The sequence below is a fragment of the Myodes glareolus genome, chromosome X, assembly GCF_982192425.1.
Source record: "Myodes glareolus chromosome X, mMyoGla1.1, whole genome shotgun sequence".
NCBI classification, from domain to species: Eukaryota; Metazoa; Chordata; class Mammalia; order Rodentia; family Cricetidae; genus Myodes; species Myodes glareolus.
The window spans coordinates 7,879,872-7,951,960 of record NC_142053.1 but is presented as its reverse complement, the minus strand read 5'-3'; the positions used below and the strand labels follow the sequence as shown (position 1 = coordinate 7,951,960).

At 36.8% G+C, this 72,089-nt stretch overlaps 1 protein-coding gene across 8 annotated transcripts; it reads left to right on the top strand.

Annotated features, from left to right (window-relative positions):
- The first annotated feature begins 29,186 nt into the window (after positions 1–29,186).
- Fmr1 (fragile X messenger ribonucleoprotein 1) lies at positions 29,187–69,229 on the top strand. 8 transcript variants are annotated; one of them, XM_048457485.3, is made up of 17 exons: positions 29,195–29,378; positions 39,245–39,297; positions 42,739–42,832; positions 45,331–45,402; positions 45,822–45,970; positions 48,010–48,103; positions 48,187–48,303; positions 50,420–50,590; positions 50,703–50,781; positions 54,791–54,900; positions 56,675–56,809; positions 57,305–57,367; positions 59,586–59,672; positions 62,213–62,408; positions 63,952–64,059; positions 64,707–64,789; positions 66,939–69,229. In XM_048457485.3, the coding sequence occupies exons 1-17, from the start codon at positions 29,328–29,330 to the stop codon at positions 67,047–67,049; spliced, it is 1,773 nt and encodes a 590-aa protein (XP_048313442.1). In that variant the 5' UTR covers positions 29,195–29,327; the 3' UTR covers positions 67,050–69,229. The 8 variants fall into 8 exon arrangements, with proteins under 8 accessions (XP_085540888.1, XP_048313442.1, XP_048313440.1 ...); XM_048457483.3 differs by having other exon boundaries at positions 63,913–64,059; XM_048457482.3 differs by having other exon boundaries at positions 29,197–29,378; positions 63,877–64,059.
- Positions 69,230–72,089: the final 2,860 nt, after the last annotated feature.

Genomic DNA, 72,089 nt, shown 5'->3' with positions numbered 1-72,089 from the left:
TGTTCTTCTGCCTGCCAGATGAATTGTTTTACTCCTTAGATTTTGTTCCCAAAGAACTATACCACAACCACCTTACTCACTGACCATTCACGTCAGTGAGTGAGTATTCATTGTCACGTCCCTGCCCACAACTCCTGCTGACTTCCACTGCTTGGGTACAGGATACAGCAACCAAAAGAATAGATGAGTTACCTTCCTGCCTGCTGAACTGCTCCAGTCCCTAAATTCAGTTCCCAAAGAGTCATCCCACTCACCCCAACCCCACCTCACTGCCTACCCCACTGCTGGGACCCTGTCCCTAGCTTCTACTGACTTCTACTGCCCAGGTGCAGGCCATACCAATCAGAAGAACAGGTAAGTGACCCGCCTGCCTGTTGAACTATCCCGCTCCCTAGATTCACCCAAAGACCCATCCCACTGCTCCCCATTCCACCCCACCACTGTCTCCTCCTAATGCTATCTATGCCTTCAACCCCAGCTCTGCTGACCAAGAGAAGGCTGTGCCAGTTAGAAGAACTGGTGTAGACTGTAACAATTTTGAAGAACAGATACAGGCCAAGAAAGCCAGAAAAACAGATAGGCAAGCTCAGGCAGAGACTCCCTGCTGGACCTAACACCACACCAGTCACGAGAACCACAGATAGGCAGCTCACCAGTGGACCTTCTCCATTCACTCAGTGTCCCCAACCCCCACTCATTTTCTTATCACCATATCCCACCTCTCAACTCAAGCAAAAACCCCTGCTGCACCAATGGTCAAGCTAGCAAGCAGAAGTCCAGGCCTCCAACTTGAACAGAGACTTTCTAATGTATCAGAGGTCACACTGGCCTCTATAAATTTAGGTCACAAAGACCAGAAGACCAAAGAGGAAACAGTAATCAAGTGAAAAAAAACACCCATTAAAACAAAGACAAACTAAGAAATCAACACCTAGACCTATAATCATCTCAAACCCAGATGCCAAAATGCTGGTGTAAGAACATAATGAAAGTCAGGGCAATATGGCACCACCAGGGTCCAGCTTCCTATGATATCAAGACCTGAATATTCCAACGCAGCTGAAGTACAATAAAACAGCCTTAAAATCAACTTTATGAATATGATAAACATCCTTAAAATGGAAAAAAACTTAAAGAAATTGAGGGAAAGATAAAAAATGACTGGGGAAAATCAATAAATCCCTTAAATAATGCTAATAAAGGCAAGAAAAAAAATTCATTTAAGACTTGAAAATGGAAATAGAAGAAATAAAGAAAACACAAACTGAGGAAATTCTGAAAATGGAAAATCTAGGTAAGCAAAGATGAAATACAGATACAAGCATCACTAACAGAATACAAGAGATGGAAGGGAAAATCTCAGGTATTTAAAATAAGATTGAAGAAATAGATTCATTGGTCAAAGAAAATGTTAAATCCAATAAATTCCTAGCACAAAATATTCAGAAAATCTGAGGCACTCTGAAAATAACAAAACTAAAAATAGTAGGAACAGAAGAAGAAGAAGAATCCCAGCTCAAAAACCCAGAAAATATATTGAACAAAATCATAGAAAAAGATTCCTAATCTAAATAAGAACATGACTATAAAGGTACAACAAGTTTACAGAACAGCAAGAAGAATGGATCAAAAAAGAAAGTCCCTTCACCACATAGTAATCAAAACTCTGAACATACAGAACAAAGAAAGAATTTTGAGAGCTGCAAAAGAAAAAGGCCAAGAAACATATAAAGGCAGACCTATTATAACTATACCTGACTCCTCAATGAAAACTCTGAAAGTCAGAAGGGCCTGGACAAATGTCTTGCAGACCCTAAGAGACCATGGATGCCAGCCCAGATCACAATACCCAGCAAAACCTTCGATAACTACAGATGGATAAAACAAGATAGTCCATGACAAAGTCAATTTTAAATAAAATTTTTCCATAAATCCAGGCCTACAAAAGGTATTAGAAGAAAAATCTCAAACCCAAGGAGGTTAAGTACATGCATGAAAATACAGGTAATATAAATAATCTCACACCAGCAAAACCCAAAGAAGGGAAACACACACACACACACACACACACACACACACACAAAGTGTGTCTTAGGTTAATGATTAAGAAAAGCAATTGAGTCCAAGTAGCCCAGCTAGCTTAAAATTCTTTTAACCTTAATGTTGTAAGATGTGTTCACACGTTTCAGAGTGCATCGTAGCTGAAACAAAGCTTTGAAAATAACTTAAATTTAGACTAAGATATTTTTGTCAAATATCTTTAAGGTGAAAAATCCAAGAGGACAATCTAAAGTTTAGAAAGGCACATAGTTGCAATAGGAACTCTTCAAGGTCAGGAAACAAGAACAAAGCAGCCCAATTATCATTAGCTGATGTGCCTTTCTTGCAAGAATTGGTTGATGATCAAAGGTGATGATTAGGTCCTTATACCCATTTCTGGCCTCAATCTCCTGATATAAGAAACTGTTGATTTAAAGTAGAGTTGGTCAATTCTTTTTTGTGTATAAAAGTTCAGATTTGTGATTTCTTATAAAATTATCTTTCAAGATAATTAATAACATGATTGGTTCTTTCTTTGTAACTGCACAATGAAGCCTGCCAGTAGAATATCTTGCCTGCTTACACACTGTGAATCTATAACAAGTTGCTTGGTAATGAATGTATGTTAATTCTTGGGATAATTTGTTTTACACCTGTAATATGTAAAATGTAAAATCATGTAAGGGATATTGAATATATGCTCTATTTTACTTGTATTCTTTGTAATCATTCACTTGAAAAACAGAATGTGACCACATTATAATTTTTATATTGCCTTAAAGATTTTGCTGGGGTATATAAGCTATAAGGGAAAGAATGAAGATAGAGTTAAAATTAGTTAGAAAGAAGACATCAAAAGTGAGAGAGTTAGAAGGAAATAATCAAGAATAAGAGAGTTAGGAGGAAAGCATCAAGAAAGTTAGAAGGAAAACATCAAGAGTGAGAGAAGAAAATCACCAGGATAATAAATAGAGAATGAAAAAGAAGAATGAAAAAAGTCTGAAGGAAACCAATAAGAGAGAGTGTGGGTGTCTTTTTCCTTAACCTCCTCAGATAAAAAAGTCTTGGTACACGCCAACTCCATGTATTCCCTTTGAACCCTGTGCTGCTGGAGGCTTCTCCCTGAGGCAGCATACGGAAGGAACATTATCAAATTCATTTTATAAGGCCACAGTCACTCTGATACTCAAATCACACAAAGATTCAACAAAGAGAGTATTACAAAACAATTTTGCTCTCATGAATATTGATGCAACAATATCAAATAAAATACTTGCAAACTGAATCCAAGAGCACATCAAAAAGATCACTGACCATGATTAAATATTCTTCATCCCAGAGATGATGCAGGGATAATGAAAATCTGTCAGTGTAATCTACCATATAAACAAACTGAAATAAAAAAACACACATGATCATCTCATTAGATGCTGAAAAAGACTTTGACAAAGTCTAACATCTCTTCACACTAAAAGTCTTAGAGAGATTAGGGTTAAAAGGGACATACCTAGATATAATAAAGGCAACTTACAGAAAGCCTATAGCCAACATCAAATTAAACTGAGAGAAATTAAAGCAATTTCACCAAAATCAGGGACAAGAAAAGGCTGTCTACTCTCTCCATATTTATTCAGCATAGTACTTAAGGTTCTAGTTATAGCAATATGGCAACAAAAGGAGATCAAGGGAATACAAATTGGAAAGGAAGAAATCAAAGTATCATTATTCACTGATGATATAATAGTATACATAAGCAAAAAAATCTATCAGGCAATGCCTACAGCTTATAAATACCTTCAGTAATGAGGCAGGATACAAGATTAACTCAAAAACATCAGGATTACTCCTATATACATAGGACAAATAGATGAAGAAAGAAATCAGTGAAACAACACCCTTCACAATAGCCACAAATAATATATGTTGGGGTAACTCCAAGCAAGTGAAAGACCTAGATGATGAAAGTGTCAAAGTTTTTTATCTATGTATTTGTTTGTTTGGTTGGTTGATTGGTTTTTACATCCCAACCACAGCTTCTCCATCTCTTCTACTCCCAGTCCGGCCTCACACCCCATATCCAATCCTCCTGTTCCATTTCTCTTCGGAAAAGGGCAGGGTTCCCATGGATATCAATCAAACATGGTATATCAAGTTGCAGTAAGACTAGGCACCTCATCTTCTGTTAAGATTGGCTAGGCAACTCTGTAAGAAGAAAAGGGTCTCCAAAACAAGCAATAGAGTCAGAGACAGTCCCTACTCCTCTGTTAGGAGTTACACAAGAAAACCAAGCTACACAACTGTAACATATATACAGAGGGCCTGTGTCAGTCTCATGCAGGCTCTCTGGTTGTCCATGCAGTCTCTGAGAGTCCCTATGAGCCCAGGTTAGTTGATTCTGTGGGTTTTCTTGTGGTGTCCTTGACCCCTCTGGCTCCTATAATCCTTGTCCCCCACTCCAGCTCTCTCACAGGATTTCCTGAGCTCTAGCTAATGTTTTGCTATGGGTCTCTGCTTCTATTTCCATCAGTTATTACATGAAGCCTCTCTGATGGAAATAGGCCTAGGCACCAAATTATGTGTGCAGCAGAACATCATTAGGAATCATTTCATTAATTTTTCGCAAGTTCTGTTTGACTCTATCCTAGGTCCCTGAGTTATCCTGCCTCTGATACAGGCAATGTCAGGGGTGAACTCCCTCTCATGGTAAGGGTACCAAGTTGGACCAATTATTATTGGATGACCACTCCAACAATTACTGTGTCACCTTTACCCCAACACATCTTGGAGGTTAAGACAAATGGTAAGTCAAATATTATGTGACTGGTTTGGTGTCCGAGTCCCTCCACTGGATGTCTTGCTTGGTTACAGAAGATGGCCAGTTCAATCTCTGCATCCCCCATTACTGCGGATCTTAGCTAGGGTCACCCTCATAGATTCCTGGGAGTTTCCATTGCTCTGAGTTTCCAGTTCTTCTCAGAGATGCCCCACAATTCTAATCGTCTTTCTTAGTACTCTCTCCCAGCATCTTCCCCGACATGATCTCTCCTGTTCCCATCTCCACTCGCCATCCAGACCCATCCCCCAATCCACTGTCTATTCTGTTTGCCCTTCATAGTGAGACTCATGCATTTCCTCCCACCCACCACCACCTTGAACCCTCTATGCCACTTAACTTCTCTGGGTCTGTGAATGGAACATGGTTATCCATTATTTTATGGCTAATATTCACTTAGAAGTGAACATATACCACCGTTTTCTTTCTAGGTCTGGGTTATCTCATTGAGGATGATATTTTTATAGTTCCTTCTATTTGTCAGTAAATTTCATGATGTCTTTTTTAACAACTGAGTAATACTCTGTTATGTTAATGTACCACATTTTCTTTATCCATTCTTTGGTTGATGAACATTGAGATTGTTTCCAATTTTTTATAAATAAATAAAGCTGTTATAAACATAAATGAGTAAGTGTCCTTGTGATAGGATAGAGAGTACTTTGGTATATGCCCAGGAGTGGTATAGCTGAGTCTTGAGGTAGATTGATTCCCAATTTTCTTAGAAAACATCAGACTGATTTCCACAGTTTGGTGTGGGAAGGTAGTCTAGAGGCTATCAAAAGAGAAATGTAAACACTAACCCATCCACAAAAATCTTGACCCTACAATCTGTCCTGTCTGAATAATATGCTAGAGTAATCAGTGGTGACATAGACCTGTCAGAGTAGCCAACCAATTTCTGATTTGACCTAAGGCCTACTTCTTGAGAAGAACCCTACACTTGACATTGCTTTGGTAACCAAGAACCAGAGATTGGCTAACCCAGAGACCCAGGGTATAAGCAAACATTACTGGTCTAAAAGAAAAAAATCAATAAAATGATTCCTAATGATATTCTGCTGTACTCGTAGATCAGTGCCTTATCAATGAGATATTTTAAAGGATTGGAGATCCTATTGATCCACCAAATATGTGTAAATACACAAATCACCATTATGGATAAGAGTATAAAAGTTTATTTTTTTAAAGTCAGAGTTAATTCCAGGACAGCATGTATACTAAGATACATAGTACCGTGCATACAGATGATGAATTTGCATCCTGAAGGCATTATAAAGAATTTACATATGTTTTCATTGCTACCATTTGGTATTGGATAACCAATTAGTGTCCCTTTTCCTAGGAAGATGCTTTCTCCCACTCTCAGCATTCCTTAGTTACCTGTAGTTCTTTGTGTAGGTTGAGGTCTCTTGGACTTTCCCCTGTCATGTTGTATTAAGGAGGGGAATATGCGAGGTTTTGGAGGGAAGGCATGGAAGGAAGAAATGATGTGATTTTATTATAATCTCAAAATATAAATATCTAAAAAATAAAGAAACTTATAATTCCAATTGGCTAAGACTTACAAATTATTTAGAATCTGTTAAAACTTCTAAACTTGAGCAGGTGAGATAGTTCGGTAGGTATAGATACTTGCCAAACAAGCCTGGTAATCTTAATTTTATCCCCCAAACCCACAGAAAGATGGAAGGGGAGAACTGCTTCCACAAAATTGTTCTTTGGCCTCCCCACATGTAACACCTATGCATTTGCCCCCATGCAACATGTGCACATGTGTTCCTCACAATAATGAGTAAAAGTTGTGTTTGTAAAATGTCTTCCAAACCACAGTTGATAATTACTAATATTTACCATGCATAGTGTTGAAGCATACATTCTCATCAAGGCATATTTTCAGAATTAACAGAAAATTTTCAAAATATTGCTGTTAAAACCAATTTTATGTAGGGTTAATACTGTAGGTTTTATTTTTTAAGCATGTGTATTTACTTTTCTCTGCATGTATATCTTTCCATCATGTGTATGCCAGAAGAGCATTTCAGATCACCTGGAAGTGGAGTAACAGACAGTTGTGAACTACCATATAGTCTTAATGTATTTTTGCTGGAGCATTTTCTTTTAGAAACTGAATGCATGTACCCATTTCTCTTTATGGCAGGAAGAGAGGCAAATGGAAGAGGAGAAGAAGTGAGAGAGAAAAAAAGGAAAGAGGGGGAGGAGGGTACTGGAAGGGGGAATAGAAAGGGAAGAAGGGAGGAAAGAAAACTGGAGAGGAAAGGAAAGAAATAATAAGGAAAAAAGAATATCTAGCACTTGATTTATATATATGGTAACTATAATTTCTATTTTCAGGGTGAACATAGTATAATAGTGAACTGCCAATCCAGGCTTCCAGATGGATATATTTGGATATATTTAAAACAAGGTTGAAAAATCACTAGCTAGGTTTTACATATGTACACATTAGTGATGGGAAATCCCAATGAGTTATCAACCTTACATAAAAAATTACAGGCAACTGAGGAAAGCTGGGAGCAGGAGAGGTGACCCTCTACAGGGGAAAGTACACAAATTGGTTGTCTAGCATCAAGTTGCCAGCCCTGAGAGCATACATACAAGTTGCATTATATGGACTTGTCAGGTTATATTTGGGAATATGTATGTATATACAAATGCATATATGTATGCAATAACATTGAGGAAAAGCAAGTAAAAGTGGAGAGGGATATATGGGAAACTATGGAAGGAGGATAGAAAAAGAAGAAACGTTGCAATCAAAACACAACTCCAAAGTTAAATAACAAAATAAGCAGTATTTAGAAAGAAAGAAAGCATAGGACATGACAGTAGGAAGAGATGCCCTAAAGCAGTGGTTCTCAACCTTCCTAATGCTGTGACCCTTGAATACAGTTCTTCATGTTGTGGTGACCCCCAACCATAAAATGAGTTTCATTGCTACTTCATAACTGTAATTTTCCTACTGTTATATATTTTAATGTAAATATCTGATATGCAGGATATCTGATATGTGACAAATATGAAAAGGCCATTTGTCCCACCAAAGAGGTTACCATCCGCAAGTTGAGAACCCGTGCTCTAGAACAATTTCTAGTACCAAAATCTGTATTTGTCACGGTTTTATAGAGAAACGGAACTTATATAACTCATATACGTAATATACATATACATATATATAGAGAGAGTGGGGGGGGAAGAAAGATAATTTATTAGAATGGCTTACAGGCTGTGGTACAGCTAGTTCAACAACAGCTGTCTACCAACAAAAATGCGTAATTGTTCAGTCTAAGATGCTGAATGTCTCAGTTGGTCTTCAGTATACACCATAATCCTGAAGCAGTAGGCTCTAATGCCAGTGAAGGAACAAACTAGCCAGAGATCACAAGCAGACTCCCATGTCCTTTATATAGCCTGCCAACAGAAAGTGTAATCCAGACTAAAGGTGTATCGTCCCACCTCAAGAAAAAAAAAATCCAGATTAAAAGTGGATCTTCCCACTTCAAATGATTTAATTAAGTAAAAAAATTCTTCACAGACACTTGGGTTTTAATTAATTCCAGATGTAGTCAAGCTGGCAACCAAGAAGAGCCATCACAAAGGGTTTACATACTTTACCACACTCAGTTATCACAAATTCCTCTGTGATAAACATGACTAATGTCTGTCTAGTAGAATGAAAGAAATGGAGCTGCAGAGTGATGAAACTTGTAAAAGTGGAAGAAGACCCCAAAAGTGAACTATTAGTGGTATCATCCAACAATATGAAATACATCTTTCTTATGCCTGGAGCTCAGAAAAGTGGTTAGAAATTGTTTTCTGAAAATAGTTTATCCTTCAAAAATAAAATATGACTTCATCCTAAGTACTACTTGATTTAAAAGTTGGTAATACTAGGCACCCAATAAACTAAAATTTCTTCTAGTTATCGAACATCTATTCAGGTCAAACCATTTTATATTTTTTAATATAAATATAAAGAAATTATATTGACAAAAATCCCTCATTTATTATAATTAAAATAAAACAAACAAAAAAAGCAAAAACAAAAACGTGTCTCATAACTCTCAACAAGGAATCTAAAATGGCTGAAAGACACTTAAGTAAATGCTCAACATTCTTAGCCATCAGAGAAATGCAAATCAAAACAACTCTAAGATTTCATCTTACACCTGTAGGAATGGCCAAGACCAAAAACACTGATGACAGCTTATGCTGCAAATGTTGTGGGATAAAGGTAACACTCCCTCATTGCTGGTGGGGGTGCAAAATGATACAGCCCCTTTGGATATCTGTATGGCAATTTCTCAGAAAATTAGGAAAGAACCTTCCTCAAGACCCAGCAATACCACTTTTGGGTATATAACCAAAGGATGCTTAATCATACCACAAGAACATGTGCTCAATTATGTTCATGGCAGCATTGTTTGTCATATCCATAACTTGGAAACAACCTAAATGCCCCTTGACTGAAGAATGGATAAGGAAAATGTGGTACATTTACACCAAGGAGTACCATACAGCAGAGAAAAATATTGACATCTGGATCTAGTGATCCATCTGGATCTAGTGATCCAGATGATCCAGATGAGTGAGGTAACCCAGACCCAGAAAGACAAATATCATATGTACTCACTCATGAGTGGTTTTTAGACATAAAACAAAGAAAACCAACCTACAATTCACAATCCCAGAGAACCTAGACAATAATGAGGACCATAAGAGAGACATACATAGATCTAATCTACATGGAAAGTAGTAAAAGACAAGATCTCCTGAGTAAATTGGAAGCACTAGGACCATGGGAGAGAGTTGAAGGGAAGAGGAGAAGAAGGGAGGGGAGCAGAGAAAAATGTATAGCTCAATAAAAACTGTATAAAAATATGTCTTATTACAAGGCATTTCTAGGTCAGGTGAGAGTCTGGTGCAAGGAAATCTACAAGGATGACCCCAGCTAAGACCCATAACAATAAATAGCAGTATGCAGCCAGATTGGTGCCTGGTCCAATTGTCATCAGAGAGACTTCATCCAGTGACTGATGGAAACAGATTCAAACTCACAGCCAAATATTAAGTGAAGTTGGTGGAATTCTGAGGAGGGGAAGAAAGGATTGAAGGAGCCAGAGGGGTGAGGGACACCACAAGAAAACTCATAGAAACTACTATCCTGAGCTCATAGAGGCTCACAAAGACTGAATGGACAACTATGGAGTCTGCATGAGACTGACCTAGGCCCTCTGCATATATGTTACAGTTGTGTGGCTTGGTCTTCTTATGGGACTCCTAACAGCAGAATAAGGGACTGTCTGACTCTTTTACAGGATTTTAGCTCCCTACTCCTCACACTGGGTCACCTTGACCATCCTCAATACACAGAGAGGTGCTTAGTCTTGCTGCAACTTGATGTGCCATGTTTTATTGATACTCATGGGAGACCTACCCTTTCCTAAACCAAAAGAGAGGAAGAGTATATATGGAAGGCAGAGGGAGGAGAGAGGAAGGAATTTGGAGGAGAAGAGGGATGGAAAATTGCAGCCAGATTTTAAAGTAAATAGATAGAAGAATGGATGGATGGATGGGTGGATGGATGGATGGATGGATGGATGGATGGATGGATGGATGGATAAATGGATGGATAGATAGACAGACAAACAGATAGATAGATTGATTTAGATTACAATATCCAAACAAACAAGAATTTATGAAAATAATATGTATTTTCACCTTTAAAAAGCTGTCACAAGATTGGTGAGATGTCTTAATGGGTAGAATTGCTTGCCACCACTCTTGATGACCCAAGTTAATCCATAGGATCCACATTACCACATTATAGAAAGGGAAAACAGATTTCTACCAGTTATCCTCTGAATACCACATATATGTCCATGGGTCTCTTCACACACACACAGGCACACACACTCGGCAACACAAAATAAGTAAATATAAAGGTAGTTTTTAAAAAGCTATCACATTTTTTCTGTCAAATCATCCAAGAGCAGACTATAATAATTCAGATTTAGTAGTTTATCACAATACACAACAAAAGCAGCTTTCTCTATTTTCATTTTTATTTTGTTAGAGTAATTATCTAAATGATATCAAGTCAAAGGATATAGAAAATCCTGTGACAAAAAGCCACAGACCTCAAATTTCTCAAATCCTAAGTATATTATTCCAAACCAATCCTGCTTTTCTTTTTGCACTCTTTGCAAATGTGGAGGATATTTATGCTTCTGTTTATTTTTAATCTGGCAAAACCCTCATAGTTCTGATAGAAAAGATGAGCATTTAATTCACATGATTCCTTCTGCTCCTCATCCATCTTCTTGACTTTTGAACTTTTGTTAATTTTCGTTTTTTTCTAGTTACCTAGACCACTATCAATACTGTGTTGGAAGTTCTAATATTTAAGAATATTGCAAACAAAATGCAAATGGAAGCATAGTGACTCCTTGAAGAGGGCACATGAGCGGGATCTGCATATTGGTATGTGATCTGTGCAGATATCATTCCACATAGTTCAGTACTGTGCTGTAATTAGTCCTAACATCCTTTAGGCATTAAAAATATATCAAAATGGAAAGTGATTTCTTATTTATTGTCTAGTAGTATGTAATAAAATGTAATTTTAACTAAAACCCCAACAGATGTCTTTGTGTGTGTATGTCTGCATGTGTGTGTCAGAGAGAGACAGACAGACAACAGGCAGAGAGAGAGGGAGAGAGAGAGAGAGAGAGAAAGAGAGAGAGAGAGAGAGAGAGCTTGTCTGTATGTGTGAGTTTGCCCATGTGGGTTCTTGTGGATGCCAGTTGATTCTGCATGGGCTCTCTCATTCAACCTAGAGCTCACTGTTTTGGTCAGGCCAGGTGGCCAGTTGATCTCTGGTTTTCTGTCTCTGTGCTCTAGTGTTGGGTCAATCATGTACTGCCATGCCTGGATTTTATGTGTAAGGGTGCTATAGATCTGAAATCAGGTCCTTTACTCAGCAAGTCATCTCTTCAGCTTCTAAGAAAGGTATTTTAGAACTCAGTCAGTATAACAATTTCTTTTCTCTTTTCTGTTTAATTTTTTTAAATCAGGGGCTTTTGCAACCCAGGCTTACAATGTAACTGATGATGACCTTGAACTTCTGGTTATCATTGCCTCCACTTCCCAAGTGCTTGGATTGCATAAACAATTTATGCAATGGTCAGCATTTTACCAACTGAGCCACATCCAGAGCCCCAATAGATTGTCTCTTATTGTTATTCTTTAAAAATTTCATACATATAAGCCATATACTTATAAGGTTTCAATATATAAGGTTTACTTTTACCTTGGTGCATGTGAGAAATCTCAATAAAACAATAGCAATGAATGTGATGTGTGTGAAATAGGAACAAGGAACAGAAAAATCAAGTGGAACATAGTATAGAAAAATAGACCTATGAATATACAGAAATTTTACATGTCAGTAGTGCTAAGTACTACCACTTAAGTCAGTAAGTAGTACTAGGGTAGATTACTCAACGGATACTGCTGAGATAAGGAGATACCCTATGATATGCCCTATATTTAAAAAACAGTAGATAGTAGATCATAAATTTCACATGAAAATGAAAAACTTCAAAAGATTTAAAGCACAGTATAGCTTCTTATGTAGAAAAGAAAAACATTTCATTCTAAGCATTTACATAGTCATGCAAAGTAACAAGCCTGATGGTGAGATAGGTCAACCAAGATGGAGATGGTATCAAACTACAATGGTCATTGAAGATGGTATAAAACTGTAATAGTCAAGGACTAACTATTAAAAAATCAAATCTTATCATGTTTTTATTTTAAAAACAAACTATTCACTCTGTAATTTGACAGTTCACCTATGATTCAACTGGTAGGTAAAACACATACTTCTCTATCACTTGGTTGTCACAAAATTAAAAGAAATAAGAACAAAGTCATTTTGCAGAAAGGAAAGAGAGATATGGAAACAAACAAAGAAATACACTAACAAGCAAAAATATTTGGGGAAGGAGGAACATGTAGCCTTAACTGAAAAGAAAATCGAAGAGAAGGCTGGTTTACAATGTGCATCCTGGAAAGTCAGGCATGAGGGTCTTCAAGTAGGAATCTATATAACTTGAATTTTCTCAAATTCTTGAATAAAAATGACATCTTGCAATACTTACACTTCATGGCTCAGACACCTACCTCACTTGGATGGATTTTTTATTCAGTGTGGTCCTTACTTGAGAGTCTAAAAACTTGGGAATATAGCTTAAAAAGAAAAGTAAGTATACATAATATGCCTCATTTCTAAAGCTACTTTAGACCTATATTTTGCTGCTAGAAATTTCCTTAAGAAAATACAAGTTTGTGCCTTAGTAAAATTAAGTTATCACCAATTAAGATATAGAAATGAATATATTGCATATCACCATAGAACCTTCATCGGGAGATGGATGGAGATAGAGACAGAGACCCACATTGGAGCACTGGACTTAGCTCCCAAGGTCCAAAAGAGGAGCAGAAGGAGGGAGAACATGAGCAAGGAAGTCAGGACCACGAGGGGTGCGTCCACCCACTGAGACAGTGGGACTGATCTAATGGGAGCTCACCAAGGCCAGCTGGACTGGGAGTGATGGAGCATGTGATCAAACTGGACTCTCTGAATGTGGCTGACAATGAGGGCTGACTGAGAAGCCAAGGACAATGGCACTGGGCTTTGATTCTACTGCATGGACTGACTTTGTGGGAGCCTGCTTTGTTTGGATGCTCACCTTTATAGACCCGGATGGAGGAGAGAGGACCTTGGACTTCCAAAGGGGCAGGGAACCCTGACTGCTCTTAGAACTAGAGAGGGAGGGGAGGTGGGAAGGGGGAGGGAAAAGGGAGGCAGGGAGGAGGTGGAAATTTTTAATAAATAAATTAATTAATTTAAAAAACAATAAAAACATATAGAAAACACACACTGTGTAGGCTCATAGTATCATTGGTGGCAACTATTGTAGTGAGATAGCTAAAAAAAAAAGGTCAAAGTTTGTATCTCAAATTAGTGTTAAATCTATTGCAGGTTTCAGGTAAGAAGAATCTAAAATCACAAATGCAGACATAGCTAAAATCCTTGTACTCCTGGATTCACATTTCCTTCAGGGTCTTCATCATTACAAATGTTCTCTGCCATCTGCCACACTTGCATATTGCCTTCTGTTACAGAATAAATAATTCAGGGTTCTTTGTAATTCCAAGAGAAATTGCATATATTGGTAGTAAATAAACAACTCTGATAGGACAACTTCTGCATCTTCTGAGGACTATACTATATTCTAATGGAAATGATCCATCCACTCAAATAGGATAAGAAGTTGAGTATTTGTAGCTTTTTGTTTCTACCATGATTTAAATAAATTTTTTTTATTTTTTTTTATTTATTTTATTTTTTTTTAGTAAATTTTATTAAATTATAAAAGTTTCCATTTCCGCCCCCCCTCCCAACACCCTCCCACTCCCCCCACTCCCCCCCTCCTTCCCCTCCGTCCCCCAGGGCAGTCAGGGTTTCCTGCCCTGTGGGAAGCTCCAGCTCCCTCCCCCTCCCTCCAGGTCCAGGAAGGCGGGCGTCCAAACAGACTGGATCCCCAAAATCCAGCATATGCAGAGGAAACAGGTCCCAGTGTCATAGTCAATGGCTTTTCAGAAAGACCCCGGGCCAGCCACAGTCAGAGAATCCGGCCAAATTCCGAGAATCTGGCTAGATCACGTCCTCGTTCAGTCCCAGTCCGACTGGCCCTGGTAAATTCTCATCAGATCCGTTCCCTTGTATCAGTGGGTGATAGCATCCCTCGCAGTACTGATTTCGTCTTTCATGTTCCTCCTCGTTCCGCTCCCCCTCCGGACCTCGGGGGGCTCAATCCGTTGCTCCAATGTGGGCCTCCGACTGCATAGCCGTCCTTCGCCAGACGAAGGATCTATGGTGATAAGCAAAATATACATCAGTATGGTCATGGGCCACGGCCGATTCAGGCACCCTCTCCTCTGTCCAGAGAGCAATCTGGGGGATTTCTCCTTGGACCTGGGATCCCATATATAATCAAGTCTCCTGTAAACCCTAAAATGGCTCCCTTAGTTGAAATATATTGTTCCCTGATCCCATATTCATCCTACCTCCCTCCCCCCCCATCCCCGGCCACCAAGCTTTCCCCGTTCCTCCCCTACTCCCTTCTCTCTAGCCCTCTCCCCCTCCATCGACCCTCCCACCCCCCCATGCACCCGAGGTTACCTGGGACTCTTGTCTATTTCCTACCTCCTGGTGGATAGCTAAAGTCAAAAACACCAACGATAGCCTATGCTGGAGAGGATGTGGGGTGAGGGGAACACTCATCCATTGTTGGTGGGAATGCAAACTCGTGCAGCCACTGTGGAAATCAGTGTGGCGGTTTCTCAGGAAACTGGGAGTCAACCTCCCTCAGGACCCAGCAATACCACACTTGGGAATATACCCTAAAGATTCCCTAACATACTACAAAAGCATTTGTTCAACTATGTTCATAGCAGCACTATTTGTAATAGCCAGAACCTGGAAACAGCCTAGGTGCCCCTCAATAGAAGAATGGTTAAAAAAGGTGTGGAACATATATACATTAGAGTTTTACTCGGCGGTTAAAAACAATGACATCTTGAATTTTGCATGCAAATGGATGGAAATAGAAAACGCTTTAATGAGTGAGGTAAGCCAGACCCAAAAAGAGGAACACGGTATGTATTCACTCATAAGTGGATTCTAACCATAATTAAAGGTCTTTGAGCCTATTATTCGTGATCCTAGAGAAGCTAAATAAGAAGATGAACCTGATGAAGATTAAATAAATTTTTTACTTTACATTTTGTCTCACTACTTTTCTTTCTTCTGACAAAGGTATTTCTTTGCTTTTTATTTGAGTAAGATATTAAATGTTGCTTCCACCAACATGTGTATATGGAAGTTTCTATCACACCTTATCCTGCAGCTGTTCAGTCCCAAAGAAACACAGAGAGACTTATATTAATTATAAACTGGTTGGCCTATTAGCTCAGGCTTCTTATTAACTCACAGACTGTTCTGGAACTCACTATGTAGACCTGGCTGTCTTTTAACTCACAGAGATCTGCCTGCCTTTGCCTCCCAAGTGCTGGGATTAAAGGTGTGTGCCACCACATCTTGAACTCACAGATATGCCTGTCTCTGCCTCCCGAGTGTTTGGATTAAAAGTACGTGCCACCACAATCAACTACTCTCTCTCTCTCTCTTTTTTATTTTAAGGACTTTATCCTTTTTATTTTCTCTCTCAAGCCTGCATGTATTTTTAAACACACTGTAAACCATTTAGAGGTTTTATTTTTCATCTTTGAATCTATCTTTACTGTATATCTTTCTTTTTCCGACCACATGAGTCTTTAATTTGCTATGTGAAATGGCTAGGATTAAAGCTGTGGATTTGATGGCCGGAGCTACCCCATTCCTTAGATTTCTGAGAGTCTAGCCTCATAGTAGAGGTACTGGCCACAGCCATGTTTATTGCCACAACTCTATGGAGTTTCAAGGTCCCTGCCACCACCAAGAAGCATGCTGTCAGCTATTCATTAACACCATTTAAATGTTTTTGTAGTGGGGCCTCTTAAAAGGGCTGCAAAATTTTTGCAACTAAATCTGAGTCAGGAAACCTCTTTTAAATGAGATGTACTTGTCTCTAGCAAACAGAGACCACCTGAGAAAATGCTGCTACCAAGAAGCTGTGCTTAACTCTGTTCTTTTTGTGTCTAGAATTCCTTCCCAAATTTCTCAGGTTTTAAGTGAATTTTATTTTCCACGTTGGCACCATTTATTGGCAGAAGTTTGTGTCCCACCCAGTCTTGCAGCCGTTCAGTTCCAAAGAAACACACAGTGGACTACATTAATTATAAACTGGTTGGCCTATTAGCTCAGGCTTCTTATTAGCTCTTATAACTTACATTAGCCTATAATTCTTGTCTGTGTTAGTCACATGGCTTGGTATCTTTTATCAGTGAGACATTCTCATCTTGCTTCCTCTTGGTCTGGGTGATGACCGCAGACTGAACCATTTCTCTTCCTTGACTTCTCCTGTTCTTGTCACCCTGCCTCTACTTCCTGCCTGGCAACTGACCAATTAGCATTTTACTAAAATCATACAAGTGACAGGATACAAGACCTTTTCCCCACAGCAAATGGTGGTCAATTCTCAAAATTCTAAGAACCATGTGCTAAAAACAGTAAGTTCACTGTGAACAAATCTTAGCTCACTTTTTAAAAAAAGACAGAGGAAAATAATTTTTACACGATCTGGTAAACACAACCCATAAGTCTCTTCAACTATGGAATATGGTTTTACTGTAATCGTAAAAGGTTAACTAGAAGATGAAAAACTTATTCAGACTATGATAGGACAAACACTAGAATATATTGTTCAGGAACCTCATTGCTTCAGATAATTTTTTGTTGTTGTTGTTAAGGCTGATGGTACCTGTCCTGCACATCTAATTTTCACCTCTTTGCAGCTGCACTGTATCTGAGGAGAAAAACTCAGTTGAACCTGTCTCCCACAGTTCATTTTCTGAACTGTTTTTATGCTTTATCGAATTCTAAATCCTCACCGTTCCTCTGCTAAGGCTATTTACTACATCCACGAAGTGGGTAGTGCAGTGTCTCTTCCACCTGTTTTTACCTGAAGTCCATCATCTTTCTGAATCATAGTATCTATCATTACAGCTGCTTCTGACTCCACATCTGGGAGGAGTACATTGTGACTTGGCAGGGGAGTAAGACAGGGGATCTCAGATTCCTTGCTGAGTTGATGCCTCTGCTGTGTATTCAATCCCCGAACTACTATCACACTGTCAATACAATAAATTTCCCTCTAGTCCAGTGGTGTCCACTTAACTCCCTCCTGTTGTTTCTAATCAAGAGTTCTCCTACTTTAGTCAAAGGTACAGTCAAAATTCTCCAATTTTCATTTAGAAATGATAACCTAAAGGCAAGATGTCAAAGCAAAGAAAACAAAAGAAAAATAAAATATTATTTTCCCCAAATGTGGCCTTGGAGAGGAACTATTCAGCAATAATTATCTGGACTTAGAATTTCCCCATGCCCCACTGTCAGTTATAACCAACTCAGTTTTAAATAAAATCATTGAATATTTTATTTTAATTGTCTAAAGTTAAAAGATAAAGAAATACCTTTAAGAATCAAAACCATTTTAGTTCATTATACACAGGATGAATAGAACATTCCAAAAATGCTGAAACTTAGAGAGCAATTGCTCAGGCTCATAAATGATCTAAACACTGATCTACCTTCCCAGAATGTCTAAATTGATTCATTGACTTTATAGGAATTCACACGGAAATTATTTTGGTAAATTAATGAGTGGAAATTTATATCTCATCAACATGTATTTTATAGGGTTCTATTCTATACAGAAATCAGTCCTGAATTCTTAATACTTGAAAAGTACAGAGTTCACTTTTATGAATCAGCACTCAAAGATTCAGGTTGTCTTGAAAATAAAAAGTGGTAATATATGTTGTCGGGGTTTCTGTCCTACCTGGTTCCCGCAGTCATTAAGACCCAAAGAAACACACAGAGGTCTACATTAATTAAAAAACTTATTGGCCTAGTAGCTCAGATTTCTTATTAATGCTTATAACTTATTTTAGCCCATTATTCTTGTCTATGTTAGCCACGTGGCTCAGTACCTTATTCAGCAAAGCAGTCACATTTTGCTTCTTCTGTGACTAGGTTACAATTTCAGACTACAGAATCCTCTTTCCAGAATTCTGCTGTTCTCATTACCCTGCCTCTACTTCCTGCCTGGTCACCCCACCTATACTTCCTGCCTGGCTACCTGCTATTTAGCATTTTACTAAACAAGTTCAAGAAACAAATGTTTACAGGGTAAAACCATTGTTCCACAGCAAATATATATTTGAATAGAGAGATTCTCAACAAAAATCTTTAAGTTGGATCCAATTTCCTTCTTAGCCTCTTTTTTTCTGGGAAAATCAATAAAAACAATGGTTTCAAAATTTTATTAGCATTACAATTGCAATAGCTCACATTTAGAAGTATGACTATTTAAATCCTCTACTTTTGAGTGAGAAATCTTGGAACACTCAGCTCAGCCCTAAAAATGGACTGTCTCCATTCCTCCCCTCAGAACTCAAGGAACCTTGTACAATAGGAGGCAGAAACATTGTAAGAGCCAGAGGGGGTGGAGGACACCAGGAGAACAAGACTCTCTGAATCAAGTGAGCAAAGCTCATGTGAAATCACAGAGACTGAAGTAGCAAGCATAGGAAAGGACCTGCACTAATTTGCACCTGTTTCTTAACATATATATTATGGCTTCTAATAAGACATTTTTATGGGACTCCTGAGTATGTGAATGAATGAATCTCTCATGCTTGTGCCTTCTCTTGGGGTCTTTTCCCCCTGTTGGTTTGTCCTGTCCAACTTTAATGTGATAGTTTTTCTTTTATTTTATTATTGTTTTTTTTTTAGTATTTTAAATAAGTGAACAAATGAATAAATGAAAGGATACTTACTTACCGAGGTAAAGGGTAACAACTGAACTATCATATATACCACAGAAAGTAAAATTTAGCATTTTCCAATAGAGTGGCACTGTACATATCAACCACCCCAGTACTGGCCTCATGTTCATGAATAGTTGAATAACATATAATGGACTCCACAGTTTTTGTGTCTGTGTGATTTTATTTGTTTACAGTTTGGTGACTATTTTATTCTGTTTGGATGTTTTTCTATTTGTTTTCTTGGTTTTGGGGGATTCTGTTTTTTGTATTAGGTCTTTTTGAGAAAGAACTTACAGTTGAGCAGGTAGGAATGAGGAAAGGATCTGGAAAAACTTGAGGAAGGGGAAGAATATGATGAAAATATATTTAAATTGAAAATTTTTTTTAAGTAAATTTTATTAAATTATAAAAGTTTCCATTTCCGCCCCCCCTCCCAACACCCTCCCACTCCCCCCACTCCCCCTCCTCCTCCCTCTTCGTCCCCCAGGGCAGTCAGGGTTTCCTGCCCTGTGGGAAGTTCCAGTTCCTTCCCCCTCCATCCTGGTCCAGGAAGGTGAGTGTCCAAACAGACTGGATCCCCAAAATCCAGTATATGTAGAGGAAACAGGTCCCAGTGTCATAGTCAATGGCTTTTCAGAAAGACTTCGGGCCAGCCACAGTCAGAGAATCCGGCCAGATTCTGAGAATCTGGTTAGATCACGTCCTCGTTCAGTCCCAGTCCAACTGGCCTTGGTAAACTCTCATCAGATCCGTTCCCTTGTATCAGTGGGTGATAGCATCCCTCGCAGTACTGATTTCGTTTTTCATGTTCTTCCTCCTTCTGCTCCTCATTTGGACCTCGGGGGGCTCAGTCCGGTGCTCCAATGTGGGTCTCCGTCTGTATCGCCGTCCTTCGCCAGATGAAGGATCTATGGTGATAAGCAAAATATACATCAGTATGGTCATGGGCCACGGCCGATTCAGGCACCCTCTCCTCTGTCCAGAGAGCAATCTGGGGGATCTCTCCTTGAACCTGGGATCCCATATATAATCAAGTCTCCTGTAAACCCTAAAATGGCTCCCTTAGTTGAAATATATTCTTCCCTGATCCCATATTCATCCTTCCTCCCTCCCCCCCCCCCATCCCCGGCCACCAAGCTTTCCCCGTTCCTCCCCTACTCCCTTCTCTCTAACCCTCTCCCCTTCCATCGACCCTCCCACCCCCCCCATGCACCCGAGGTTACCTGGGACTCTTGACTATTTCCTACCTCCTGGTGGATAGCTAAATAATCTTCATCAGGTTCATCTTCTTATTTAGCTTCTCTAGGATCACGAATAATAGGCTCAAAGATCTTTAATTATGGTTAGAATCCACTTATGAGTGGATCTCCAAAATATACAAAGAACTCAAGAAACTAGGCACTAAAACTCTAATTAACCCAATTAAATAATGGGGGTACTGAAAATTGTTTTAAATAATAAAAAATAAAATCTTTTTGCTTCTGTAATCTCCATGTTCTATGCCATTTCTATGAATCAGCCCCATGGAATTCAAAGATTTTTCATCTCTTCTGTCACACCTTCCCAGTTCTTCAAGCCTCTAGTTGTTCGAAACACTATCCAAAAACAGTCCTAATTGCTTAATCACTGGGGTCCTGAGCTGTTGCTAAGGTATTAGGTGATGAGCTATCTACTTGAGACACCTTCGTAGGCCTCTGCCTAAAGAGCACATTACTCCCTGCTTCAGCAGTGTTTTCTATGAAGATCAGAGAAAGCAGCTGACTAACGACTTCATCTAGAACTGTCCTTCTAATCTCAGGCTTGCATTTTTGTCGCCTGGACAATTTTAGTAATCCGGATATTTTCTTTCAGGATGATGTTTACAAAAATAGCACTCTTCTGGTTTTTCAAATAGCATAATTCACTGCAGTAAAGAAGAAGTTCCTCCCCCTTACCAACTTTTTGTTGTCTTAGAAGCCTAGCTTGTCTCCCTAACTCATTTTCCCAATCCAATAAGGAAATTGCAATGTATCTTTAATATATAGGCTCAGATCATTACTCCTTAGATGAATTTATTCTATCATTTCCTTATAATTTACTCTCATTTTTCTTCTCCCAGAATTAACATCAATTTTCCTATTGAATTTTCTATATATTCCATTCAAATATTGTGATTAACTATGATTTTCATCTCTGTGCTTTATATTTTGAGTTAGGCTTTGAGTTATAATGTGTGGATCTCAATCATGACAGTTTTTCCTTTATTTTTGACTATTATCCTTTTTGCTGCGCTCACATTCTCTCAAATGTTCTATGCTCCTTTCTGTTTCAAATATTCCATGCTTCCTAGCAATTTAAGTTATCAGAATGTGTCTGAGGAATCTTCTTTCCAGCCATAGAATGTGTGATGTGGTTGTTGGTACTGCTGCAGTGACTTCACTTTGGGACTTCAGTTCTAGATTTTAGAAAACCATAATTTAAGATAACTTCAGACCGAGCCAGGTAGAGGCTGAAAAGAAGACTCCCTGCAAACCTGCAAAACAACAGTATAGAAATAGACATGCTGTGATAAACAAAACAAACAAACAAAAAAAAAAAACAAATGCTACTTGGAGGAGGAAATGGTTTATTTGGTTTACACTTTCAGCTCCGACCACCTGAGGGAAGTCAGGACAGGAATTCAAGCAGGAACCTGGAACCTGGAGGTAGTAACTGAAGCAGAGATTGTCGAGAAACGTTGCTTAGCAGCTTGTGCCCCCAAGGCTTGTTCAGTTTTTTTGTTTTGTTTTGTTTTGTTTTGTTTGTTTTGTTTTTAAATGTATACAGCACTACCAATCCAGGTTTGACACCACCCTCACTGGGCTGCACAGTCCCACACCAATCATCACTTGCTTACAGGCAATCCAACATAGGCAATATGTTGAGGGCCCCTCCTCCCAGGTGACTCTAGTTTATGTCAAGGTGACAAAAACTAATCACCACACCTCCCTCTCATTTTGATAATTAAGGGTTTTCCCGGGAAAATCTGTACTGTATTCTCTTCCTCAGTCCAATGATACAGGATACTCTTTTCCATATATTCCTGCAGCTCATCAAAGTGACAAATCTCTATCAGTTTGCTCCAAGGCTCCAACAACTGGAGGTCCCAACATGTTTTCCTCAAAAGAAGTAGAAAGATTAGAATTGAGAACTATGTGTCCAGAGTATCTCTTTTCACTTGCAAAATTTTGTAATGCACAAATATTAAAGATTCTTGTATTTTAAACATAAATTGGCTTTGAATTTTAAAACCTTGTGCAATTTTCCCTCCAGGTTTATTAGAAGCATTTTCACAAATTTATTGCCATAAAGAAGATCCTGGTTTTAAAAAGATACAAGATTTGTTCCATTTTTAGTATTTATATAGCTTTTTTGGAAGACCAAACTGTCAGTGATCAGATTAACACCAGCTCACAGCCTTAATTTTGAAGAATTAATTTCTTTTGAATAATTAATTGGTCAGTTTCAGTGAATAATAATAGTCTGATCAAAGTGCACATTATTATTTTCTTATTTATAAGACAAAATTACCATTTACCAGGCAAAAGCATTATCAAGCATAAATTTCTCAAGCCAAACTGACTTTTATTTCCTTCTGTTCTTTATTATATTGTACTTTAGTCAACATTCATAAGTCAGGTTTTACTACTAAATGGAGCCATCAAATAGAAATCAATTCTTCTGCAAGGCTTAGTGAAATACCTTCTTGTGTATACTTATTCTCAGTCATATCAGCCTAGATGCCTAGATGTAAAAATAAGCCACAATAGCAGCACTCTAATTGTATTTCTCTGACCATGTGCCGTCCCATATAATTCAGAGGAAATGGTGGTGATCTCTTCTGTTTCTTAAAACTAATGCTGAACAATTCCCTAGTAATTCTTAATGTGTTCTCCTCTGGTGGTATTCTCGATTTCCTTGTCCCTATTTTGATTTTTTCCTATCTCTAAAACTGTTAGTGCTTCCAGGTGTGACACAGACACACTGTCTCTGTCTTCAAAGTGTGCCACTGATGCGACCTGTGTCCAGAAATTCCTGTATGGATGCATAAGCTTTTTCCATGAGGGAACTGAAGATGTAACCTCTCACTAGTTCATAAAAATAGCTGTCATCAGCTCCACTGCAGGAAGAAGTTACACCAAGTACAAGTGATGCCTTACATAGCGTCTCTAGCTGGTTCCCTTAGATCTAAAATTCCACCATTAGGCCACAGGTTTGGGATCCAGAGCACAATCTGAATGACAAAGACTATACCAAGTTTTGAATTAGTCTCATTGTCCTAAGCTTTCCTCTAATTCTAAACCACACCTAACCTACCTATTCCAAATATGTTCTTCCATAATAGGCTTCTCATCTCCCATCACTAATAAACTTACAGAAATATTTTTCTTCTGTTAATTTTCTAGACATCCCTAGATATCAACTGTGAACATATCTTAGAAATACATCAGAAGGTTTAGAAAGCATTCATTCTAATTACAACTGTTATCATTTAAATGCAAATATATTATCATTTAATGTTTTTCTACAGCACACATTACCTTGTTTAGAAAAAAATAAGGTCTATTCCTGTTGAACTGGATCTCATTATGCAGCCTAGGATGTTCTTGAACATCTGATCCTCCTGCTTGTACCTCCATGTTGAGCTGGATTTTGAGGCATGCATCATAAACCCTGATTGTATGTAGTGTTGGGGATCAAATCCTGGGTTTTGTGCATACTAAACAAGAGTTCCATTAACTGTGGTACATCACTAGCTTTACATTAATTGTTAATAAACAATTTATTTTGAAAAAATCAATTAAAAAACAACAAGGAAACAATACAGTTTCCATTTACCCCAATCTGATTTTCACCAATGCTAACTTTTTACCTTAGTGTTTTATGATTATAGCAACTAAGAAACTCAAGGAGTTGTAGAAAGGAGTCAAAGGTTAAAAGTGCATACTTCTCTTGTAGAGGAACTGAGCTCACTACTTACCATCTATGTTAAAAACTCAACATCCTGTAACTCCAGCTTCAGGAGGATCTGATGCCATTGACCTCTGTGGGCACCTGCACTCATGTGCACATAGCCATACAAAGACATACATGGGTATGTGTGTGTATGTTTCTAAAACACCATATAAAAATGATCTAATAAAATGTTAAAACATTTCTGTGTACATCTTATTAAAATAGATTCATAAGTGGCAAAACTTATGAAAACATACATTATTAGAAAAGGAAAGGGAGCAATGGGAAATCTTACCTATTAACTCTTTCAAAGCCACTTTGAAAGAGCTTTCGGCAACTGGTTCAAATTCAAAGATTGTTTTGCCATATGTATGAGTAACCACATGTCTTCTTATTTACTAAGATGAGGAGAAAGCTTCTGTCCCCATCCCCCCGCCAAAAAAAACTATACAAGAAAGTACATAAAAGGGGTGAAACTAAACAGACAGTAAATGGTTATGTGCAGTATAATAAACATAAAACATGGAAAAATTTTGATAATGTAACTAATTTGTGTGATAATGTCATGGTGGATAACTGATAGACTTGTCAAAAGTCATAGAATTGTGTAACACATATAGTGAACAACAATGTAAATTATAGATTTTCACTAATGATTGTATCAGTTATAATGAATGCTCTCATGCTACTGGAATATATTAAGAATAAAACACATTATGCATGGGCAGGGAGTGAGAAGATTAGAACTCTGAACTATCTGTTCAATTTTCTGTAAATCTAACGCATTGCATTCATTATAATTTTTGGATATCTGTTTCAAAGGAGGGGTCAAGCGAGTTGATATGTTCGGAGAAAATGGCATGAAAGAAGTCAGACTTTAACAGTGTCTTGAGGACACGTTAAGATTTCCAGATTTGAAAAGAAACAGAAGACATTTCTTTCTACTGGGATTGAGAAATGAAAAAGGCATAGAGGACTCAAGTTACAAACCCATGAAATATAAACAAAATCAATGCAGAGAAAACAGACAGTTATTTAATGGAAGACAGGGGCCAAAGTGGGGAGGGGCAGAAATTCTGAAGTATAGGTATGGGAGCAATTTTAATTCATGCTGAGTCTTCAGTATGTATTCATTCATTCGCTTACTCATTCATTCAATAAATATTTAAAGACCATCTATTATGTTCCAGACATTGGTGACGCAAGCAGGTATTTTTTTCTTGCTAAGTTTACATTCTAGTGAAAAAAAAAAGACAATAACTTGCCTGGTATTTTCAAGACACCAGAAAACATGTCATAGCTAGATAGTGTGATTGTGAAATTTAGTATGTAAGATGGAAGGGATCAAAAGTATCAGATTATGTAGAATACTTGAATAAATAATGACTTTAGATTTTACCAAAGAAATTTTACCAGGGCCCCATTGGGATGTTTTGAATGGCAGAGTGACAGATATGACATATAAGCAGGGGTATTATTTCATCTGGGAAATTAACAAAAAGAAGATAAGAATGGTTCCAGGAAACCAGGCGAAAGAATGAAACTTGGATAATGTGCATTTAGTAAGAAATATTCTCAACTCTGGAAGAATTTGGTGTGGGATTGGGTCTGAGAGAAATCTGAGAAAAATGACACAGTTTGCACAACTCAGGTCATTAGGACCAGAGAGGAAAGATAATTGAAAGAGAAGGATCATAATTAGGGCTAAACTGTCTTGCAAGGGGGAATTTCAAAATCAAGGCATCAGAGTGAGACTGATTGAGACTACATGTCAAGAAGGAAAAATCCCAGCGTGAGCTGTAGGGTACAACTCAACCTCAGAAATAAAAAATAAAAAAAGAAGAAAACAAAGCCATAACATATCCAAGTAGTGAGGAAATACCAAATACTTCATGTCCCTAAAGTACAAGGGCAAGGAAGACATGTTTCTGCCTAGACAGTACTAATAGTCCAGTGAATAAATGTAAATAAATAATTCTAGTGCATTATATATGGCAGTAAAATAGTAATCATTTTACTTAGTAAATAGTAAGCATTCAGTACCTGATGCATAAGCAGTGCAAAAAAGAAACAGGAAGTATGTACAGAAGTCTGTAAGAGCACATACACAAAGTTCTTTCCAAGGCGTGTGAGGAGAATCGCAAGAGTTTTCATGATCCTGGAAATGGTGGCACATGCCTTTACTCCCAGCACTGGGGTGGCAAGATCAAACAGATTACTGTGAATTCGAGGCCCACCAAGGTTAAATAGTGAGGCACTGTCTCAAACGAAAATTTTAAAATAAAATTTTAATGCTAACCGTGGGAAACAGGTTTACAGGCTAGTAGCATCTCTGTAAATGTACAAGTTATACACGAATGTTATCTATTTTGTGTCAGACTTGGTGATGCATGCCTTTTATCCCAGCACTCTAGAAGTGGAGAAAGAAGGATAGGGAATTCAATAACAGCCCCTACTACATACCGAGTTCTGACCAGCCTGTCCTACAAGACAATCTGCCCTTAAAAACACTATCTTAAACTATTAACCATATATCAAACGTTACAATTGGTTTCTAGAGAAATGAAAGAGGTGAACAAGAAGAATGAATACAAATAACACACAATAATATGAAGAAAAGAGGGACCATGTAAGAACTAATGAGAGTATGCTGAGAATTGAATGAAAAGTTCACTCAGATATTTGCATTTGAAGTGAAATAACTAAACACTCAGCCTCTATGTAGAAACTTTAAGGGCAGAGAGAAGTATTACAATGGCATGAAGTCATGAAACTGTGTCATGGGACAGTGACATGTTTGAAAGCCCTTGGCAAATTGCAGATGTTACACTTGGAAGATTTCACTACACTGGAGTTAAAGTTAATGTTATGCTCCCACCTAACCTATAGTGAGATTTGTTCCCAGCCCTACTGGGTTCTTAATAGACTGTGGCTACTCCAAACACTCTAGTTCAACGGATCATTTCTGTATACTGTGACCTCAAGGAATATGGCCCTTGATCCACTGCCTTAAAGCTGGAGTTCCAACAGCATTAACATCATTCTGGCTGAGGCAGACTGGGAACTGGAAGCCCAACATGCCTTTCATTCTAAGGCTAGTACATATGCCTGGGGCAATTCACCCTTCTTGCTCTTAGTCTCACAGATAAGTCTTCCCTGTCACATTCCAGCTGGAACCATCCTGCTTCTGTGGTCACCTCTCCCACACCACAGACAGATTCATATCTAACTATAAAAAGGTACATCTACACGTTTTAGAGCCCATTGTAGCTGCAATTCCACATTTAAATTTTTACTTTGTGTGTGTGAGTGTGAGTGTGTGTGTGTGTGTGTGTGCATAAATGTATTTGAGTACGGCCGCACACATATGCCACAGCACAAGTGCAGAGGTCAGAGAGTAACGTCCCGTATCAGTCTTTGCCTTATACCTAGTGATAGGGTCTCTCTTTTTGTTGCTCGTCGCTTACCTGTGGATTTCTGGGGACTCAACACTGAGTGAGTGCTTACTTAGATTATATACAGTTAGAATGTATACAGGCACTGCTAAGGCCAGATTTATATGGATTCTAGGGCTTCAAAAATTAAGAATTTTGTGCTTGCAGGACAAATGCTTTAATCACTGGAGCCATTTTTCCAGCCCCACATTTAGATGAGCAAAATTAAATTTTTGATCTAGTCCTTTCGATTCCAATTACAATGATGACTTTATTTATTTATTTATTTTGCCTCATCGCAACTCAACTAGCACTTAATACAGTGTTTGGCACATGGTACACATTCAATGAACTTCACAGTTGGATGCAAGTCTTCTAGATTAACGGAACATGGGTCAGGCTGGATACAAGCCCAGTACAGAGGCCAGAAGAAAAAACTTAGACTTGGTTCTACCTGAAAAGGGCACAGAGACATACTTAGACAGGTAACATAATTGCCTTAGTGATTCTCACCCTCTGGTACCGAGCACACATAGAAGAGATAGAAGCAAACTAGCAAGTGTTTAACACATTCTTTCCATCTCTCTCTCTCTCTCCTTTATTTCAAATGCCAAGTATAAAAATAAAGTGTGTGGGCCAGCACTGTCTGAGAAAAAAGGATAACACTTCCTGAAGTCCTGATACACCCCACTGCCCCTCATAAACTACAGGATGTAGAGCAGTTTACTTTGCCTTAGGTTGTGTGGGTCTCAGAAGTCAGGGTCAATGTGGTTCCCATTGTTCTAGATCAAAGTGTGCTGCTATCGAGTTTATCACTTTTCTTGACCGCCCCTCCTGCTCTGATCTCCAGCTCAAGCAGGTCAATGCTACTATGTAGAAAAATCTACCCAAAGCCCCTCCCGTCCTCCCGGGCCCCGTTTTCGACACCTGGAGGCCTTATTCCACGGCCTCGCTTCATTAACTACAGAAAGGGTTTCAAGTCCCAGCCAGGTGACCAGAGACAGCGCGACCTGTCACCACCCTTTGCGCTTTCCCGCCTTTCAGCAAGCGAGTCAGCCGCCAAAAGGTCCGCCCTGTTACCCAGGGCAGGTTCCCAGGAGGGCGCATGCGCGTGCTCGGCGGCCCAGTGGGGGGAGACGAGGGCGGAGCCGAGGGGGCCGAGCCTACTGGGGGCGGGGCGTCTCGGGCCACGTGATGTCGTTTGACTGTTTACACGAGGCGCGGGCAGCGCCTCGGCCTCAGTCAGTCAGGCGCTAGGTAGCGTTTCGGTTTCACTTCCGGTGAGGGGCCGCGCCTGAGAGGGCGGGCAGTGAAGCCAACGGACGGCGAGCGCGGGCGGTGGCAGTGACGGCGGCGCCGCTGCCGGGGGGCGTGCGGGAACGCGGCGGCGGCGGCGGCTGGGCCTCGAGCGCCTGCAGCCCACCTCTCGGAGGCGGGCTCCCGGCGCGAGGACGGACGAGAAGATGGAGGAGCTGGTGGTGGAAGTGCGGGGCTCCAATGGCGCGTTCTACAAGGTAACCGGCTACCGGACGGGCCCGGTCCTCGGCCTCCTTCCCTCCCTTGTGTCCCGGGCGACGGCGGACAGGCCCCGCTGGCGCGGCGGGCGCGGCGGACTGGGGGTGGAGGGAAGCAGCGGACTCGGGGCCTGTAGCCATCCTCCGCGCTCCGACTCCCGAAGCCCCAGGCCCCGGCGCCCGGTGGAAGGCGAAGGAGCGCCGGGAGCTGAGGGCCGTTCCGTGCCTGAGCTCGATCAGCGAAGCGCGAACGCAGGGACAGGCGGTCCGGCCCTTGGGCCGGTGCCGTGTGGGGTGGCAGCGGCTTAGTCCTGCTTTCCCAAATGATCTTCGCAGAGGGTTCCGGGCCTGACACGCGGGGAGCCGGGCGGGAGCCGGTGTCTCTGCCTGGCCACCCCCTGCCTCGCCTGGACGGCTGCTGGAGTCTGGCTCCTGCTCTTTGCTCCGCGCTCCAGACTTTGGAGAGCTCCCCTGTTCTGGGCGAGGGGTGTGGAGGGAGGAAGAAGGGGTAGTAGTCAGCCGGGAGTCACAATGGCAACTGATTTTTAGTGGCCTCGCTTTGTGAATTCCGAGAAAGGTTTTTAGACCTAAAAGTTTCTGGAAGACCATGACATCTGAGAGAGCCACGGCCTCCTAGCCTCTTTCTTACTGGGAGAAATTCAGGGATGCCCATGGGTCCGCTTTTGGAAATATTAACAAGTCTGCTTACTTAAAATTTTTCTCTGTGTTTAAGTTCTCAAGGACCCGAATGTGTGCGACAGAACTTCAGGAAATTAACAGGGACTATATGATTGCTAGTGAATTTTACCAAGACTGTTTGGAATATTTGTCTGTGCTCAAAGCAGAAGGAGTGTATTCGCTTTGACTTTTGCTATGTTGCACTGGACTATATTGTTGAGGTTTTAAACAGGCGTTCATGGAATTACCATTTTTAAACCATTGAATATCAGGTAGCATCATATGTTTTAGAAGGAACCTTAAAATCTTTTTATGTAGCTGTAGTATGATGGTTGATACTGCATAATGTAGATCTAGCAATATTATAAATTCTCCTTTCTTGAATGTTTATAACCTCTGTAAGGCCCCACCTCACTAGAATATTTTAGTAATGGGAAGCACACATGGAAGGGAGCATGGAAAATAGCTATTACCATTATCCAACAGTTTTAAGTTTATTGTGGAATAACTTGGACATTTCAAATGGGACATACTTGAGTAGACTCAGGAAAGTGACTCTAATAAATTATGCTTTTACCAAGTTTATGAAAACATTTAGAGAAAGATAAATTTCATGAACGAGGAAGACTTATAAAATACTAATTTATAGCAAAAAAATCCTTTTGTTGTATTGTAGGAGACATAAATAACACAGCATTTATGTTATTAATTTTACCGGTGTATTTATTTTCATTTTGCTGTAATAAATTTTTTTTCAGTTAGTTTTGGTTAGTTTGCATTCCATTTCTAGATTCTAGAGTGACAGTTTTACTTGCTAGAGTTGGGCCACTGAGACACAGATGAGCAAGGGATAATAGTTAAGTAGTATTTTTGTTCATCTCTAATACTAGCTTAGATTTGAGTCCACTGTTAGTGACTTTTAATGAAGTTGGCTTGCCATCGAAGACAAGTAGCCCATCCTACTCTTGAAGGATTTATTGACTCCAGTAATTTTGCTTGCAAACTGACTGTAATATTTTTAAGTACTCTGTTTTTGCTATTAATTCCCTTGCTGTTTTTTTTGGCTTTGTTTTTCAGTGACATCTTAAGTTGAAGGTGAACAAAAAGAAATGGATTATGGATTATCCTTTTATTCCTTGAGGCAAAATTTAATACTTTGAAAAAAAATGTATGTTGAGGAATTGCTATTGCGTTTAAGTTTATTTTTTAAAAACCATTTCAACTGGTCTGTATTAAGGGAAGGATATTATTGTCTGTACGAAATAGGTTTAAATTTTACATCACTTAGAATATTGGCTGTGAGCAGAAAAAGTAAAGTGGAAGCATGCTAAGCTGCTTTCTAGTGAAATAGATGACAGAGAAATAATAACCGTTATAGAAAAACTGAGGACTTCATTCATTAAATTGAGATAAATAAAAATTTAAAGCCAAACAAGTCAGATTCAGTATAATTGAATTCAGTTTTGATTTGCTTACCAGTACTACGATATTCTGAAAGATAGTTGCACCTTAAGTTTGCAGAATAACTTTGTAGAACATGCTAGAAAGATTCTTTCTTTAAAAGATTCCAAATCCACAAAATATGCTTCTCACAACCTAAGGGCCAACCAACTCTACTTATTTTGGTTTTTTTTTTCAGTGTTTAAACTTTTATTAGATTTATTTGGGACTGTGTGAGGTGGTAGGTGCCTGTGTCCATCCCATGTCACACTTGTGTAGATTAGAGGACAACTTACAGAGGTTAGCTGTCTCTCTCCACCATGTGGCTAATGGGGATAGAACTCAGGTCTGCAAGTCTTTACCTGCTGAGCCATCTCAGGACCAGCCCCCCCACTCCTTTTGGTGTTTATTTTTGAAGTTGAAAGTTAGATTTAGTAATCATTAGAACTTCAGTTTTTAAGCTTTGATGTTTCTTTAACCTAGTAAAAGTTGGTCACATGTGCCAGTTTTTGAGCCCTTCAGGCATGTTATTTAAAATATGAAGACACATTGATTTCTGTCTTTCAAGATCTTTACAATCTTTAAATCAGTAATGTTGCAATACATTGCAATATTTCTTTATTCTAATAACATCTGCCCCTATGTAGTTATTTTTTTGTATATTACAGTTTTGTTGTGTGTTGCAAAGAGGAACTGCGGGCCACTTTCCCGCCACCTGACTAGCTTTACCAGAAATAATTACATGGAAACTGTATTCATTTAAACACTGCCTGGCCCATTGTCTCCAGCCCCTTATTGGCTAACTCTCACATATTGATTCAACCCATTTCTAATAATCTGTATGTCATCACGAGCTCATGGCTTACCGGGAAAGACTCAGCATGTCTGACCTGGCAGCTTCATGGCGGGCAGCTCTCTGTCTCTTCCTTTTTTCTCCCAGCATTCTGTTCTGTCTACTCTGCCTATCTAAGCTGCTGTCCTATCAAAAGACCAACGCAGTCTCTTTATTTAACCAATGAAAACAACACATAAAAAGAAGACTCTCCTACATCAGTTGTGTTGAGAATGATAAATTAACTTCACTTTAGATGTAGAATGGGTACCATTCAGATGGGAAACTACTCTCTATACAAAGATTTCTAAGTTTTGTATTCTAGTATGAAAATTAACAAATCATGTTGGAGACATATAATACAAAACTTTTTAAAAATTATGTTATGGTTGTTGATGTGAAGGTGTCAGATCCTCTGGAACAAGAGTTACAGACAGTTGTGAGCAACCATTGGAAAATGAACCTGGGTCCTCTGCAAGAGCAACCAGTGCTCTTAACCTTGCTGAACTTATCTCTCCAGCCCAATACAAAAGTTTTTAATTTCAAATTATAATGGCTAATATCATATTTATTATCTGTAATTATGTAAATTCACAAATATATTGTCATATTATACTTAAATATCTTAGTTTTAAGCTTAGCATCTGAGAAAAGACTACCATTGGTAACAGAGTATTGTTACCATAGGTAGTAGTTTATGAATATACTATATGCAATACAGTCAAGACCTTTTTAATGCCAGGCATAGCAGCACACACCTGTAATCCCAGCACTTAGTATGCAGAGGCTGTGGATCTCTAAGTTCCATGCCAGGCAGGAATACATAGTGAAACCCTGTCTTTTTTTTTTTAATTCTTTTCTTGAAGTCATTAGGGCCCACCATGTGATTTTAGCTACATTGCTAGAAATCAATGCATTATCACAAGTTAAATTTCACAAGCTTTAGAAATTTATAAACCTGAATGAAGTACAAATAAATTCGCATTCATGGTTTTCTCTAACAGCCAGAAAACTTTGAGTATTGATGTTACTTTGAATGTTAAAAAATGATTGATGTAAATTGACACATTTTATCTTCCCAAATCTACATACTCTTTGTAAGATTTAATGTCTTTGTGGATGCAATGCAACACCTTGGAAATGTGCACTTTCCAACTCTTACTCCCATTCTGAAAATTTCAAAATGTTAATTATGTGCAAAATTGAACAGTGAATCCAATTTGGGAGTTCAGAGTCTGGCCCACTCTGGGAAATGATTGCTATCATGGTTATGGTCATAGTTACCAGGTATGGAGTGCTAAGCACTGCTTTGCCTCCATTACTTCTCCCACTGTTTTCATTTTCATAAGGATGTAGATGTATAGGGAGATGAGCTAAATAATTACTAATGCTGTCAGGGTGCTGAAAGTTTAGGATCTGGGATTTGAAATCAGACTTTTGACAATGAAATGATGAGATTTAGCTTGAAAACATTAAATGGATTCTATTTTCTGCCCACTTTTCAATTTCATTATCTTCGCTCATATTTGTTATTATGACATTGCCTAAGCATCCCATAATTACAGTTGTTCTACAGTGAATTTTAACTGTGAACACAAAGATGTCATAAGTCTCCAGTTTATGTATTAGTTTTCTTTTTTATTAACTCTTCTAGTTTAAAAATATCCTGTAATTTTTTGTATAAATTATTATTAAGGAAAGATGAAGTTACAAATCTTTAACCCTGCTGTGACATTTGCTAACTAAACCTGAAAAACTGTGTAACTTAATATAAACGGTATATAAATATCAGGAAAACAAGTTAGTGGATACTGTTTTCTTTGTTCTTATGTTGTCTTTGGTCAGGGCCAATTATATTTTTCTTAGAATTTGTGGAAGAACTGTTGCTAAGTTTTATTGTTCATTCCTTTACAATGTATAGGCACATTGCTAGTGCCTACATGTGAAGGGGGGAGAATAAAAACTCCATGCATTTATGAAACTTTGGGTTTGAATTGTACATTTTAAATGTCCCTGTACTATTTTCTAGGAGGGTTATTTTAAAATGCTGTTACACTTTCTCTGTATTACACATTCTATTACATGTCTCTACTGATAATGTGACATTTAAGTGGAAGAGGGCTGGCTACATTGAAACATTTTATAAAATGACCTCTTGTGTCCAGTTCTTTCCTGTTTAAGATACATTGTTGTTTTATATGTGTGGGTGTTTTGGTAGGTGCTGGGAATTGAACCAGGATTCTCTGGAAGAGCAGCCAGCGCTCTTCATGGAGCCATTTTTCTAACCCCTAGTATGACTTTTTCACACATCTTGAAACTTTAGATGTGTAAAGGAGTCAGGGGGAATAAAAGTTTTCCCAAATAGGGCTGAACTTTCTGTCTTTCATGTATCAATTTAATAAAGCAGTATTTGAACTAGATAGTTCTGGCTACGATGATGTAAACTTTCTCTTTTTCTCTAGTAAACAACCTTAGTGTGTTTTATCACTTTTTTCCAAACCCTAAAGTCTTTTGTCACTTTTTTTCTTCCTAGAGTCAAAGTAGCCTTTTAATATTTAGTAACTTTGCAGAACGATTCCTTTCTTTTTCTATATTATTTTTAAGCCACTATATGACCGTTTACACTTTCATTTACTTTTCCAAATAGCAGTCTGTAGATCCTGTCATGATTATGAGTGGTTAAATCTCATCTCTCCTTAGGGAAAACATTAGCACTATTGAGTGACTGACATCCTGTGGAGAACCTCAGTCTTTAGTCATCCCCTTAAGAACTTCTGGTTCGATAGCCCCATTAAAGCCTTTTTTTTTTTTAAAAAAAAAAAAAAAAGTATGGGGGAGAATTTAACATTCTGAAATACAAAGGCATTTATGGTTCAATATCTTTTATGAAAGTTACATATGTGAATAATTTTATTACAAATTTAAGAAGCTGGTCTGGGTCCTTTAAAAATGAGGTTCCCTAATCCTGCAGCTGTTATATGATAGAGCCAACTAAGATTTTGAGTCTGTATTTAATTCACAACAAAAATTCAACCTCTTAAGTGCTCTGATTTGAGTAATAACCCTACCTGTCAGATACAGTGAAGCACACTTCAGGCATTCATCCCTTATGCCTTTGAATATATCGCAGAAATCCTATCATCCTGTAGTTTTTACAAACACCAACATAGCATGATAGTAAAGAAACTCAGCAAAATGGAGTTTTCCAAGTTAGTTACTGGCTCTCTAGTGGAACCTAGTGAATGAATTAAGAGAGAGGCATAGATCAAAAGCATTGTTGGAAGAATTATGATGAAAGCAAGCACATAGGGATATGTGGAACCTGTGGAGGGAAGGTTTGCTAAAAGACCTTACAACTGACAGGATATATTTATTGTCCTTAGTGTGAGTGTGTGTGCAGACCAGAGTCCATTGGTGAAATTCCTTTATTCTACATAGTAATGCAGCAACCAGAAGGTATTACATCCCTTCTATATGCAAACAGTGACTAAAAATGACTGATTTTGAAACAGTCATGCAAATATCTATACATAGATAAATCTCATTAACTCAGAAGCACTGGCCCTGTGGGGATGTGATGATTACTCAAACGATTTCTGACACTTCGCCCAGAATTAAATTCAAGGTCTGTGAAAACATTTCTTTTTTCCATTTTTCCTTTCTCTCTTTTTCAGTTATACCATTTACAGCTCTTCTTTGAGAGAACCCTTCATTTTTTAGAAAATAGACAAATGTACTGAATGCATATGATTAAACTGGATAATAATTTAGACAAATAGGGAAAAAAGAAAATACAGCCATATAGTCATAAGAATAAGACTGACTTTTGAAGAGTGCTTTTATGGTTGGTTTGAAAACTTTAAACACTTGTAAATGCTTTAAATAAGTAGGATCTGCTACAATAGCCACTGAGCTATCCCTACCTCTTGAACACTCAAAATGTGACAGGTGAATGGGTAACTGAATTTAATTGAAATTAATTTTAATGTAGCTAGTCACAGATTACGTCTGGTTATCACATACAGCATAGTTTTAGGCAAAAACTGCTTTGCAAAGGACAATTCTTCACCCAGCAATACCAAAGTTCAGTTTGCTGACTAAAGAATTTAAAATTTTCAGTAGATAATGCCCTGTACAGACCTAGTGTTGTTGTGCTGTTGCCAAGGCATGCAAACATCACACAACTTTCAGCAAGGGTGAGGAAGCAGTTACCTTATTTTAGTAAATGAAGGACACAGGAAGTCTTGGTTTTAGTTGGGAGTCTAGTAATCTCCCCCAGAAATAATAATATTAACTTGGTATTAGCTATTGTGTGAGGACAAAGGATACATTGGCATATAATGGGTATCCTTTCCCTTCTCCAAAGTTTTATTCTGTAGTACATAAAATCAAGAACTTGAGTGAACAATTCTCACAACTTTTAATTCAAAATCAGTCACCTTTGTTGTTAAATAGTACAAACAAACAATCCCTTAGCACACTGGAAGCATGCTTGCTTATGAAATAGGGTACACTCTAAAGCATGTTGAGTAGTATTGAACTATAGTTGTTAAAATGTGTTATAGAAATTTTAATAAATAAATCTGGGAAATAAGCAAGATCAGATGGGTGGGAAGAAAATTTGGGTTTCTCATCATTTAAACCTGTAACTATATGGATGTGTGTGTGTGTGTGTGTGTGTGTGTGTGTGTGTGTGTGTGTGTTGTGCTTGCTTCCTGCAGCTTTTGGCCTCATTCCACATTCCTGTAACTCTCTGGAGTCTCTATTGTATCTTTGGCTTCACATTATCGTTCAGGGGTTCCTTATAGGGATTTTATCCCTGGTAACACATATTGCTTGCTTGGCCTTTAATATTTCTTTTGCGATTTGGGTTGAAATTTCCATAATCTTTATTATACCTTTAAAATCAGGTGAATCACCAAAGTGTGCTGCCAAGGCCATATTGGTGAAATGAACCCCAGGGAAATAACTTTCTCTGTTACTGTGTCAGCAGGGTTCTCTGGTGCTGCTGTCTTCTCAAAGGAACATTTATTGCTTGATTTGTAGATATCCATCCCACTCCCATACACAGATATCATGAGTAAAATCCTGTTCTTTCTTATAGTGGTATATTATTTGTATTTTAATAAATAAATCTTTCCTGAAGACCAGAGGCAAAGCTAAAGCCACTAGAGGTCAGGCAATGGTGACACACACCTTTAATCCCAGGATTTGGGAGACAGAATCAGATAGATCTCTGTGAGTTCAAGGCTACGCTGGGCTATACAAGATCGATGCAGAAACATATCGAGGTGGTGGTGGCTCACACCTTTTATCTCATTCCTAGGTAGTCATAGGCCTTTAATCACAGCACTAGACAAAATATAAAATGGGAGGAGAGGGAGGCTTAGTTTACATTCACCCAGCCTTGGTAGAGGTGAGCCTTCTCTAATGGCTTGACTGCTTTGCATTTCTGGTTTTTGGGTTGAACACAAATATCTGACTCTGGGTTTTTATTATTTGTACTACACTTCCTTCATTGTCTCAGCTTTCTTATTGACGACTTATTCCAGTCTCAAGATGCTTTTCATTGTCTATCCTTTTATTCTTGTTTCTTTATCATCACTGACCTTTTTAATTCATACTTTAAGAGTCAGTAGATTCCTCACCTTTCCAGTATATCTCCCTTACCAAAATAATATAGCACTGTCAACAAACAGATCTTTTACTTTTTGCAAAAGGAACATCTTAGGCGCCAGTCCACTTAATAGACATTCATTGAGTTCATTCTAAATATTTCCAAGATAATAGTGCATAAACTAAATTTAACTTAGTTGTACTTCCATTCTTACTTGAAACCTAAAAAGCAAATAGAAAAATAAGTACAAAGGGGGAAAGAACAATACAGCACTCATGGAGAAGTTACAGCTTATCTTTACTGCTAGGCGTGTGGTTCTGGAGTAAGCTTGTTAATTTTTAAAAATGTAACCTAAAGTGCACCTTATATTTAACAATGAATTGTATTGGCTAATGTAACTATCTCTTTGAGTTTCTATACTCTAAGGCAATTTTTCTTATTTATTGTTGTAACTGTCTGCACATTCCTAAAGCCTAATATATAGTACCTGGCAAAATAAATATGGTGAATAAGTGAACATCAGAAACTTATTTTTCAATCAAAGATCCATTTTATTCCATTTTTATTTTGTTTTGTATTGTGTTTTGTTTTTGTTTTTCAAAACAGGGTTTCTCTGTGTAGCTCTGACTCTCCTGAAACTTGCTCTGTAGACAAAACTGACTTCAAACTCAGAACTCAGAGATCCACCTGCCTCTGTCTCCTAAGTGCTGGGATTAAAGGCATGCACCACCACAACCTGGGCCTAATTTTATTCTTAATTGGTCTTTGTAATGGATTTGCGAGCTGCCCAGCAGGCAGGGGACAACAGGTCCCGCGATCAGCCAGTCCCAGGCAGGGCCTGGGCGCACCATGCAACAGGTCTCCAAAGGTGGCTGGTCTCCTGGGCGTCCCTGGTGGCTAGCCACGTGGGCGGTGGGTGGGCAAGGGGCAGACAGATAGGCACACCATGCAGATGGGTTTGCTGCAAGCTGCTGGGGTCCCGAAAGCAGCCAGTCCCAAGCAGGGATGGCACACAAGACCATGCGGCAGGTCTCCATGTGACTGTGGCCAGAAGGTGAGAGAGGCGGATAAACATACCATACAGAGTAAAGTTAAACATTTATTAGATGGGTTATGGAGGGGAAGAAAAAAGGGGAGGGGGGAAGAGAGAAAGAAAAAGAGGGAGAGAGGGTACAGGAAGAGAGTCAGTCGGGGTCTGAGGCTGTTAGCAGGAAAGGAGTGGGTATGACTTGTCTCTTAAAGAGACAGAATATTACAGTCTTCAAGCTTAAAAGTTAATTTGTTGTATTTTACTTACAGGCATTTGTAAAAGATGTTCATGAAGATTCAATAACAGTTGCTTTTGAAAACAAGTAAGTTTCTTGCTCTATAATCTTAATGTTGAAGACAGAATTTTTTATACCCATTCCTTTTTTTTTTCTCATTTTCTTAAAAATGAAGTCTGGTTTGAGTGTCTTTCCTATTACCAAACAAGAAGTTCTGAAAGAGCTTAGTATTAAATCAATAAAAGGCTCTCTCCTGCTAATGTCTTCAGAGTTCCTTATTGTATAATCTTGATCCTTTATGTTAATTTGATTATGAAAAAAACACATTCTTCTCTACTGTTAGCTGAGAGTTTAAATAGGAGGAATATTTGTAATTTTATTAAAAATTGAAAATATAGGATGTTTGCAACAAAACATGGTTGTAGTTTTATAGTATTTTTTAATTATACAGTTTGTTTTACCAGGAAAAATTATGTTTCTACTTTAGGTTATTTTCATTTTTCATAAATTTGAGTTAGTAATAATGACAGGTAATCTTTACTGCTTTTTGTTTCTAGAACATAAAACAATATTATACTTAAAGATCTAGGTATATGGACTGTGTGAAAAAGTCAATAATATAGATATTTTATTGGGGAAAAATCTATTCACTAAATTTGAGTACTAATAAAGGCCTTTTTTATTTAGTAGTACACTACTACTAAGACCAATGTCTCAGTTGAGACTCTGAAGTCATTATAAATTTGGTGCTCATACTAGGATTTTGCTAACTATGGATAGTGACATAGAGTTTTTTGGAACCACAACAATTAAGTACATCCAAATCAGGCTAAAATAATCTTAAAAATCTGTAGATAATAAAGTAGTATAGTGATTGTTTAGAATTTATTAGGGGGTGAGAGGGAGGCTAAAGTATAGAAGAGTTTCTGTTGTAGTGATAAAACGTTTCTACAATTCACTAGCAATAATTTTGTGTGTGTGTGTGTGTGTGTATATATATGTATATATGAAAATATATTAAACCCTATTGAATTGTACATTTAAATTGGTGAATTGTGTGGTTTATAAATTATATCTCAGTAAATCTCCCAAAATGCACTCTGTGGCACAGAGACACTAAACAGTAAACACAAATGCCTTGATTTTAAATATTAAGAGCAGATCTGCAATTCACTGTCTAGAAAAATCTGAAATTAGATTGTAAACAATACTTTTAGCTAGGAACAGGACAAAGTAGTAACCTTTGATGCTTGATATACATTTAGAAGGACATAGATGATTGAGAATAATCAACCAGGTTCCATGCTCTAAACTAATGATGTTAGTCCACAATACAAGTTTAAATAATAGAATACCTTTCTCTGAATGCCTCAAGACAAAAGTTCCATAATTGCCTTTTTACTTTTTTAAGGATTCATCATTACACAATAGACAACTATAATATCATACCTCTACTGAAGGAACCATTGATAATTTGTAATTAAACTCTTTATTACTTTTACTGTGTGCATGTATGTATAACTGTGTGTGTGTTTAGCATGAGTACAGATGTTGATTGAGGCTAGAAGTATTATATCCCTTCTGGAACTGGAGTTAGAGGCAGTTGTAAGTTGCTCAACACGGGTGCTGAAAACCATCTCAGGTCCTCTGCAAGCAGCTAAGTCATGCTTCCAGCCTTATTGTATTTATACTTTTATCTGCTTATTTTCTTCATTAGTAAAACACTGTTTTCCAAAATGAACATTTGGGTTTACTGCTCTTTGTTTCTCCTGTGAACTATAAACTATTAAGTGGACTCTTTGTTCTATTTGTGTGTTTCTATTTTGGCTTTCCATCTTAAAAAAAAGAGTATGAAGGAAGAGAAAGGTTCATCAAGCATGAAGTAAAACACACAGTATTTCATAGAATAGTGTCCTTTCATTTATGAAGAATAGCTTGTTTGGGGCACTTAGGTTTTAACCTTCCATATTTAACATTGAACAATAGATTTAAATCTCTATCTCTGTTTGTAAAGAATTAACATCATTGTCACCTCTTTGGAACCAAAAAAATTTATATTTTGCATTGTATGCTTTTACAAGTGAAATTTACAAATCATTTTGTAACATGTTAAAAGTCACTATCTAAAGGTTTAAAAAGAGTGTTCTGTTTTATTTTAATTACATTTTTTCCGATATATTCTTTTTTTTTTTCTGAGACAGAGTTTCTCTGTAACTTTGAAGTCTGTCCTGGAACTCACTCTGTAGTCCAGGCTGACCAGGATGGCTTTGAACACACAGAGATCTGCTCTCTCTGCCTCCCAAGTGCTGGGTTTAAAGGCATGCACCACTGCTGCCCAGCCCCATGTATTCATTAGTCACAGAGAGGAGTCAGTCTAATTTCATGACTAACGTATTTCCACATATTCTGAATTATTTGTCCTTTTATATGATAGTTCTTCTTTATAAACAGAAAGAAAAAAAGATAAATTAACATTCCTCAATTGTGTTTTACTAAAATGTCCTGTGTCAAAATATAGGCATTTTATGAGGCTGAAAAGGGTACTCAGCAGTTAAGGATGCTTGCTGTTCTTACAGAGGACTGAAATTCAGTTCCTAGCACCTGAAACTCTAGTTCTAGAGGATCTGTTACTCCCTTCTGGCCTTTATCCATTTACATGCACAGATACACAGGTGTATATGTAAGCACAGAACATTTTAAGTAAATCTAAAAATATATGTTTTACATGTGTTTTACACAGAACAGATCTCAATGTTTTCTTCCAAGAAAATTGACTGCTCTAGTGATTGAATCATCCAGTGTCTTTATAAAATTGTTGCTTAGTATTTTGTCTTTGCAAGTAAAAGCAAAATAACGAAATGACATTTTAAAGCTATTCCATATCATTTTAAATTTAAGAAATGTAGGCAATTTAATTGAACTCCTGTAGGCTGTCTCCATTGGGTTTCTGTGGTTTAGGAGAACCCCCACCAACCCAGTCCATGCTGATACATCATACCGATCAGCATCCAGCTACCTGAGGCAAGAATTGACCACCTCGTGGGATCTAAAATTTAAAGGGGGAAAAGTGAGTTGAGAATTGCTAATGTGCTGACTGCAATTTTGCTTGCGAAGTAGAGGACAGTTTCTATGGTTGATGGAATGTGGTCATAATTATTTTGCAAGTAGATTACTAACAATTGCCAATACTAATTTAAGCATCAAAAGAATTTCTATTGTGGACTTAGGTTTTAAAAGTCTTAGAGTTGAAATTATTAGATGAAAAACATTTTGAATAAGAGTTTTTTATCTGTTGTGTTTAGAGAAATTCTTTGTGGAAGCACAGGCTGCTATGCTGCATGTAGACTTTGTTAAAATGTCTGTACAATGCCATTATGCACCACTCAGCAAAAACTGGCCATTAGAAGGCATTTGCTTCTTTAAAACAAAAAAGAGTCACATTTCTTAACCAAAGTTAATTGCAACATGGTCACTGTTTCCATTAAACACCAGAAGCATATCAAATAATGATATTTTGTTTATTTGCAGCTGGCAGACAGACAGACAGATTCCATTCCATGATGTGAGATTCCCACCACCTGTAGGTTATAATAAAGATATAAATGAAAGTGATGAAGTTGAGGTGAGTTCCCCCAGCCATGAAATAACTAAGGACTGAAGGCACCTGTGTATTTAATTTTCTTGGATTTTTAAAATATATCTTACTTTTAACAGTATTTAAACCACCTTGAGTGATAGAGTTGAAGTGGGTATAATTCTTATGAGTATCCCTTTTAGTTAATGATTTGAAATGTTATATGGTACTTATATTTGACTATTTCAGCAATATTCAGGGATTATCTTGCTACTGTCTCAAGTTCATTTGCTCATTATTGTATGCTTGTCCCCATCTCTAAATCTTTGTTTAGATAATACTTTTTTCACTTCTTACTGCCCACTTTTTTTTTAACAAAACAAATTTGTAAAAATAGTTTTACAAAGGAAAGTAATAATTCTAACAAGGCATGATGATGGTATATGTCTATAATCAATCCTAGCACTTAGGAGGTGGAGACTGGCAGATTAGGAGTTCTTAGTTTGTTGTCAGCTGTATAGCAAGTTAAAGGTCAGTTCTACGTACATGAGATCCTTACCTCCAAAAACAAATTTAAGAAGTAATTCTAGAGTCAGATGTGGTGGCACATGCCTTTAATAACAGCACTCAAAAGACAGAGGCAGTGGGCTTCTATGAGTTCAAGGCCCACTAGGTCTATATAGTGAGTTCTACAACAGCCAAGTCTATGGAGATGGACCCTGTCTCAAAAAACAAACAAAAAGAAATAGTTCTATTTAATAGTCTAGTAACCTAAAATTTATTTTAGTAGTCATGAATCTTTCTGGTAAATATTTTTCAAACCTGTATCTTTTTAGATCACATTTATAGCCCAGATATTCTTTTGCGAATATACTGTGAACTACCTGCTCTTCTACCATTGAGCTCTTAGAATAAAAGGTGCTGTTGAGACTTGATCAAAATCATTGAATTTGTAATTCTCTACTAATTAAAAATTGGTTTTGTATTATATTTTACACTTATACTCTTATCTTACTGTTTTCATGGTCTCTTACCTCCTGCTTCACAGGCCTCATTTTGAGATCATTTTTCTCTGCAGGACTTAGCAGAATGCCCTTTTTTGTAATTTTATCCATATTCATATGTTATATGAAGAAAACAAATATTAGATACTTGTTAGAGGTAAGCAAAATGAGGTTAGGTCCTAAAATGCTACTTTTGTGGTCTGGATATGAGAGGCACATCCAAACAGGACAGTCTCCTGCCTTTTATGAGGTTACATTCTAGCTGGAATAGCTAATGTCATGACAAGTGAAAATCAAATGAAGGAAGAGAAAGCTAAATGGAAGATAATGCCAGGGCAGCAGTGTTATTTCAAAGTCTAGTCAGAGAATGTCTCTGAAGGTCCAAACCTGTGTTCTCTCTACAGTTTAAATGAAAAAATAGAATAACATATTTATTTGCCTAAAAATGTACTTAGTGTCTCCTAGGCTTGGGTTTTCATGAGATGTTAGTTGTAAATAGAGGTGTTATCCAAACCTAAACGTCTTTAGGCTGCTGGTATGTCTCAGCAGATAAGGGTACTTGTTTATCTAAGTTAGTTTCTTACATGGTACAAGAAAAGAATGAAATAATGGACACCTGGGGGATGTCCTCTGACCTCCACATGTGTACCCATATACTTACATCACCAAGTAAACAAATGTGTATGTTCTTTTTCAAAAATCCTCTTCTGTCATCCTCCCTGTGGCTGAAGGCTGTGTAAAGACAAATGCCAGTTTATTTAGTGTGTTTGTTTTTATGTCAAGTCTTTGGAGGAGTAAAGAAAACCATTTTTTTGACATAGTTGCATGGCAGGTAAGGTACAATGAGAAGCCTCATAAAACTTACCTATGGAGCTAGTGAGATGACACAGCCGGTCACGACACTTAAGGTTTATTAACACTTATTTGCTAGTGTCTTCACAAAAGATTCCATGGTATACATTGCAACTGAACTTTGGAGTGGTTTTCCAAGAGATAAATATTATAATTCTGTATGAGAGCCAGAAAGATTGCCAACATAGATTTGTTCTTTTTTACGAAGATGATTGAGCCAGAAAAACAAAGTAGCCTTCAGGAAAGATAAAATACAGGACCCTGGTGGCTGAGTGATCACTGAATGTAGTGAACAGGTAGTTGTAACTGGTATCTGCAACTTTGCATTAGTTTTACTTATTAGGATAAAACAATGTTATTTAAATGATTTCAGACACAACTTTGTAGCTCATTAAGTACTATAAAAGAAAATCTAACCATACTATGGATGTCAGCTTTTCTCAAGTGTCCATGTTGAGAGTACTAAATATTACTGACATAGAGAAAAAAAATAAGCAAAGTGCTTTTATTACTGAGTTCTTAGGTTGTTTCCAATTAGATGTTCTTGTCTAGGTCAGTATATAGGAACAGTTTGGTTTGAAGACATGTGGTATATGATTTCAAAGATGTAAGAAGTTTTCTTCAATGTGTGATGTATGCTGTTTCTGAATTGTATTAGTCATAAATATCTGTTTTATCATTTTTGTGTAGGTTTATTCAAGAGCAAATGAAAAAGAACCTTGCTGTTGGTGGTTAGCTAAAGTGAGGATGATAAAGGGTGAGGTAGGAAAATGCATATTTGTTCATACTATTTACATTTTCTAAACCCAGGTACTACAGTTTTATTTTGGTATCTATTTTTAATTGCTATTTAATTTTAAGTCATTTTATGACAATGTCTTTATTATAGATTTACTAGATACTATGTGTTTTCCTTGATTAAAAGTACTCCCTCCCCTGAGAGTTTATATTTCAAAATGACAGTAGGAGCTGGGCATGGTGAGCCATGCCCTTAATCCAGCACTCAGGTAGCTAAATCAGGAGGATCAGGGGTTCAAGGTCATCCTTGGCTGCATAGTAATACTGGGTTAGCCTGGGCTATTAAGAGTTTCTATCTCAAGAAAAAAGTAGGAAAAGTACATTTTTCTATTCTTTTAAAAATGTAGCTTAGAATGACTTTTGTTTATTTTTATTTCTCTCAGTTTTATGTGATAGAATATGCAGCATGTGATGCTACATATAATGAAATTGTCACAATTGAACGTCTACGATCTGTTAATCCCAACAAGCCTGCTACAAAAGATACTTTCCATAAGATCAAATTGGAGGTGCCAGAAGATTTACGACAAATGTAAGTTGATAAACAAAACATACTATATGAAAACATTTTGGGAATCGGCAATGCATGTACTTTTACAAATGTACATGTAAATACACATATACATTTGTAAATACATATGTGTGTGTATCCAGCTTACTACTTCAGAGTGTTCATTTTAAAATAGTATGTTTTTAAATTTAGTGAACTTTGGCAAGAGTAGTTTGGTTGCAGTAGAGAAGGGAAAAATCTTTCTTCCTAGTTATATACTCAAACACGTCTTGTATTTGTTTAAGCTTACCTTATATTTGGCAAAAGTGTATAATATACATCAAGTTCTCTAAACCAACTTTTTTCATAAGTGCTTAATATTTTGAAAATGACAAAATGATAATTCTATCAAAAGTCACGACTATGAAGTTTTCTCCTGATGCTTTCCTTTTTTTTTTTTTTGATAAAATATTTTCAGAAAAATGCATACTCGGCTAAAACCAAAGAGGTTTGGAAAAGTCCTGTCTATAATCTTTTATCTGGAATAATGTTAAACACTTCAGATAGAAGATTGATTTTTTTTAAAGGTGCATTAAATCTGATGTGAACTTCTACCGTAGATAAATTTCATATTCAGATTACATAGAAATCCTCCTTAATTTTAGAGATGATATATGCAAGTCATTGTTTTATGTTTGCTGCTCTCTTTCAACATACTTAGCTGCTTTACTTTTAAAGAAAAAAGCACAAGAGAAATTCAGACACCCCATTCATTGTAGTTAGTTGTGTTTTACTTTTTGGGGGCCCACTACCCAGGTCCCAGTAAATACACACATGGAGACTTATACTTTCATATAAATGCCTGTCCTTAGCTTGGCTTGTTTCTAGTCAGCTTTTCTTAAATTATCCCATCTACCTTGTGCCTCTGGGCTTTTTTACCTTCCTCTATTTATATATCTTTACTTCTTTCGTGTCTTTCAGTGTGACTAGATGGTTGGTCCGTGGCATCCTCCTCCTCCTTCTCTTGTCCCCTGATCTCCTCCTCCCAGATTTCTCCTATTTTTACTCTCTACCTGCCAGTCCTGCCTATCCTTTCTCCTACCTAACTATTAGCCATTCAGCTCTTTATTAGACCAGTCAGGTGTTTTAGACAAAGTCACACAGCTTCACAGAGTTAAACAAATACAGTATAAAAGAAGGCAACACATCTTTGCATCATTAAAATAAATGTTCCATAGCATGAACAAATGTAATACATCTTAATATTTCACAACATCCTGTAGCTTATCTCCATAAGTTTCAGTTTGGCCCATGAACAATTTTGACTTATGTGTAAACAAAATCAGGAAATACACAGAATGTAGTGATTCCCCTAAGTGTGGTTTCTTCAGCTATCTAACCCTAATAGCAATTCCTTTAGAGCATAACTGTTTAGCCAGGTGTGGTGGTACTTGCTTATAATTTCAACATTCAGAAGGTAAAGGCTTCAGTTACATAACTTCATTTAAGGCTTACCTAGGATAACATGATGAGACTATATCTGCAAAAGGGAAGGGAGGAATGAAAAGCTAGGGCTTGTGAGATGACTCTGTAGGTGTATTTGTTATCACATCTAACAACCTGAGTTTGATCCCTGGGATTCACATAGTGGGAGTAGATAGCCAACTCCAATAAGTTATTCCTTTATCTCCACATGCATGCCATGGCCCACATGTGCCCACATACATCATGTATATGCTAACACACACCATGCATGTACCCATACACATGGGTAAATAAATATTTTAAAAACAGTTAGGGGGACTCAGAAGATGGAGGTGATATAGATGCAGCGCCATGTATGAAATTCTCAAAAAAGTGTTAGCTGCTTTTTTACCCTTTCTTTATTATATCAGGTATTTGCTTTGACTATTTCAAAGATGTATGATAAAAGAGCATAACTTTTTATCAAAATCAAGCATTTTGCAATAAAAGAAATTTAGAATGAATCCTTGATTCTTCTTAGTGTAATTCTGTCTGTATATATTTGTGCTAGTGATTGATGATCATTCATGTTAATGATGAATATTTTCTATTTCTAGGTGTGCCAAAGAATCAGCACATAAGGATTTTAAAAAGGCAGTTGGTGCCTTTTCTGTAACTTATGATCCAGAAAATTATCAGCTGGTCATTTTGGTGAGTGTTTTGAATGGTAGTTTGGTTTATTCCATTTGGGACATTTGCTTTGGTAACAGTGTTGTTAACTTTAAATCACTCAGTCCATCAATGAAGTCACCTCAAAGCGAGCACACATGTTGATTGACATGCACTTTCGAAGTCTGCGCACTAAGCTGTCACTTATACTGAGAAATGAAGAAGCCAGTAAGCAACTGGAGGTATGTTTCTTTCCCTAGCACTGATGGTAAAGCTGTCCAGAAATAACTGTATAGTTCTCAAGTTCAAGTATGGGCAGCTTGTTTATTTACTAATTCGTATTTCCCCATAGTTTGGGAGGTTAAATTGTACAAAGTATAATACTAAAGTTTTCATGCCTGATGTTTTGAAATCACACAGCGGTCATGTATTTTAAGGAAATTTTGAATAATTCATTTTTACCAAAAGTTTATCAAAGCTGCTTTAAAGTGAGACAATGCTTCTTCTATGTAACATTGTTATCATTAAAGTACTAGAAAGTATTTAAATATCTAATCTTATTCCTTTCATTATGTATGTTTATCTCTGTTTAAAAGGGTATAGAACTTCTTCATTCTAATTGGTTGTCACTCTTTAAAACTCCTGTCTTCAGATTCCTGCCAGAGGCTATTTCCCTAACTTACTATTTCGTCTCTTAAGGTGCATTTTATCTACTTTTATTAATCCTTCAATAATTGCCATCACCATACATATATTTTCATTGATAACTATCTAGTACTTCCATCCATTTCTGTAGAAACTGAATGGATTTTATTTTAATGTACCAACTGAAGTAGATTTCTGACAAATTGAAGAATCCTTCATCATTATTCATTTCCTTAAGGGGAATCATCAGTTGATATAGCAAAAGAAAGGGGGAGTTTCAAATTGCAGTTTAAGAGAAAAGGTAGTTAAGGATGTGAAAATTGCCACTTTCCAACTTGATGTGTGATTGATGAACTCTTAGCAGGAAAGGAAAAATTTACTTTTCTAAATGATCACTAAAGTCTGATCAGTTTTTTTTTGTTTTGTTTTTGTTTGCTCTCATTCTTTCTTGATGTCCCTCATGTTCACAATTTTGTGGTTTGTTTAGTGATTTTCTTGTAACTTTTAGACCACAACAGCCTTCTTAATTTCTTTATGTGTATTAAGAAAATATACTCTTACACCTTGTCTTAAGCATCTAATTCTTCTTGAATGCTCTTTGCCATACCTTTAGTTTATGTGTATCCATAAATTATCAATGGGAAGAATGAACCAGGCTAATGAATCAAGATCCAAAACCGTGGATCCTTGGAAAATCCTAGAAGATTTTGTACACCTCACTACTATTATCTTAAAAATAACTTTTCTTCTTTTAAAATTTCTTACATTAGATATATTCATTCATTCAAATTATCAGGCGTGTTGAATAATGATAAACTAGAGTGCATGACTATTTTCTTCACTACTAATACTAAAGGGGTTCATATATCCTTATAAAAATACCCATTTTTCAACATGAGCCACTAATCTGTTTGGTTTTCATTAATGGCATGCTAGAACTAAACATTCAATTTTGATATGCTATGTAAAGACAGTGATTATCCACATATGTGGGGTATCATTGGAACTTAGTTTTGTCATCACTGAATATTTTAAAGAGTTCACCAAACTTGTGGATCCAGATCACAAAGTCTTACAGACTCTGAACACATGTGAAACCAGTTTGAGAATTCTATATTCTGTAAGTGTTCACTTAACTGATAAACTAGAAAATTTTAGATTCCTTTCCTTGGGTTTAGGGAGTGAGGAGTATGTTGTTTTACTGACACATTTCAGCAAAATATTAAGATCCACCATACCTGGTGATGCATTAAGAAAATGACACCATTTCTAGAAAAATTGCTAATTTATCCATAATAAAAGTACACGGAATAATTTTTTCCTTGAACATTGTGTTTTTAATTGTATTAACTTAAATTGCAGTGAGTCTGTCAGACCAAGTGAGCTGTTTTTTAATTGGGATTATTTTGTCTACTTCTTAATTATTACATTATGGATATCATTGAATAACAAAGGCAGCCTTGCAAATAGGCTTTCAAAAGTAACCTTGAAAAACTGTCAAGTTCTTTCCCGTTAACAACAACAAAAAAATGTTAGTGGCACAGACCTTCAGTAGCCTAAAAATAAGTTATGTGTGATTTTAAAATTAGTTTTCAAATAAAGCAGTCTATAGGACCCTGATATATAGGGTCAAGATAATTTACATGGCTGACCTAAATGAAATTGTCTTCATAATTGATAAAACATGTTAATCAGTTGTGCATTTTTCTTCAGAGTTCAAGGCAACTTGCCTCAAGATTTCATGAACAGTTTATCGTACGAGAAGATCTAATGGGTCTAGCTATTGGTACTCATGGTGCTAATATTCAGCAAGCCAGAAAAGTACCTGGGGTCACTGCTATTGATTTAGATGAGGATACCTGCACATTTCATATTTATGGAGAGGTAACTATTTCACTATATAATCCAGTTTGCCCACCCCCAATAAAACAAACAGTATTCCAAATGACAAGTGGTTTTTGTCTTGATACTACACCCACTCACCCCTCTTTATTAGGATCAAGATGCAGTGAAAAAGGCTAGAAGCTTTCTGGAATTTGCTGAAGATGTCATACAAGTTCCACGTAACTTAGTAGGTAAGTCAAAAATAACTTTATATATACCACAAAAATAAAATTCTGTACACATTTTCTCTAACGGTTAAGTCGAAAGAGACCTCACTGAAATGTATAATCAAATTGGAGCAATCTTTGAAATGTAACCTGTTTCTACAGTGTTTAGAAAATATATACTCAAAAATTCTATCTTTAGAAGATACACAAGAAATATTTTGTTAGTTCAAACCTATAGATGTCTGAAAGGATAAATTTTACCTGGCCTCCTCATAGTGTAAACGGAGACTGTTCTTTTGTTCCCAGCCACCCAGACCTGAATAATCACAGAGAAACTATGTTAATTACAACACTGTTTGGCCTGTTAGCTCAGGCTTCTTATTAACTAAGTCTTACATCTTAAATTAACCCATTTTCATTTACTGCCATGCAGCTTGTGGTTTGTTACCTCTTGCTTCTTGGGCCTCTGCCTCCTTTGGCAGCTCCATAGTGTGTTTTTAACTCCACTCTCTCTTTATATCTCTTCCAGCCTGGCTATAATCTGCCCTGCCATAGGCCAAAGTAGCTTCATTCATTAACCAGTGAAAGCAACACATATACAGAAGGACATCCCACATCGTAGCATATTTTTTATCACAACATTAATTTTTTTCAGAATAAATGAGAGTTGAGGCCTTTAGTTTGGTGATATCTGATAAAATCATAACATTTGTGTCAGTTATCTGAGTTCAAGATCTGTATATGTCTTACTTAGATGTATTAAGTTTGAAAGATAAATTAACTCAAAATATCCTTAGGATTTTATGGAGTTGGAATCAGTGGTAACTCAACTCCTCCTTTTGAGTTGATTAATGATGTTTCCTAATCATTAGTGTAATGGATGTTAGTATAGGAACTCTTTACTGGCTTTCCCAAATAATTCAGCTGTGTTTGATAGAGCATACCAAAACCAGGTATAGCTTTATATATTAAAATAACAAAATGTGTTTTGAATTTGAGTTTATAAATGACATTCAGGCATACAGCCTCTTAATCTCTTGTAGCTTAAAATGAACAAACTTCCTATGTATTTTATGTACATAGTTTAAAAGATTCATAGGCTGCATTTTGTCAAAATAGAATCATAATCATCTTCTAGTGTCACATATAATAGTTTTTTTAAGACAGGGTTTCTCTGTATAACACAGCTCTGGCTGTCATAGAACTCACTCTGGAGACCAGGAGACCAGGCTGGCCTCAAACTCTGAAATCTGCCTGTCTCTGCCTCCTGATTAAAGGCATGCACCACCACCGCCTGGCATTCCAGTGTCATTTTAAAAGAACTAGAAATAGCCCAGCATTCAGGAGACAGGCAGAAGGATCACAATTCAAAGGCAGCATGGGGTACACATAGCAAGAGCCTAACTCCAAATAATATCATACTATTTTTCCCATTAATAAAAACAGTTTTAAGATAAAGTACAAATACTAGCAAAATTAGTAGCTCACATGTGTATGAAAACAGAAGTATGTGAATGTAGTGTTATTGTGGTAGCACACATATCAGTTGTATAGAAGATATATACATAGCACAGGATGAAGTGATTATATTAGATCCGTAGATGTCCATTTAGTTTATTTTGATGGCGCTATGGTAGGTGAAATGCTTAGATGTAATTGGTAGCTGTGTGACTTTGGATATCTGATTTAGCTCTTGAGAGTTAGAGTCTTTTACTTCATTTATCACATATATTACCATTCATTACCATGAATGTGGTAATGGTCAGGCAGCTTAATTGAGGTGTGAATATGCATAGTACCCAACACAGTTTTGGGCAAAGGAGGAAACTAGATGTTCTCTTTTGTATATTCATAACTACTCCATTTCATCAAGACAGAATTATAGTAGATTGTTCCTTTTGAATTTGTAAATAACTGCAATATAGGATTAGACTGTTACCAAAGAGGGAAGAGAGATTATATTTGTAGTCTTGCATTGAATATAGAGGGTGTTTGAAGTTGTTTTCACCAGAAAGCCTGTTGCAGTAAATCAGTCTAATTGAGTTCTCTTGCTGTGTTTATACTTTCAGTAAATGAGAGAATTCTGTTTGGGGGAGGTGTACCATAACAGTGGGAATTCTGGGCTTGTTCAGAAAGCTTTTTTCCCTAAGGTCTGCTAGGCAGGAGTTCAGGGAGATGTAATCAGTATTTCACGAGTTTTGTAGAGTCTCACCTACTGATTTATCTGTTTTTCACAAGCCCTCTTTAGTATGTACACCAATTTATCTTCCTTAAAAATTTGCTTGTTCTTTATACACTTTTACAATGAGTTTGTTTAGTCACCAGTACTTAGGGTATTCAAGGTATTTTCTTAATGGAAACATGCTAAAATCCCAGTTTTCTGTATGCTAGTTTGAACCTTTATTAAAATCAACATTCATGAATATATAAGGACGATACAGGAAAAACCAACTGAGAAGACTCCAGGTAGGTTTTCTGTATATGCTTGGTATTCATATTAAGAAGAGTAAAGCAGAAATAATTAATAACAGATTTTAAATTATGAGTCCTGGTTTAGAAGCATGAGTTCTGGTCTCTAATTAGGATATAGAACAAGCATATAGCAGAACTTCTGTCATGGTTTGTATAAATGCTTTAAGTTTCATTGCTGAGTCCTTGGACTCATGGTTTGTATAAATGCTTTAAGTTTCATGGCTGAGTCTGTGCCACATACATAGGTTTTGAGAATTATTAGGGCTTAATTTGTAAATTCTTACTTTACACTGATGTATCGTGGTGACTGAAAGCAATCATTTCCCAGTTTTGTATATAATTAAATTTTATAAAATGAGGCAAACAATCAAGTGGTATTTATTGCTAGTACTTGATTCTTCTGAGTTTCAACAGATGTTACTGGAAAGTATCCCTAAGCTTTTTCATCCAATTTTGGAGTTATCTGAAAGTGTGTTTTACCTATAAATATGCTGCTCTGAATTGTGAAAATGCAAAGAAATAACATTCTGTTAGTAACATTGATATGAAGAATTTTTGTTCCTTTTAGATATTTAGATAGCTTCCTAAGCTCCTTTGAAATTTAAGAAAACATCCTTTGTGGATGTGCTATACACAATTCTAAAATTAGTTCCTATGTATAAGTGAGGAAATGCAAATCAGAACTAGATAAGGATTCACATTGTCAAATGAGAAAATACATTTGTTATCTGTCTTTTTTGTCATTCCATTTGTAGAGCTTTCCAGAATGGTAAATACCAGCAAGTTTAAAGCATACACTCTTTTTCTTAAAATTTTTTTTATTTATTAAAAATTTCCTCCTCCTCCTCCCTACCTCCCTTTTCCCTCCCTCTCCCCACCTCCCCCTCCCCACCTCTCCTTCCCTCTCTAGTCCTAAGAGCAGTCAGGGTTCCCTGCCCCGTGGGAAGTTCAAGGTCCTCCCCCCTCCATCCAGGTCTATAAAGGTGAGCATCCAAACAAACCAGGCTCCCACAAAGTCAGTCCATGCAGTAGAATCGAAACCCAGTGCCATTGTCCTTGGCTTCGTAGTCAGTCTTCATTGCCAGTCACGTTCAGAGTGTCCATTTTGATCACATGCTCCATCACTCCCAGTCCAACTGGCCTTGGTGAGCTCCCATTAGATCCGTCCCACTAAATCCAGTGGGTGGACACACCCCTCGTGATCCTGACTTCCTTCATGTTCTCCCTCCTTCTGCTCCTCATTTGGACCTTGGGAGCTAAATCCAGTTAAAGCATACACTCTTATGTGAAATAAGAGGTTCTCTTTGAAGTACTTTAAAATCTCAAAATTATTCCATCAGTTCACAAGTATTAATCAACTGTAGTAACTGACCAAAGGAGTTTAAATAATGACCTAATCAAAGAGAATAATTTATAATTAAACTATCTTCTTAAAAACTTCTGCTATTAATATTATAATCCAGTATGTATATATGAATTTGTAAGATAGTTAATAGTGGTGTGTGCTTGTAGGATTTGAGTATGTCTTCTTAAAGCCAAACATGAGTTATTTATTTTTTAGGCAAAGTGATAGGAAAAAATGGAAAACTGATTCAAGAGATTGTGGACAAGTCAGGAGTTGTGAGGGTGAGGATTGAGGCTGAAAATGAAAAAAATGTCCCACAAGAAGAGGTATGTAATAGTGCTTATGTTTCTGGTTTGTCTATTTTATTTGACTTTCTAATGTAAGAGCCCCTGTATTATACCATACTTTTTTTTTTCCTTTTTGTGATTCTTAGAATCAAATACAGGACTTTGACCTACTGGGCATGTGCTCTAAAACTGAGCATGAATGTAAATGTTCTGATTATCAGACATGCATGATATTATAGACAATAGACATATCTGGTTTGGTTTGGTTTTTGGTTTTTGGTACAGTTTCTCTGTATAGCAATGGCTGTCCTGGAACTCACTCTCGCTCTGTAGACCAGGATGGCATTGAATTCAGAGAGATTTACCTGCCTCTCCCTTAGGAGTGCTGGAAATAAAGACATGTACCACCATCACCCAATGTCTATATGTTTTCTAATGCTGAACTTTAGTCATTTTAACCTATATTTGTCTTATTTTGTAACCTTATAAAGGATAGTCATGAATTTGCTATTATAAAACATATCACTAGATTAGCCATTAATGACAAATAAATAATATATATAGGAAGCCTTTGTAAATGCTTTTGTTTGAAGGTTGTATAATAAGTGTGTTCATTCTGTGTGTGCTTTTTCTGCACATAAGATTACTTCGACAAGCATCCTATTTGACTTTTATAACCCTCATTCTTATCTACCTGAATGTATGCTTATTGGTAGTGACCTTTGAAGTGTTTATATGGAGCATGGGAAGGGAGAACATAGCCCTTGATGCAATTGTACTCCCAAGATGCTATCCACTTTATCTTTAAATTAAAAAATGCAGTTTCTTATCTTCTATCTACAACTACTCTTACTTTCCTGCCAATTCACTGTCTGCTTTAGCTATGTTGCTTCAACTAAACATCTTTAATACATTTTACAAAATGAAATGAGTGTCTGTATCTGAATTAAAAATAATTCATGTGAAATGCAACTTTCTAGAGAGACTATTGTCAATTAGTGGCCATCGTGAAAGAGCCTGTCCTTTTCTTCAGTGCTATAACCACAGAGGGGTTGTCTGTGCTCCATTGAATAACCCCCTTCCTGTGCTCAGGCAGGTAGCTTCAGTGGATCAACATACTAAAAGAAGACAATGTCAGTAGTTGACTTTGAGAAAACAGTTTCTATTGGTGCAGGAGTGGAATGCAAAATAGGAGTATGGGCGACAGTGACTTAAATGTGTCATATCAATTCATGAAATAGTCAAACAATAAAAATTCAAAAAAAAGATACTATGCACACACAGGGTCATAATGTTCACATTATCTAGCTAGCCCTCTTTTGCAAAAGAATATTTTAATTGAAGTTAAATCCAATTAGTGTTTTTTAAGATTTATTTTTATCTATTAAAATGTGTGTTGTATGTGTGTGTGTCAGGGAGAGAGAGAACATTGGAGAGAAAGAGAATGGATTCCCTCAAGTTTGAGTTGCAGGCACTTGTGAGCTGTCTGACATGGGTGCTGGAAACCAAAGTACATGCTCATAACTTCTAAGCCATCTCCTCTAGTCCCTGATTTGGTTTTTAATTGCATATTTTTTACCCTCTATAATGTTATGTGTCAAAATACTTCATAGTAATCTGTATTCTTAAACATCATCCTTAATGGGAAAAGGTGAAATTTAAACATTTTAATTGTTCCTAATATGTTGAATTATATCTTTATAAATAATTAAGTGACTATGCTTAAGAAAAAGAAGTCATTGACACAGTACTGGAACTAAACAATTTTAAAATTGGTACTTTTTTATCTTTTGTGTTTTATGTTTTTATCAAGGAAATTATGCCACCAAATTCCCTACCTTCCAATAATTCAAGGGTTGGACCTAATTCCTCTGAAGAAAAGAAACATTTAGATACAAAGGAAAACAGCACCCATTTTTCTCAACCTAACAGTACAAAAGTCCAGAGGGTAAGAATTAATTTGTCACCTCTAACCACACTAAAAGTAGTATCTTTGGCTCAGATGCCACATTTGGTATTTGAGCTTTTTTTCTCTGGTTAGATTTGTAGGCTCCTCATAATTCTATATTTTCACATATGATTGATACCATATAAGATTACAAACCAAAGTAATGGATATTTTTTTTTTTTGATTTATTCACAGTGACAAATCTTAAGCTGTAAACCTAATGGGGTCACTTTTTTTCTGTTGAGGGTGGACTTCTTTTTTTTCCATGCTGTAACTCCTTAAATTTTGCAGGTGTTGTAAGTCAAAGTGTACCTTCTTTTAGATATGCTAGTTACTTCTTAAAGTCATATTTTAGAAACTGGTTTTCACTATTAGAACTAACCTAACTACTTAGAAATGCGTTTAGAATTCCTGCAGTGAAAGTCCTGCGTTCAGGCTTCTGTGTATCGTTCATTATAGTTAATCACATCACTTGCATTCCTTATACTGCTTTAGGTGTTAGTGGTTTCATCAGTTGTAGCAGGGGAACCCCAGAAACCTGAACCCAAGGCTTGGCAGGTAGGAAACCATTCCTTGAAAAATACATTTTAAGTTGATATTTTAATGTTTATTCCCCTTGTTAAGAAAGACTACAAATGAGCCTCATGGTTAGGGGCTGGTGGAGGAATGTTTGTGGGTATTTGGATCCACAGCTCTGGTCTAAATCTCAAACAACTTCATTCCACTTAGAAGGTTTCCCCTTACATGTCCAGTGTTGTTTCCCACCAGTCTTCCCCCTGTGTCTTCTAGGAAAGGTCTTGGAGTTCTCTGAAATTTATCATAATCTTTGCTGCTTTTTGATGTGTACTTGAAACCCAAGTGTGGGTTTATTCTATCCGGACTGTTCTTTCTCCTTCATTTGCCATATCACTTTGACCCTGTTCTGTGTGAAACTTTCCTCGTCTACCTACCACAGGTCTCCCACCTGCTCCATGCTCCTATGTGCTCAACCAGAGCATAATGTTATTAGATGTTTTCTTGTTGGTTTCCCCAACCACAGTGCTGTAAAGTCATTGAGCTCAAGGTTCCTTACCTGGTCTTTGAGAATTGCTTACAAAATTAGGATGGTATGACTTAGAAGGGACTAAATGCAAAAGTGCCATTTTGTCCAGAGAACTATAACTACAAGTGGATCAGATACTTCTTTCTGCTGTGCATCCCACTTCTCAGAACAGAGAGTGACTTTGTCCTAGTATTGGTATTATATTTATTCAGATATTCTGATGGGGCACTTAAGGTACTTCCTGGGTACTTCAGTTTGTACCATATTGTAAGAGAAAATAGTTTTAAATGATTTTTTTTTTCAGATTCGAACTAATTAAATCTGCAACACAAAAATTTAAAGCCTATTTTGGTGATTACTTGGAAAGCATGTAATATTCCATCACATGATATTTGACACTTGAAAATAATACAGTTGATGCCTCTGTGACTGTGCCAGTGAGAAACAGAATAATATACATTTTGGTGGGGTTGTGGGTTGATTTTTATATATTGTAGTACAGAAAAGAAAATCAATCCTTACAGGTTTGCAATGGTACTTGATAGTTCAGGTAATCATTGTTGCTAGGAGGCAGTGCCTTGCCTACTAGTTGATAATCAGCCTACAAGCAATATTTTCTGATGGTTCAGGTTTGTTCTTCATCAACAGTAACATTTCATGTACAGCTATAAAGAAAATTATGTGTCCTTCCCTTCCTATCTTGAACATACTGTATACTGAATGCAGGCAGGCAAAAGGATCTCAACAATTTCTACATGTACCAAGAAAATGTTCTTTAGAAAAGAATGGCACTTTCCTCAAGGGACAGCTTCTTGGCCTCCTGTACCTTTTAGCTTTGCCAAACATAACCTGTAATACTTTTCATTGGTCATATGTGAATACCAATAACCATGTATATTTCTTCAGTAGCAAAATAACTGTACTGTTCTCAACTTAGAATGTGTCTTAATTGTCCCCTCTTTGTGCACCTGTAGCTAGGTCTCCCTACTGGTTGTGATATGGAATTTTTTTTGCTTCTTTTATGCTGATATGCATAGTATTTAGATAGTATGCAAGTATTTAGATAGTACCTTTAAAATTATCCCTATATTAAAGTGGTATACATAGAGGATCAAAGGTTTTCTCATGATTGAATTTTGTAAGGCTTTCATAATATATTTTTGAAATTTATATGGACTTATTAAACATTATGCTTATGATTTTGCTTTGATTTTTGTTCTTATACAGATTATGTGGTGTGTTTTAATTCTAATTTTCAGTCACGGTTTGAATTCTATTGTTTGGTTAGCAAAATTGAGTCTGTTTGATTTTTTTTTTCATTTGCAATCCCTGGCATCTGATTTTAAATTTTAAACTAGATTTGATTTAGATATAACTTATAGTAAATTGAGCAAAACATAAGTATTCTCATTTACACTACACATCTCATTAAAGCTTGTATAATTTTTAGTTGTATATTTGTTATTTTGCCAACATTAAATGGTAGTCTTTTCAAACCTTCTGGTATTTAAGGAATCACTATATTGATCTGTCCTTATTCAAATGTAAAACTTGGTTTTACATATTGATTTACATTTTAAACAGATGTTTGTTTGCTTATTGCTTGGCAGACCCTATGCTAGGGATTTAGTCTTTAATTGTGAGTATGTGTATGTTTTGGGTATTTTTGTCTTTTTTTTTTTCAGATTAATCTTCACTAGTTCTTTAGGTTTACTCTTCCAATTTCTTTTTCAGGGAATGGTACCATTTGTTTTTGTGGGAACAAAAGACAGCATCGCTAATGCCACTGTTCTTTTGGATTATCATCTGAACTATTTAAAGGTAAGAATAGGATGACTTTTAACTTCTAATCTTCTTGTGCTAAGTTATTACAAGCTGTATAGTAAATCTTTCCAAAACTATGATCTCTTTGAGCTATGCATAACAATGTGTGATCTTGTAAAAAATAATAAATATTCATTGTTTTAGTCATTTCTTGATTTTATTTTTTGTAAATTTTTTCATTGTAAATCTTAGGGCTAATATCCCAGTTTTAATATATTCCTATATTTATTGTTATTCTTCTGTTAAACCCTTAGAGTCAATTTAGGGGTGTGTGTGTGTGTGTGTGTGTGTGTGTGTGTGTGTATGTATACAAAAAAAGCTAGAAGGTTCAACTATATTAAGATGTATATTAAGAGGATATATATTTGTGTGTATAAGTCCTCTTTGTGTGCGTGTGTGTGTGTGTATACATAATCCTCAATATAGTTGAACCTTCTAGATTTTGTGGATGTTTTCAATCTAAATTTTGTGTCTATAGCACTTGCATTTGTTGTCCCTCTTATGTCATTTATTAAGGAAATCCTAACATGTCATTATCCTCTGTTTAAATGTTTACCCTTCATACTTTTCTCTATATTATATTAATCAAAATAAAAACTACTGTGTCTTATTGTATATGCTCATCTTACTGTTGTTACTGTTATGCCTCCTTTAGCTTGCAAGCTGGGAAGTAGGAACCTGGAGGCTATTAGTGAAAAGAGCACGGGATTGGCAATACAGCTATGAACTATGTGACTTTAAGCAAGTCACTTCCCTACACTAAATGCTTTTTCAAATTCCCTTTGGCACAAATGTCATAAAATTTAATGAAATGAAATCTTAACTGTTTTCATTTTTATAATGTCTTATTTCTGAAAAAAACACATAATACCAGAATTATTACATAGGTCTTTTGAAAAAAATCTATAAAATAAATCTAAGTTCTATTTCATTTATGATACTATCTCAAGACGTGTTTGCTGACTTAAAGAATAAAGAATGAGTCTGCTAGTAAGAATGAAAGGAAAAACGGTGCAGTACCTGGTCATTTTGTTCATTCTTAATCGTGGTCAGTTAATAAGTAAAAGTGGGAAGGTTTCATCCAGCAAGGTTTGCATGGGTAGGATGCCACTTTGATTTGCTTATTTATTTTTTGTTGAACAGTGTGTTTTATGTACTATGTGTTGTATGTGTTTTCCTTTACAGTGTTAGCTAAAATAATTATTATAATCTAGATAGAAAGGACTGCATTGTATCATGTCCTTGTTTTTTCAATTAATGCTCTTTCTTAGATATTTTAATTTATTTTTCTCTATTGAATATCTTGTCTGATTATTGGCAGCTGTCCCGTTGCCATTCTCTCCATCACCAAATCATCTTTTGGTTGGGTCTGGCATCTCACCAAAACTGACTGCTTTGCCTAAGTAGAATAACCCTGGAATTCATTCTGTTATACAATATCTAGATAACACATTCCATGAGCTAGAAATATACTTTTAGGGAGAGCCACTCACTTAGCTATAGCCTTTCCTTTTCCCTACCCAGTTTATTATAGATTCTGGTTTAGAGAGCAAGTAAAATTCACTGTGGATTCGTTCTTAGTCTGACTCTTTTCTTTCCCAGATGTCAGAACGAAGATTTTGACAACATAGATTTTGTGGCCTCTTCTTGACTGATACATTGAATATTTGTTGTAGTTACAGATCTAGCTAATAAGTGAGATGCTCATGGGTGTGCTAGAAAGGCAAGGGTTAATAAGAAGCTTCATCTGGATTTAACAGAATCCAAGTTATTGCACACACTGTGTTTAAGGATCTGTCAGTGGATTTTGGAGTTGATTTTATTTTGTTCAACTCAATTCATATTGTTTGTTATATTTGTTTAAGCAGAATTTTAGTATTTTAAGAGATATTCAAGGCATGATGTGAGTTCTAGGTATTTTGATGTGAGACCTAGGGTTTCCCCCTTCATATAAAGGAATATTAGCACTTTTAGTTCATTCAAAATAAGTGGTCCTTAATTGTATAATTATATCCAAAAATAATACATGTTCTTTAAAAAATACCCAAGCATAATACTTTGTAAATTAAAATATTAGCTGAAAAATAATTTTATTTAGCTCATTTATAATGTGTGATTATTTTAAAGTTAGTTGATTAAACCTTAATGTATGTCATTTATATTTATTTTCATACTTTTTAGTATTGTTTTAGTCAACCTTACATCAAAAAGTCCCCAAACTAACATATCTCTGCCTTATCCATAGACTAATTGAATAGTAGTGCCAAATCACTCAGTCTTAAATTTATTCAATATAACTTTAAAAGTGAGTGTTTTTGTTATATCTCTAAGTCTTGCCATCAATAAGTGTATCAATAGTAATCTTTCTTTTTAAGACCATTCAATTTCCTGATAATTCTGTGTTAACAGTGTTTACTATAAATTTAGAACTGAAATTGAAATATTTCCAGTATACTTTTTATCTGATGAAAAGGAGAAAGGTATTACTAAGTAAAATGTCAAATTATTTTTACTGTTATCTTGTATATTTTAAATAGGAAGTAGACCAGTTGCGTTTGGAGAGATTACAAATTGATGAGCAGTTGCGACAAATTGGAGCTAGTTCTAGACCACCACCAAATCGTACAGATAAGGAAAAAGGCTATGTGACTGATGATGGTCAAGGAATGGGTCGAGGTAGTAGACCTTACAGAAATAGGGGGCACGGCAGACGCGGTCCCGGATATACTTCAGGTACAAACTAAGCATTTTCCTCAGTAACTTTATCTGTTCCTAGACTTAATAGCTGCTAATCTCTACTATTCATTAGAACTCCATTATAACAATTTCTCACTACATGGTTTCCAACTCACAGTGGGTCAAATTGCGTTTCAAGAGACATGTAGAGTGAAAGCCTGCTAATGACACACATAGTTCACAGGGCAGTTGTGAGTTCTGTCCATATTCTTATTGCGGATAAATCTGCTTACACCCTTTTGTGTTGATGACCTAAGACCTCTCCTGATTTTATTACTGTATAGCCAAAACTTTTTTCATTTGTGTACTGTGGCTCATTTTTTGTCAGGCATGTGCTGGTCATACTTGCTGGATGGACTGTGTAAATCAGGGGTCTGCATCCTGTGGCTCATAAAGTGATTTTGAGTGGCATGGCCAAAGTCAGCCCTAGGCACAGTCAAGAAGTAGGCGAAGTGTCTCTTTGCCTTCCCAGCTCTTCTGTCCGTTCTTCTTTCTTTTCTCCCAGTAACTTTCAGTGAACCCAGTGCCCACCTACGAGTTCCTACTGTCTTTCTTGCTCAACTGTGTATCTACTATGTAACTTGCTAATGATGGTATAAGGTATAATCCATCTCACCAATATTTGCATTTCAAAAGGGAACTCTTTAAGATGGAAAAGCCTTCAAGATCCACAGGAGTGACGCTATAATGGTGAAGCTATAATTGGTCATTAGCTCCAACAGAGGAAGAGAGAGAGGTAGTAGAGTTGATATTCCAGAGTGGGGAGAGACACCTACTCTTAAGGCCAACCTTGAACGTAACCCTTAACCCTTCTCCCAACAGTTCTTTTGATCAATAAATTTCCACTTCACTGTGGAGATCTTTTTCCCCTACTCCCATCCCCTATGTCATTAAACCTCAGATATAATGAGATGTTTTATAGTCATCCTTTGTTCAGTCAGTCCACTGAGAGTGGGAGGGAAGACTGTGGGTCATGCATCAGGAATGCATATCCCCTTTGGGGATAATCCCACAAGAGACTCTTCCCTGAGACATAAATGTCATGGTGGCCGTTATTGGCCCCTTTTAGAGTTGGCCAAAATGTACACATTCTTCTGTCCCTGTGCTTAATATTAAAAGCTGTTTTTATTCAAGTTTTGATTATCAAAGAATTGTGTTATAGACAATTTTCCCCCCATGATCACGGCTATTTAAAGACATGGCACATTCAGGTCTGAACTTAGATAGCTAACAAAACACCTTTTCTCTTAAAAGAAATATTATAACTAAAATAACTTTAGATATGGCAAGCCCTTCATTTTGAATTTAAAATTACTTGTTTTTAAACATAGAAGATGAGTATATTCTTTGGTAGGCTTCTAAATTGGGAAGAATATTGAATCACCCCTGAAACTTCATCTCTGGAAGCTTCTGTTAACCTTCTTTTAAAGTCAGACAATGGTATATAACTTTTAACTCTCGATAGGAACTAATTCTGAAGCATCAAATGCTTCTGAAACAGAATCTGACCACAGAGACGAACTCAGTGATTGGTCATTAGCTCCAACAGAGGAAGAGAGGGAGAGCTTCCTGCGCAGAGGAGACGGACGGCGGCGTGGAGGGGGAGGAAGAGGACAAGGAGGAAGAGGAAGAGGAGGAGGCTTCAAAGGTATAGTGTAGTGGTTTACATAACTGAAAAGTAAAGGTTAAGGGCCAGTGCGGTGGCTCAACAGATAAAGGTACTTGGCTGCCAGACCTGAAACCCTAGTTCAATCCCCAGGGCCCACATGGTGAAAGGAATGAAGTGATTCTTAACTATATTATCCTCTGGCTCTACATGTAGGCTGTGGTATATGTACCCCAACACATACCCACCCAAAAATAAATTAATAAAAATATAATATTTTTAAAGGAAAATAAAGATTAAAGGTACTGTTAGCTGTTTGAAGCTGAATAAAAAGTAAATCTTGCTGATATAATCTGTCTTGTACTTATCTTCATAGCAAATGACATTTTTCTTATGATTTTTGGAATCTATGAATAAATAATGATAGCTGATTCATACTATTTGGGATTTCTAATCAGCATCTGATTGTTAATCCAGATTGACCTATTGATTCATAAAATAATACCTTCAGAATATTTTGGTTTTTTGTTAGAAGACTAGATTATTAACAGTTGTATATTTGGAATTGGTAGACTTTCCATTACATTTTAGCTTCTATTACTGGTCTAAATGGGTAATCTGAAAATAAACAATTTTAAGCAAATGGTTTAGAGTCACTAACTGTTGACATTCTAAAATTATTCATACAGGAAATGATGATCATTCCCGAACAGATAATCGTCCGCGTAATCCAAGAGAAGCTAAAGGAAGAACAGCTGATGGATCTTTGCAGGTAAAACTTAGGTGTTTCTTTTCATCTAAGTAGTTTGAATGTGGCCATTTGAAAGTTGAGTGGTTATTTTACTTTATTTTTAAACATGTTCAAAGATAATTTGTAGTATATTAAATTTTTTCTGAAGTGGTACAGTTGTGGACAGTCTTAGTCCTTTGAGACAAATATGCAAATATGAGGATTTCTCCAGAGAATATGTGGCCTTAAATATTTGTGAACACTTTGGCAGCCACATTATAATTTTCAGACCATGTTGGTGGTTCTCTAACTATCTCTCTAAAAAAAAGAATATTCTAAAGGAAATGTTCTAAGTGACTAAAGTCAGCTACCCTTTCCGTTAAGTGCATGGATGGCATATTATCTTTATCTGTCTCATAGTCATGATAAGATAAGACTTAAAGTGTCTAAATATTTTCCATGCCCCATGGGTCAGCTGTTCATTTACTTGCACAGTCTAGTCTGAGAACGCCTTTTTAAGTAGCTTTGTCAATGCTTACCCAGTCGTTAAGTGATTTCAAATTTACTCCCTGAACACATCTAGGCACCTTTACTAAGTACTTCATGTCGCATAATCTTACAGTAATCCACTGAGATAAGAATTGTATTATCTAATTTATATGTAAGTAACAGAAGCTGAGGTTCAGTGTCCACAATCACTTAGCTAGCATATGGTGGAGTATTATTCATTCATACTGTGGTATCTGATTCTCAGAATTCATGTTCTCTTTCATTTTGTCTGTAATTGTTAACGCTAAATTTTTAAACCAAGTAATAAAGAGTTCTGACTAGAAACCAATATACATTATTAGCTAATTTCAAATCAAAATTTTTATAGTAGAACCTTCTTTAGAATTCATACCAAATCTAAGGGAGTGTTAACTTAATGGTAGTTTCTAAAGAACTAGAATAGAAAAGACTAGTAGTGTTCTGCTTTGACACTTTTAGTTTATGCCCCTTAGAATGTTATTTTTAAATTACATTAATTTTTATGCCTTTCTAGGATTTTAGTTCTCCAAATCATTGTTTCCAGATTTCTTCTTGTCATTCTATTTTTCAGCACACAAGTTATAGGGCCGTCTTATTCTTCTTCCTGAAGTACAAGTTCCTAGAATTCAACACTACAGTTTTTCTACAGTTGATACAGACTGATGATACAGAGACCAGAAATTTATGCTAGAACATTATTTAGAATTTTAAAATGTCTTTTTTATTTATTAAATGTATTTATTTTATGTGTATGAGTATATAGGTGCATCAGGCATTGGATCCCCTGGAACTGGAATTACAGGTAGTTGTAAGATACCATTGGGCACTGGGAACTGAACCCAGGTCCTCTACAAGAACATCAGGGGCTCTTAACCACTGAGCCATCTTCCCATCCCCCATTATTTAGACTTTGAAGCAGCTACAAAGGAAGTTTCTAGAGGATCAGATGGAGATTTTGGTATAGAAAAGCTTATTATACTTATGACAGAGTCAAAGGTTGGAACTAAAGTTAGTTCATGAATGCGTTGTTTGAGTTCATTCTGGTGAAACTAATAAGGCATTATTTTGTGTCTTAGTTTTCCCATATTCATTTTGAAATATAATGATATTTGAGTTGTGCTGTGTGTGTGTATGTGTGTGTGTACCTATGGTATGCTATATATTCTGCATATAGCATATATATCTTCTATTTGCCAATAATAGTGATGTTATAAATGACCTCACTATTTTTGTTTGCTTAGAAGAATATAAAATGGGAGAATATAAACTTACACCTCTTTTTTCTTAGATTTGACACAGTGAGATGACCACTGTTTTCCAGCTAACGAACAGTGTTTTGAAAACCTAAATCAATAAAGAGGCTACCAGGCTTTAATTTCTTAGAGTTCTATTTTTATCTCCATACCCCCTTCTATTAAGATAGAGCCTCAGTTATATATTTGGTTGACCTAGAATGTCCATTTGCCTCTATTTTCCCTTTAACATGTGGAAGTCCCATTTCAGACTTCCATTATTGTCAGGCCATTCACGTAGGATCTGGTGTGTGTATATATGTATGTATGTGTGTGTGTGTGTGTGTATGTATGTATATAACAACTATAACTTATTTTAGATTAGAGTTTACTGCAATAATGAAAGGAGTGTCCAAACTAAACCATTACAGAATGCCTCCAGTGAAGGTAACCGGCTTCGCATGGGTAAAGATCGTAACCAGAAGAAGGAGAAGCCAGACAGCGTGGATGGGCAGCAACCACTCGTGAATGGAGTACCTTAAACTGCATAATTCTGAAGTTATATTTCCTCTACCATTTCTGTAATTCTTACTCCATTTTAGAAAACTTTGTTAGGCCAAAGACAAGTAGTAGGCAAGATGGCACAGAGCATGAAATGAACACAAATTCTGCAAAGAATTTTTTGATATTGGCCATAAAAAACAATCTTCCAGATTTGCACAAAAAGATCTTGAAATTTGAAGCATAACTTTTAAGTACACTTAACACTTCAGGGCAGGGTTTTACTTTTAAAAAAAAATACTAAGCAGTGATCTTTATTAACTAGGACCATTTTCCTGCATTGGGCTATAACTCAGCAGTACGTTTCAGTCTTTCTGAGTAAATCACATATGTGGTAATCATACTAGATCTCTGTCTTCAGTCTCATATAAAGTCTCCATGAAATGCTGTGCCATTTTGTGTCCTGTGTCAGTTTATGTTTTGGTCCACTTTCCAGTATTTTAGTGAAGTCTGAAACGCGTGTCTTGTGACATTTGTCATTTTCATTAGCAAAAAAAAAGTTGTATGATCTGTGCCTTTTTTATATCTTGGCAGGTAGGAATATTATATTTGGATGCAGAGTTCAGGGAAGATAAGTTGGAAACACTAAATGTTAAAAGATGTAGCAAACCCTGTCAAACATTAGTACTTTATAGAAGAATGCATGCTTTCCATATTTTTTTCTTTACATAAACATCAGCTTAGGCAATATAAAGACTAGGACTTGTTTTTTTGTTTTTGTTTTGTTGCACTGAAGTATGACAAATAGTGTTATTGGAAGGGATGTGTAATTTTTCTGTATAGACAGGAAAAGAAATAACTATCTTTTCATTTGGGAGAGGCTAAAAATGTTTTCAGCTACTTGCAAATCTTCCTGGTCGAAAGTTAGGATATGCCTGCTCTTTGGCCTGATGATGAATTTCAACTTAGAGACTTTTTCTTTTGTCCTCCCCAAGTTTTGTTTTTCACTCATATTTTATGTTAAAGCTTATTTTGGGGAGATATGAAGGTCATTTTCATGAACACATAACCCTCAGAAGTAGAGGTACTTTGAGAAATATTGAAAGCAGATTAATTTTTTTTGTAACTTTGAAATATGAAGTCTAATGTATAAGCAGAATTGAAAAGCAGACATAGGATTGGTTAACAAATATTTTTTTTCTTTTTTGATGTGTTGAGTCTTATTTTTGAGTTTTTTTCTCTTTTTTTAATGAATGAAATTTACTGAAGAAAAATATGTGAAGGACCTTCACTCTGAGATGTTATATTTTTCTTAAAAATAACTCTGAGTAGGGGTACCACTGAATCTGTACAGAGCCGTACAAACCGAAGTTCTGCCTCTGATGTACTTTGTGAATTTGTTTCTAATTCATTTTTCATTTACTTTTCCTTGCATACAAATAAACATATAAAATGGTAACAAACTGCACATGGTTTCACAAATATTAAAAGGTCTTTTAAAAAGTATTGCCAAACATTCATGTTGATTTCTAGTTATTTATTCTGGGAATGTATAGTATTTGAAAACAGAAATTGGTACCTTGCACACATCATCTGTAAGCTGTTCAGTTTTAAATACTGTAGATAATTAACCAAGGTAGAATGACCTTGTAATGTAACTGCTCTTGGGCAATATTCTCTGTACATATTAGCGACAACAGATTGGATTTTATGTTGACATTTGTTTGGTTATAGTGCAATATATTTTGTATGCAAGCAGTTTCAATAAAGTTTGATCTTCCTCTGCTAAATTGATGTTGACGCAATCCTTACAATGATTGCTTTTTAAATTTTAAGATAGGAAAGAAATCTATAGAAAGTGTTCTGTTACAAAATGTAACTGTTACCATTGGAAATTCCACATTGTCATAGGAGGTTAGCCGTTATTTACCGACTTTCCAGAATATATTCTTCTTTAATAAGGTGAAAAACCAACAAATGGTACACACAGTCACAGTGTACCGTTAAAATATGCACTAAGTCTCTTTTTTTACAATGGCTGAATTCAGCAAGGCGCTAACTTGCTTAAATGTGAATTACTAACTTCTAAAACTGTAATTTGATTCACATGTTTTCAAATGGAGTTGAAGTTGATTCATATTACAATATTTGTGTGCAAAATGTGTGTTTTTCAGTTTAAAGTCATGTTTTTAAAATCTTATTAAAGTTTCAAAAATCTGAAGATTGTTTATCTTATCTAGATGTAAATTTTTATTAAAAAGTTGCACTTATGAAAAAGCAAAATATTAGTCTGACAGCTGTTTGCTCCGGTATTCAGTTTCTACATAAATGGCAAAAAATAATGTGTTGGGTCTGGAGAAGATATTTTTCATTCAAAGCAAATGATCATTTTTACATGTTCTGTGTGTGTGTGTGTGTGTGTGTGTGTGTGTGTGTGTGTGTGTGTGTGTGATGTGATGTGAATGAAGATACCCACAGAGATCAGAAGAGAGAATCAGATCCCCTGAAACTGGTGTTACAGGTTGCTGTGAGCCACCATATGGGTGCTGAAAGCTGACCCAGGTCTTATACAGAGCTATAATTGCTCTTAACTAACTGATGAGATATCTCTCTACCCGTTTTTATCAGTGTGACCAGATATCACACTAACCAAAGCTGGCTTGGAATGGCTCCCCTCACCCCAAACTCATGGTAGTCCTTTTGCCTTTCATCGTGAATGTTCGAGTTTAATACGGGCATGATCCTGGCTTTTGTGTTCTTTAAAAAAAAAAAAAGAAATTGAAAGTTTGTGTGATTTCTAATGAGAGAGAGGAGGCAAGTTGGGTGGGCAAGAGGTAGAAAGGGTCTGGGGGGAGTTGGGATAGGGAAAACCATTGTCAGAATATAGTGTATGAAAAAATGTTTTTGATAAATGTAAAACAAAAAGAAAATACATAAATTTTCTATTCCATGTTCTCATAAAATTTCAGTATGATAAGGCATAGGATTCCAGTAAACTGTATTAAACATTAACTCATGGCTGTGAACACATCAGTACACCCTGACATTGTGGGTGGGGAGTAAGCAGGTCTTTGTAATTTAAAAAAGCTATTTAACCATTTTTATTTCATTGTGTGTGTGCATGTGTGCCACAGTATGCATGTGGAGGTTAGAGTACAACTTTCTGAAATTGATTATTTCCATAGTGTGTCCCAGTGATCAAACTCAAGCCCCCAGGCCTAGTGGGAAGGACCTTTCCATCTCAACTCAAGAAAACAAAGCAAAATTAATTTGTCAGAGATATTTTTGCATGAATACAATCACCCCAGATTCCTTTCCTTCTTATTCCTTCTATGGCTCACTACCACTTCCCACCAAAGGTCATGTATTTTTTTAAACTCACTCACTGAACCCATTTAGTATTAACTTATGTCCATTGTTATAAGGCCATCTACTGGAACATGGGTAACCTATCAGGCACTGAATCCTTGAAGAAAACTTATACACACACCCAGCAGCCATGAACTGCAAAGTTCATCAGGCAGGGAGGGGTAAAATGTCCACCATTGCTGGAATTTTGGCAATTTGATACTGTGCCAATCTTGTGCATTTGGTCAGTCACTGTGAGTTCATGTGTGCAGTGGCCCTGTCATGTCCAGAGAACACTCCACAGAAGTCCTTTCGTACCTCTAGCTCTTAAAAGTCTTCCTGCCTTGGAGTGGAAGTGTGATAGAGATGTCCCAGTTAGGGCTGAGTACTTCTCAGTCTTGTTTACTGCAGTTTGACCAGTTGTGAGTCTATATTGACTACCTTTTACTATACTACAAAAGCAAGCCTCTGATGAGAGTTGAGTATAATGATAGTTAAGGGACAGTTTAATACTGTTCATTTTTGAAATAATAGCACAAGATTCTCTCGTACATTCTATGGTCTATTCAGTTCTTCTGAAATAACCATTTACCAGGTACAAGTCTTGGTTACTCAGAAAGCTTAGCAGGCACAAGGATTTTATATTTTGGGCATCTTTACTTCAGTGTGTATTGCCTGGACTATTATAAATTCTTTTTTATACTATGGAATTTTATGGTATTGGGAAAACAGAATGTGGTATTTTGTTTGGTTCGACATAAAATGTGGTATTTTTGTTTCAGACAAAGATTGTCTGGAGATCAGAGGGTGGAGCTAGCCACTAGTTAACTGTAGTGGTGGCACACATCTTTAATCCCAACACTTGGGAGGACTGAACCAGAAAAGATCAGTTCAAGGCCACTCTGGGCTACACAAGATTGAGTCAGTCTAAAAGAAAAACAGCTCACACCTTTGATCCCAACACTAGGGAGTTGATTTGGGATTCCCCTCTGTGTGCTGTGAATACCATTGGTTAATAAAGAAACTGCTTTGGGCATATTGCAGCACAGATAGGGTAAGGCAGGAATTCCAAGCAGAGAGAGAAGGAGAGAGTAGGCTGAGTCAGAGACACCATGTAGCTGCTGGAGGAGACAGACACCTGGACCTTACCTGTAAACCACGAGCCTCATGGTGAAATATAAAATAATAGAAATGAGTTAAATTAAGATGTAAGAGCTAGCTAGAAATACACTTAAGCTATTAGCCAAACAATATTACAAGTAATAAAGTTTCTGTGTGATTATTTTGGGTCTGGATGGCCAGGAAACTAACAAGTAGCCTCCACCAACAGATTGGCACACACTGTCTGGGGCATAAGAAAAAAAACGGGGGGGGGGGGCTTTTAGACCTACAGAAATGGGAGTAAATTGGTGCTAGTCGCATATTTTTAGATAGGCTCTGTTTGCTGGCAACAGGCAGAGGTGCTGGTACTTTAAGAGGTTTCCTGCTTTAGCGGCAAAAATTTGCACTGTTTCTTTAAGAACTGGCTTCCTGGTTCTTGCTGGCCAAATACTGCTTTGGGCCTTTGCAGTGCACAGGACAGGACAAGTAAGACATTCCAAGCAGATAGAGGAGGGGGAGGTAGGCAGAGTCAGAGAGATGTCATGTAGCCACTGCAGGAGACAGATGCTGGAACCTTGCCAGTAGGCCACAACCTAATCGTGATGCACAGATTAATAGAGATGGGTAAAAGT

Excerpts from the sequence above, each read along its gene's own strand:
- Fmr1 (XM_048457482.3), top strand. The coding sequence starts at position 29,328 with ATGGAGGAGCTGGTGGTGGAAGTGCGGGGCTCCAATGGCGCGTTCTAC. Across the intron at positions 50,591-50,702 it reads CATTTCATATTTATGGAGAG|GATCAAGATGCAGTGAAAAA; the intron begins GTAACTATTTCA and ends CCTCTTTATTAG. Across the intron at positions 56,810-57,304 it reads ACAGTACAAAAGTCCAGAGG|GTGTTAGTGGTTTCATCAGT; the intron begins GTAAGAATTAAT and ends ATACTGCTTTAG.